This window comes from Pinus tabuliformis, chromosome 3_1, assembly GCF_031772625.1.
Source record: "Pinus tabuliformis cultivar Carrire ecotype Pingquan chromosome 3_1, CPIR1, whole genome shotgun sequence".
Classification (NCBI taxonomy): Eukaryota; Viridiplantae; Streptophyta; class Pinopsida; order Pinales; family Pinaceae; genus Pinus; species Pinus tabuliformis.
The window spans coordinates 654,389,013-654,461,101 of NC_142301.1; the positions used below are offsets into that span (position 1 = coordinate 654,389,013).

General features: G+C 38.0%; 4 non-coding genes and 1 pseudogene across 4 annotated transcripts; 4 read left to right on the top strand and 1 right to left on the bottom strand.

Annotated features, from left to right (window-relative positions):
- The first annotated feature begins 27,652 nt into the window (after positions 1 to 27,652).
- On the top strand, positions 27,653 to 27,724 carry TRNAQ-CUG (transfer RNA glutamine (anticodon CUG)). Its single transcript has one exon. It is a non-coding gene; the product is annotated as a tRNA-Gln (tRNA).
- A 252-nt stretch (positions 27,725 to 27,976) lies between these two features.
- Positions 27,977 to 28,049, top strand: TRNAE-CUC (transfer RNA glutamic acid (anticodon CUC)). Its single transcript has one exon. It is a non-coding gene; the product is annotated as a tRNA-Glu (tRNA).
- A 278-nt stretch (positions 28,050 to 28,327) lies between these two features.
- TRNAG-UCC (transfer RNA glycine (anticodon UCC)) lies at positions 28,328 to 28,399 on the bottom strand. The gene has a single exon. It is a non-coding gene; the product is annotated as a tRNA-Gly (tRNA).
- Positions 28,400 to 28,744: 345 nt separating this feature from the next.
- LOC149188769 (U6 spliceosomal RNA) lies at positions 28,745 to 28,847 on the top strand. The gene has a single exon (XR_016256607.1). It is a non-coding gene; the product is annotated as a U6 spliceosomal RNA (small nuclear RNA).
- Positions 28,848 to 40,021: 11,174 nt separating this feature from the next.
- LOC149188770 (uncharacterized) lies at positions 40,022 to 41,630 on the top strand (annotated as a pseudogene).
- The last annotated feature ends 30,459 nt before the right edge of the window (positions 41,631 to 72,089 follow it).

Genomic DNA, 72,089 nt, shown 5'->3' on the forward strand with positions numbered 1-72,089 from the left:
CTGGATTATGGTTCAATTCTTATATGAAACAATTTATTTGCCCATATTATTTTACATATGTTGTTTTGGTATAATTAAAGGTGCAGTTCATAGTTGATCAAGTCACATTACAAGCAGATGAACTTCATTTGGTCGATGCGGTGGTAATAATGTTGTTATTGATTGATCCTGTGAAAAGTATGAATTGTGCGCATATGCCTGAATGGGGTGAGTATTCTCTAATCCCCTAGAGGTTTTCCTAAAATTGTGCATAGTTGGAAGGCTCTTGAAAGGTCATGGTAAAATGCTATGGTATATATGACCAGCACTATACAGTTTGCTAAGTATTTGGACATGTAAGGAGGTCTATCACTACTGTTTTAGCATGCTAGAGATTCATTCCAATGCCCATGACATGGTGTTATAATTATTGAAGTTTTGATAGCCATCATTTCTAAAGGAGTACTTGAAGGATCCAAGCAAGTTTGCAGTTGCTGTTGCCCCAATTGTGGCATTGTATTTAAAACCCATTATAGTTTCTGTCTACATATATATGCATTGATTCCCTTATTCATTTGCTGCACATTTATACAAGATATTGCTGTGTACTGTAAGTGGATATTACTTTTCTGCATTAAGTAATAATTGTGATCAGTTTTAAGGTGTAAATATGACATTGAAGAAAAATGGTCAGAATCAGTGAAGTATTAGAGTTCATGAAAACTCTTATACAATTTATTGTTGATGACACATTACAAATCAGCAAAGGATCTCTCTCAGAAATTCAGACATGCCTATATAATGCACAGGAAAAGATTGATTTTTTGCAGCTTGAATCTCAGCTACAACAAGAAGAATTACAACAGTGGAGTCATCATTCTGAATCTGTTTCTATTGAGAAGATTGAAACAGACTCCCATAAACAGCGAGACAATATTGTTGAAGTTCATTCAAATCTAGTGCCCAATAAAGTAGCAGTTGTACATGCAGATGTAGAAACTTAGTCTGCACTTCCCAAGCCCATCATCAGACCTTGGGAACAGCTTGTCCACAACAAGCACAGAAATGGTCTTGGATATGACAAGGACTTGTCCTTTCATATTCCAGACTACTCAAAGCCCATTCAATTTCAGAGTGTTGGATTCATTCATGACAGTTCACCTGCTCCTCATGATAGTTCACCTCCAGCTGTTCCAGACTCTGCCTCTCTTCCGCAACAACAACAACAACAGATTGTGAAATTCCATCACTATGACTGAGTTGGCCATCTGAAAGATCATCGTTTCGATCTTCATCCATGTAAGCATTGTCATAAAACCAACCATTCTTCACACAGATGCTTCAGAAACAAACGTCCTGCAAGAACAAAGATTCATCTTGGATGGATCGCTTATTGGCAATGGGCATCAACAGCCAAGAAGATATTCCAAACACATGTCATAACTTGTTCTAGAGTATTGAACAATCTTGCAGTTGAGTTTTCTCCATCATCTCACCTTGTATCTGACAGGGGGGAAATGACGGTCATCTACAAGCTTCAAAGCCACATCAAGAGAGCTTGAGCCACAACCTGCCACACCAGTTTCAGAGTTGTAGCCAGAAACAAAGATGCCCGTGAACATGTCTTCAGTTGGAAATCTGGGACACTTCCTCTAGCAGAAGACTTCAGCTCCTTGCCAGTTTTGGAAGAATTCCAGGAACAAAATTGAGAACACTTCCTCTAGCAGAAGACTCCAGCTTCTTGCCAGTTTTGGAAGAGTTCCGGGAATTGCATTAAGCATTCCAGAGTTGTTGGTCATCCTTAAACCATCACAGGTTGAGACTTCCCTTTTCAGGTTGAATTCCTCCCTTTTATGCGAGGTGAGACCTCCCTTTATTGGTTGAAGGTATCCCTCTTCAAAACAATAGGAGCACTTCCTCTAGCAAAAGACTTCAGCTTCTTGCCAGTTTTGGAAGAGTTCCGGGAACTGCACTAAGTGTTCCAGTGTTGGTGGTCATCCTTAAACCACCGCCCTTTATACCAACATTTCATAGAGCACATTCAGCCTAGTGCTGCCATGCATTTTTTGCACATTTTGTATTATAGCTCTCTTCTTGGACTCATACATAACCCTTCGGATTAAGGGGGGGGAATGTTGGACACCTAATCCTAAATGGGTTAGTGTGGAAGCTGAATAGACTAAGTAGTCCAAGAGACCCTGGGATGTGGAACCCAACGGTCACATATTGTACTATAAATGTAAATCATTTGTTCATAAAAATTGCACTCTCATGTTTATCTTTCGTATCTCTCTTGCTGTCCATGTGTGTTTAACACATCTTAAAGAGGCAATGTGCCAAGCACCAGTCTTAGCTACACCGGACTTCACAAAAACCTTTATTGTGGAATGTAATGCTTCATGAAATGGAATTGGTGTTGTTTTAATGAAAGAAGAAAGACCCATTTCCTTTGAAAGTCGTCCAATCAAAGGAAAAAAGTATTTACACAAAGCTATTTATGAGAAGGAAATGTTGGAAATACTACATGCACTTAAGAAATGGCGACCCTATCTAATGGGAAGACACTTAAAGGTAAAAACAGATCATGATAGTCTTAAATACTTTTTAGAACAAATATTATCTTCAGAAGAGCAGTAAATATGGGTCACAAATATGTTGGGTTATGACTTTGAAATCATCTACAAAAAAGGGAAGCAAAATGTTGTGCTAGATGCACTCTCAAGAAAGGATGAGGATGCGGAAGCATTTCTTTGCACCATTTATATTATCCAACCAGATTGGATAAATGAAGGGATGAATGGAAGAATGACGGAGAAGTGTGGGAACTCATTGAAAAGTTACAACAAGATCCCAGTACATCTAATACATTTAGCTGGAAAAATGACTAGTTATGGTACAAAGATTGGTTATAGCTATGTAAGACTTCCCAACTTAAACAAAATATTCTTAGGGAATTGTACACCTCTCCCTTAGGAGGGCACTTGGGATTTCTAAAAAATTACCACAGGGTTAACAAGGAATTTGTTTGGGATGGCCTTAAATCAGATATTTGAAAGTTTGTGGCACAATGTTTGGTTTTCCAACAAAATAAAGTTGAAACAAATAAGACCCTGGGTCTATTACAACCTTTATCCATTCCAAGCCAACGTTGGGAGGAGGTTTCAATATATTTTATCACAGGTTTACCCAAGTCTGAGGGAAGAGTGTTATCATGGTGGTAGTTGACAAACTTACCAAGTATGCACACTTTTGTGCATTATCTCATCCATTTAAAGCGAGTACAATTTCTACTGCATTTATGGAAACAATTCAAAAGCTACATGGAAGCCCAAAGATTATTGTAAGCAACAGAGATCCCATTTTCACTGGAAATTTTTGGAAAAATTTATTTTATTGTCTTGGTACTCAGTTAGCTCACAACTCATCTTATCATCCTCAATCTGATGGGAAAACTGAGAGAGTAAAAAAATGGTTGGAAGGATATCTTCATTGATTTGTATCGAATAAATAGGCACAATGGGTCAAATGGTTGCCTCTGGCTGAATGGTGGTATAACCCTTCCTTCCATACTGCAAAAAAAATGACTCCATGTATGGCACTTTATGGATATCATCCACCATCCATCACATCATATTTAAGAGAAAATTCTAAGGTTCAAGCAGTGGAAGATCACATCAAGCATCAACAACAAGTTCTCCAACTCTTAAAGGATAACCTCACCTTGGCACATAATAGAATGAAACAGAAGGCAGATCAACCTTGTAACAAAAGAAGTTTTGATGTAGCTGATTGGGTATTCCTATGGCTACAACCATATAAACAAATGTCCCTCAAACGAGCTAAGAAGGATAATAAATTATCACCAAAGTATTGTGGTTCATACAAGGTTTTGCAAAAGATAGGTACTATGGCATACAAATTGGAGCTTCCTGCAGCTTCCTGAGTGCACCTAGTTTTCCATGTCTCGTGCTTAAAGAAAGTTATAGGTGACAAACTCCCAGTTCAAAAAATATTGCCAGAACTTGTTGAGGAAGGAAAAATAATATTGGAACCTAAAGTAGTCAAAGAAATAAGAACTCTACAGCTACGAAATCGATCACTTTCAGAGTATCTCATCAAGTGGAAGAACTTACCCGTTGAAGATTCCACATGGGAGGATGATGATTTTATATAGAATCATCCAGAACTACTTAAGCGTTGAGGACAACACTTTTTTGAAGGAGAGGGGCATGTTAGGTCCCTATAATACTAGTGATTCCCCCATTACTATTGTCATCGTATCCCTTATTGTTATTTTTGTGCCCCTATTGTCCCCATATTGTTATTATTGTGCCCCATAGAAGCCCTCTATTGTTATTTTTGTGCCCTTATATTATTATTGGTAGGTTGTCTTTGGTTATATTGTGACATGTTAGGCTCCTATATATAGAAAGGAAGTTTTGTCATTTGAATCATCCAAGAATTGCTCATTTGTGTAATGTAAAGGAGGTTTCCCCCTCAAAGAGGATGAATTCTAAGGCATTTATCTCTCTTTTCTATCTTTTTGTGAGTTGGTTTCATAACAAGGCTCTTTTCAATTTATACTCGACAGAGAAGAAGGACATTCCCCCACACAATACGGTACAGTATTGTATGGTATTGAGTTGACACTTTGAACCACACTGGCTGTAGAGAGAACAATGCCATTGGTACATCTCAGGTTCGATACCTAGCAAGTTCAATACCCAGTAGAGGAAGAATTTAAAAATAAAATGCAAGCCTCGGTTTGGGCTCATAGAGGCTCTCAAGGAATGGGTTCCTGCACAATTTCGTCCTCTAATGGTGGATGAACACCTCAGTTCCAGCCACATGTTAGTCATAATTCTTTATAAATTTTAATGTTGAAGGAGGTCCAGAACCAACTCGAAGACACCCGCATGTCACTTAACAACATAAGATGGACAAGCTCCTGAAGAATATTTGGAAAACCCTAGCCATTATGGCTGGCCTATTTCAAGTTTTTCACAGGCATCACTGAAACTCAACGGCTCCCTAGCCATTCTGGTTGGCATATTTCAAGCTTTGCACAGGCATCACCGAAACTCAACGCATACAACTTGCAAAACTTCACCTCAAGGGTACATAATGCATTTGGGAATTCAAATGCATACTTTTTGACTTGAAACAACTTGGAATGTTGTTAAACCTCCAAAAAATGAAATGAAATTAATGGTTTATGTAGCGCTCAGCGTAACTGTTGTTTTTTGGGCATCATTTTGGGCCAATTTCATCTATGTAATGGTATGCCATATAATCTGTGAACTTTCATCCAAACTTCAGGCAATTTTGATTTTATATGTCCAGTTATGACAAGGTTAGACTATCTTATTCTTTTACTATGTTTGATTTTTATTGGTGCTACAACTGATGATGGCGTGACTGTTTAAGGTGCTTCCTTCTCTCCTCCAGCTATATTTTCTTCTACAAGCTCAAATGCTAGGAAAGAATCTGGAATGGGCCATGCCCTTTTTCTCTGCACCTGCCTTTGTGGAATCAACTTTCATTCAGTATATTGACACAAGATCTATATCTCCCAACTATTGGGATTGGTTCTCTCACTCGAACTGGGGCTGGTGACTAAGAAAATGGATAAAAGGATTCTAGGCCGACAATCGGTTCAACGGATGCAACTGTTAGATAAACTTCAATGGCATTTCAACAGGTGATACTTCAATTGCTTTAGGTCATTGAATTTGGAGTAATTCAAGTATTTTTTTTCAAGGAACTAAATTTATAGGAATATATTTGTCTTTTCATGTACTGAATATATAGGAATGTAGATTCAATATTTGATTTTTCAGGGTATAGAAATATATGACTCAATATTTCTAAATTAAAAGTTGTTCAAAGCAATTCATATAGATTCAATATCTGTACAAAAATCATGTGCCTCAAATTGATTTGTCCTATATTTAATTTCATAGTTGGAAATATCATAGACAATGAAATAGATATTATGACTTACTGCTAAAAAAACCATATACCCTGAATAGTATAAACTGTGACGATGAAAAATCATGCCTCGAACAATATGTTGTACTATTAAGAAATTATTGTTCTACTAAGAAATCTAGTGCCTGAAGCAGTGCTATTTTTGCTATCATAATTAGAAAACATCACAGGCAACAAATATAGTATGTCATGTTACTGAAAAATCAGATGTCTCAAATAGCATGTTGTGTATTGTTGAGAAATCAGGTGTCCAATACAGTGCTCTCTCCATGTTCTCCATCATTGTCGTCTGCAGGTACAGTGTAGCTCGAGCATCCTGCCATATCTGCAAATGCTTCCTGGCATGAGAATCAAAGCATCCAAAGCATCCAGCATTGGAGTAATTCTTGTTTGTGAAACCTGCAAAAAAGCATTGGAGCAATTCCTGTTTGCGAAATTTGCAAAAATCTAATGAAGGACGACAATGATATAGTCTTTGGGCTCGATTGCGAAATAGTCTTTCGAAGTGAAGACAAGTGGGTACTACCATGAAAAACTTCAACAAATGGATCTCCTGTAATTCGTGATGTTGAAGTGAAGCCAGTTCTGACACTGGGACAATTAGTTTAGTGAAAGAGCAGCTAAGTAATAGTGCCTCCCAAGTAACTTCTCGAGGGACTATACAACAGAGAAGAGAAGGTCGCAGATATTTTATTTTTGGTCATGAGCATTTCCATATTCAATCAGATGTACATTGGGAGTGCACCCTGGAACAATGAGTCGGTAACTGTTCACTGAGAGGACAAGTGGACCTAGATTGTAACATTGAGGATGATGTCCCCCAATGGGGAGGGTTTTGTAACAACCCTAGTAAATATTCCATGTAAAAATATATAAGACCACGGTTGATGGGACACTTATTCCAAGATGAATGTTGGGCAAGACATCCTAGGGGGTGTTCATTTGGTTGTCTACGGCTAAGGAATCTGGGAAAGGGAATGGCTAAGGCTTTGGAAAGGAAAAATGGCATTTTTGGCACATTTGTTTATGAAAATAATGGAAATTAGGAGAAAAGGAAGGTGAAAGGTCACAGGTTGCATGTGAGGAGGAAATTGAAGGAAAATAATGGAAAATGAAGAAAATAGAGGCCTCATACATAAAAAGGCTTCTGAGGATTAGTTGGTAACCTTTGTTAGTTGAGCTTTGGAACTCTCTCATTATTCTCTCTCTCTCTCTCTCTCATACTCTCGGACACAGATTTCTCTTGGAGCATTTTGGCATTGGAGCAAGAAAGGAAAATAAGGCAAGAGGAAGAAAAGATCAAGTAGGGAAAGGCAAGATCAAGAAGCTACAATAGGCTTCATTGTAGGTATCGACTTGCACGTGTATTTTCCTTGCTAGATTTGGCATGCATGGTATTGCATGTGGTTCTTTTCTATCATGGCATGTGTTTTTCCAAGTGTAACAATGTTTTCAGCCTAACCTTGACATTTCTGGATAGCCATGGTATGATGGGGTTCTCATGTTTTGGTTGAGATGGATTGTCGGATGGATTCGAAGTTGAGTGGGGTGGATATCCAAATTATAGAGCACATGTCCTAGTGGTCTCTGAACCAGATTGTGGATCACGGTAAAGCCATTGGCCTAGTGACCCCTGAGCCATAATGTGGGTTGCGGTAAATCCAGGATTGTGTTGCCTCGATGGGCCTAGGAATCCTTGCCAGCGAATGGCAAGATATACGGTAAATCCAAGAGGTGGTTTCTCTCTGTTGGGCCTAGTAACCCCGGGTTTAGGATATGTGATAAATCCTAGAGAGTGGGTCTCAGTTTAGGGCCTAGTGATCCAGGTTTGGATTGCGATAAAGCTTGAGAGACTAGAAGACAAGAAAATTCCTCACTGTGTAGGTGGATAAATTAGGTGGAATCCATGCTTGTTTGGCCTAGTGATTAGGTGGAGATCATGGTAAATATCGTTATGATGTGTTCATTGTATTGACCTAGTGATCCGAGATGGATTACAGTAATGGTTTCTATTGATGAGGGTGAGGTGGTTTAGCCTCGGTATGCCCTTGTTGGTTCTTTTGCTTTGTGTCCCACATTCATGCTTGGAATATGGTATGGGGGTGAATGGCTAAAGAGAGATTTGGCTCACCCATTCTATGGTCGGGTGGAACGTGGTAGTCCCATCTCTGGTTGGTTCATTGCATTCATTAATGAGAAATTAATTCCCTTGATTTTCATGTCTAAATGTACTAATATATATGTGGATTTTGATGGTTAATATGTTTATGGTATTTTTGTTCCTATTATGTTTGTTATATGTATATTTTATGACAACAACTATGTATGGCTCTCAACATTTTTTTACTTGTACATGAATGGATAATGTGTCTATGACCTAATAGATGATAATTCGCCAAATGACATGAGGGAACAATAGTTCATAGCGATTCTTAGATAAGTATGAGATCCTGCTACACTTAATCATGTTGTGTACCCCTATAGGTTACATGTTGATGATATGTTTGATGAAAAGCCTGTCATGGCTAGTAGGGGTCTGGTTATGGTCTTGTTTAGCTTACTGTTTTTGCATCATTATTTCCCTGTATTTTTACTGATTCTAAGCTATCACTCCATTCTGGGCAATGGCATGGGCTCTGGGCCTAAAAAAGTGGCTTAAATCCCGGGGTCGCTGGCACAGAACATGAAATTTTGGTTTCTAGTCACTGCTAGGAAAGCCCGTGAGAGAGAATTTAGGTTTTTGGTCTCTCTCTTACCCATAGCATGATATCGACTATGGCCTAAGAGATCCAGAATAATAGTGGGACCGAGGGACAAGCTGTCTGAGTGGCTGACATGTCTCCTGAGGGTTTTGTTGTTGATGTTGGATGACTATGTGTGATGTTTTTGTCGATTCCACTTCCTTAAGGTCACATAAGAAGTTGAATTTGATCATAGTAGCCTCTCATCTCATGTTTACCCCCGTTGGCATGGTTACTTGGGTGGATGTGGGAGGATTATGTTACATATGAGAGATGGCAAAGTGTATTTGCCACAAGTTGCTAAGGTATTTGAATATTATGAGGTATGTATAGTATAGCATAATTATTTCAAAATTATATTTTGATTTAACTGTAACATTGGGATGGCAAGTTAAGCCCTAAGGTATGACAAAAAATTACTCTTAAGAAAAGTTAAAATTCATATAGCACCCTTGAGTAATGCATGACAGTCATATACATATGTGAGTACGTTTGATTCCTAGTATATTTGGATATCCTGATGTTGTTTAAAGATAAACCATAGCTAGAAACATTGACTTTGATATACGGTTTATTGATATTGTTGTCAATATTTGTAATGAGTATGGTAACCCTAATGGCAATAGTGTGGTTGTAAGATTGATACTTATGATCTATTGACTATCTTCTTATTGATCTTGATAAGGCTTTGATAAATTGTAACTGCTATGATGACTTAATGGATGCCCTGATTGGATAATGTTATGACTCTGATGGAAATGATTGTATAACATGATTGTATGACATTGTACCTTGATGATTGATGACATATACATCAAAGCAAAATTGAATAGATGATATTTACTTGTGATGACAATGATATATATGAGAACCCAATATAGTTTGACTCTGGGACCTAATATATGACAATTTTGCATGAACTGATATGACTTTGTCATGAAGAAACAATGATCTTGGTCCATTTATGATGACTATAGAAGCCTCCCATTCATAGGGAGAGACCCTTGATGAGATCATTGCACCCATTATTATTTTCATAATAAATATAAAATTGAGGCTTCCTCAGAAGTTTTGAGATGGATGAATAGGAGACCCACGATTGCAAATTAAAACTAGTCTCCTGAACTTAGATTGATGATCATTTGATGTTTTCTTTGTTAATTAACTTTATGTGCTAATAGTTCATTACTGACAGGACTGGTTTACCCTAAGAAATTTTAGGAACCTCTTCTTGTGTAGAAGTGTTTTGTTAGAATCGTGGCATACTAGAGTGCATTGATGGATTATTGTTGCTAGATATGATGGATCCTTGCATTAATTCACCCCAAACTAAATAGAATTTGGAAATTTCCAGCTATATATATATATATATATATATATATATATATATATATATATATATATATATATATATATATAGATATATATATATATATATATAGATATATATATATATATATATATATATATATATAGCTGGAACAAAGACATCTTCATGGATTGAGAGAATGTTGTTGTATGAGACAAGCTTAGGCTTGTGGTTGTTGCCTCCCTATGTGAGAGGGAGAAAGGATGAATATGGTATTCTTTTCTTTATGATATGTATTTTCTCTAACACAATATTTGATTTGATGTCTAGTATGAATAGGAAATAAAAGGACTATTACTTGAAACTACTGCATAAGGCAGTGTGGTTAAACTCTTCTATGAGTTATTTGAGCCAGTGCTGGATATGAGCACTTTGATATGTTGTAGAGAGAATAAATGGTGCCCCATCATATTTTCTAATATTTAGAGATAAACTTGGATTGATTCATGTGACATTGGGTAAGGGTCATATCTAATCAAGAACACTGAGTGTTCTCTTCCCCCCCCTGTTGAGCTCTCAGGGTGAGGAATGTAGCAGTAATGGCTCTCGGGGTTGAGGGACCTATGGATAATAGGATAGGGTGTGTATCCTTACTCATGTGGTGAGTCAATCTTGTCCATTTTTATTTTAATGAGTATACCATAGTTGGAATCTTACCCACAAGTTGGGCTTGCTGGGATGGACCTCCCCATCTAGCTAATGGGTAGAGGTGACTTGAGATAGGGTTTGATCCTTACCCGAACTGGTAAGCAAATATCACTCAAGTCTTGGACGTAGGTGTTCTACCACTTGACTCTTTAGTGTCTCGATGGGGGATCAAAAAATAATAGGAATAATTGTGATTCTTAAGTCGATCTTGCCTATTGTCACTAGATTTGGACAAAGTGTGATCCTTGAGTAGATATCGCCTATTGTCCTAGGTCAATAGGACAGAGTGTGATCCTTTCCCTTGTAGTAAGTCGATCTCACCTATTGATAGAGGGTTAAGTTGGGCTCCCCTTTAATGTGGGTCAAGTTGGAACTCCCCTATGATGATTCATCGGATAGAGGGCGGTAGAATTATCTCCCCTATGATGCCATATTATTCTTCTTTAGAATCAAGACTGTTCAACAATTAGAGATGGGAAGAAATGAGCCGAGACAAGATATGACTTGATGTCAATGATGATTTTACTTCATCTGATTGAATTGATTATTGGATATATAGCGAAATCTGGATGCGATGGGTGTCTTATTGATATAACTGTGGGATATGTCTTCAAGACAGGTGGGGTTTGGAGGGTTGAACTCCCCTGCCATTGGTTATGGATTCCTCTTCTTTTATAAGATGATATGAGATGGTCCTTATCGATGATAGAATTGTTTGTTTTCCTTGTGATTGAGATATAGATATGATGAGATATCCTAGATAAGGCTTAACATTGTTGATGGAAATTCCTCCCTAGCTGAGAGGGAGTGTTAAAATATGGGGCAACGATGGGAATAATTTCCCTTGGGAAATCCATTAAACCCATGGGTAAAACTCAAAAGTAATTATTATTAATTGGCAAAAATTTTATTTGCTCTTATATTCAAATTTGAATTTAAATTTTAAGTTTCCCGCCAAATTTCAAGGTCAACTTAAAATATGGTTATGTCAACTTGACACCTTTGGCTCCCTTCTGATGGCTATATATTAAAGTCCAAAGTGTATTTGTAGGGTACCATGAAAATGATCTGAGCTCAACTCTAGGAAATGGTGCGAAAGTCTACTTTTTATTTGTGGATTGTTTGGTATATATGATCACATATATTTGCTTGGAATTGGTTAAGATAAACCCCTGGTGGTTTGCATTTAATTGATTAAGATAAAAATATTATGGCTTACACCCTTGATATATCTCATGGCTCGACTTATATTTAAGAAATGTATATGTTTATGGTTCTCATGGATCGATTATTTATGGTTTACATGTGGCCCACACTCATTATAATGATTCACACGATTTGATCACACATAAAATCCTATAGGCCCACATTTTGATGTGTGAATTGGAATTGTATATTTTCTAAGATCAACTATACATTACACAATTTATTACATCTTTGTGTTGAGGCTGACATGGAACGATGGTCAAGTTCAATGGTTGTCTCTACATGGTTTGTATGGCCCAAATATCTCGCTCAAATGGCCCACTCATTACATGGTTTGTATGGCCAAGATGTTCCACTCAGATGGCCCGCTTATTACATGGTTCGTATGGCCAAATAGATCACTCATATGGACCACTAATTACATGGTTTGTATGGCCCAGATAGCCCACTCAAATGGTCGACTCATTACATGGTTCGTATGGCCTAGATATCTCGCTCAGATGGTCTGCTCATTACATGGTTCGTATGACCTAGATAGCCCTCTCAAATAGCTCGCTCATTACATGGCTCGCATGTCATAGATAGCCCGCTCATTAGATGGTTCAAATGGCACAAATATATCACTCAAATGGACCTCTCATTTCATGGTTTAAATGGCCCATATAGCCTGCTCAAATGGCCCACTCATTACATGGTTCATATGGCCCAGATAGCCCTCTCAGATGGTCCACTCAGTACATGGTTCGTATGGCCTAGATATCCTGCTCAGATGGCCCACTCATTACATGGTTCATATGGCCAAGGGTTTCCTAGTTCACATGGCCCAGGAAGGCCCGATTCACATGGCCCGGGGTGGCCTAGTTCGCATGGCCTAGGGTGGCCTGATTCACATGGCCTAATGTGGCTTGGTTCACATGGCCCAATGTGGTCTGATTCATATGGCCCAGGGTGTCCTAATTCGAATGCCCCAGGTTGGCTCGGTTCCCATGGCACAGGGTGGATGGTTTAGTGACAATGATTCGCATAGCCCGAGGTGGCCTGCTTAGTGCTTGGTTGGTATGGCCCAATGTGCTCGGTTGGTACGACCTATAGTCCGCGTTTGGTATGGCCCACAGTGTCTAATTGGTATGGCATGTAGTGCTTGATTGGTATGGCCCATAGTGCCCACTTGGTATGGCCCGCATGGCTCGATGATATGGCCCACATGGTCTGATGATATAATTATTTTACAATCAGGTTTATATATCTCACTATGGATGTACTTTTTATCTTAGTTGAATAATTGATGAATATATAATAGAAGAAGAAGAATTTAATTCTAGGTTTCCCCCTTGTGGTATTTTTCCCTAGTCTCCGACCAAATCATGGTGTCTCTATTTGTGCATGCTTTTCTTTTGATGTTCCTTTTATAGTTCCGTTGCATTGTTGATGATATTTTTCTTTCTACATAATTTCTAATGATGTGATGATGCGTTGTAGCGGCTACAACCACCCTCCAAAATTTTTCCTTAGCCTGTTTTGGAGCCTCCCTATACACCTTACACAACACTTTGTCTTGCTTCATCAAGTACTCAAGCTTAAATGTTTCCTCGCACAAAGGCAGCTTGTCGATCACAGTTGATCCATTCCCCTCATAGGCTGCTCACTCAGACTTGGTCCAGCTACAGGATGAGCATCTTCCCCTTGAAAATTGCACATTTTTGGAGGGTAACCAACCTTCCCTCCAGGAATCACGCAATCCTCTCTGACATCTTGCTAGGCTCTAGGATTGCACAATCCTGCCAGCCAACCCTCCCAGCAATATTTGTGCAAATTTTCCCAACAACAGGCTATTCAATCCAGGATTTGTGCAAATCTGGGCAGCAATCAGCTGCTCTTCCCAAAAATTGCGCAAATCTCTTGGGCATTCAACCCAGCTCCCAGCCCGAAATGCACGTTTCCTTCAAGCAGTCGAGCAGTCTCTTACATGTGCAACTGAATTGATCGGTTCCCTTCGGGACTGAGCAAAACAAAATTGCATGCATGGGCTACTTCTCCCATGGTAGCATCCAAAGGCAACCCTTATTTCAGGGATCTATGTTTAGCATTTGGAGGTTACATGCAAGGAGAAATTCTGAAACCTCCCACCAAGTGTCGCTTTCCCTAGATTCATTTCATGCATGTCACAACCTCGTTGTTATCAAAACTCATCAACCGAATGTTGCAGAGCTCATTCCTCACATCAACCTTATACCTCTAACATCCCACATCACATCTAGGAGTTGTCGGCACATTCATCTCAGCTGTTTTGGGGTAAGCCAACTTCCCATGCCTTGTGCTGCATTTAAGTCTCTTTTTGTGTTTGTGCTTATGGGAGTACTATTTGCTTGATTTATTTGAATGCTTGTTGTTGTTTACATGTATTATAGCTTGTCCTAGCTTTGTTTCAGTTTTTGTTGCTATCGCATGCATGAGATTGTTTTTCACGGACGTTGACACAACCGACGAACTACCTCACCCACATGCATGTTGATATGTTTGTTGAATTTTTCGTTCATGTTTTTCATGCACTGTCGATCACTTCTTTTATCACTTAGTGCCATCATGCATTCACTGTCTTATTTTCTTTCAGTTGCCCGTCAGCAAGTTGAGCCAACCTCGGCCTAGACTCTGCCTCCACCAAGGCTGCATTGTGAAATCTGGGGAAGGAAGGATCACCTTCCTCTCCAGAAATGCACATTCCTTCCCAGCACTAGGCCTCCAGGATTATTTTTCGAAATTCTGGAGGGAAATGGCTGCTTGGCCCAAGAAATTTCAAAAATCTGTCCTTGGGCCAACAATCCTTCCCAACTAGAATTGTGCATTGCACAATCCCAGTAGTCAACAGCCAGACTGGACTGTGCATTGTGCAATTCTAGCAGTCAGTCAATCTCCTAGCAGCCCAGACTGTGCCTTGTGCAGTCTTGGCAGTCAGTCTCCCGACCTCCCAGCCAAAATTGTGGAACCTTCATGATCATTCACCCAGGTATGTTGCAAGTCAGTTCTCATGCTAATTTTGGTTTTCGACTGACAGGTTGCTTGCCATTAGTGTTTCCATGTCTCCAGGTATCGCAAGTGTTCATTTTCCTCTCAGTATTACATGTACAATGGTTTCTAGGAGAGCAGAGATGAAGACATCGTTCAGAGCACACTTGGGGATGTAGTCGATCAAGTGTCTATGGACTTGCCTACCCACGAAGACATCAAGTTGTTCATAGACAAGGACATCAAGATATGACAGAAGTAGCATCACAGCAAGCAACATCATGAACAACAACTAAAGACATCATACCAAATGCAATGAATGCAAGAGGAGGGTTGTTTACAACACGGAGGCAGAAAAAGGTTGCAAGCTCAAGTAGATCCATTAATGATGAAATAAACTATGGAGACTTCTACTATGAGGTGATGACACGACATGAATATCATGCGAAGATAGAGAATGGAACAAAGAAGGAGTTGCATGTGTTGAAGCAGCAACTCGGGAAGAACATGAAGCTGCAAAAACAGATGAATGAGTTCCAGCAGGAATAGGAACAACAGTGAGCGCAACATGCACTCACAGATGAAACTACGACCGTAAAAGTTAAAGATCCATCCCATCAGCTAACACGGAGCAGACATGGTAAGCAGTGTTGTTGATCACATGCAAGGGATTCAACATCATGCATGTCATTGAGTGCACACATGTAATCCAACCCATTCAACACACTCACCAAGGAGAAGACAAGAAGCAAGTCCAACTAGAGTCGAACATGTACTTCGGCAAGTTGATGCCTCTATCCTCTAATACTGCTATAGATATCAAGTTCTTCTTTAGCCCAGGTATAAACATAACGTATTTGAGGTGAACATGGAATCCAGACTCCCTCCTAAAGGTTAAGGTACCAATTCCTGTAGCATTGTACCTCCCATCGCCCCCAAGTTCTATATACATATGGAGATCCTTCTCCTCCAGAGTACTGAAAAATTCATTATTTCCTGTCATATGGTAAGAGGCACCATAATCTAGGTACCAATCACTCCCTCTTACTGTTTTGTCCAAGCAATCAAGGAGGGTGAAATATAGCTCAAATTAAGAAGCCAAGGCATCTCCTCCTGCTCCTATTGCAGGCTCCTTGGTAGATTTCCTTTGCAGACACTTTGTTTCATAGTGTCTGAATTCATAGCAGTGAAAACATTTTATCTTGCTTATATCCTTCTTCTTGCCATTGTTATAGCTGGACTTAACCTCACCTTGGGATTTCTTTCCCTTGGCCTTCATTCCTTTTCAAACTAGATAACATTCCTCTTCCTCTTCTTTGGATGTTACTCCATCTACAATATTTCTCTTGAATTCTTCTTAAACCAAATTGGACCGCAATATTTCCCAATTTGGTAATTTTTCCCTTCCATTCACAGAGTCCTTGTAGTTGTTCTAATATTTTGGAAGGCCAAGAAGAGATAGGCTCACCAGATCATCTTTTGAAACATTCACCCCAACCCCTCCAAGCTCATCTCGAACTTGTGTAAACCTAGGGAGGTGCTGTAAAATAGTGTCATTTTTTTGCATTCTAATGTTTTGAGGTTTTTCTTTAAAGGCCAATTTTCTATGGTCACTACAATTTTCGAATAACTTATTTAGTTTCTTCCACATAGAAAATGTTTTCTCTTTTCCATGGAGATTCGAGACCACATGGTCTCTCACAGCTTCCAAAATAATTATTTTGGCCTTTGCAACATCCTTCTTCCACTGGTTTAACTATTGTTCATCCGACTGTGAAAGTTTTGCACTATCATTTTTAACATATTCTAACACACCATTATCATCAAGCAGTGGTTCCATTTGGTCCTTCCAGGCTATGTAATTCGAGCTACCCTCCAACGCATACTCCAATCTTAGTCTGTTGAAATTGATTCTCCTAGATCTGAAGGAAGCCTACTGCACTGAAGCTGAAAATTCAAAATTCTCGAGGGACAAATTCAAAATATTGTTTCTAATGTGATTTCAGGGCTCTGATACCATGTATTAATTTGATATAAATTGCAACTGATCAAGATTTCAAACTAAAAAACAAAAGACACAATTCTACTCTATAATTATGCGAAAAGGAATTGACAATCTAAAGACACATGCATATACATGTAGCAAGCAAAACCACAAGTACACAGTGATTTCTAGGGGAACTTGACTGGGAAAATCCCCTCAAGCCTCTTTGCATTAATCAGTTGAATAGAGAAACTATTACAATTGGTTGCTCCAATTCTAACCACAACCTGCAAAAGAAACACTATTCTCTCTATTGAATGAGAAGTTTTGGCCAACACTTAGCCAATTTCTACCTCCTCTAGCCTCCTATTTCCTTGCGCAAATCTGAGCTAATTTGAGCTCCTAAACAATAGGAAAGGTCCCTCTTTCCTTGTGAAATTCCCAAGAATTGATCAACTACCTGCATACTACAATTGTGCACTCAACTAGTATACAAATAATTTTTCACTAGCCTTATTTCCTCCACTCAAGCTAAGGAATTCAAATTCTATGCATGCATGAGCTTTTTTAGGTTGAACAATTAGTTAACTAACACGTCTCTGAGTTAGAATGTTGTTTCGATGCACAACTGACCTTCAACTGACTCTATCAATACTTAGAGGTCAGTTTTTGCGTACAACTGAAAATAACTGAACTATATTGTTAAAATTTAACAATCAACACATGCACGATTGAACTGCAGGCCCACTAACTTGAATTTATTGATCCATTTGAGTGACAAGATCCATGTCACACTAGTTAACTGCCTCCAAGTTGTCCTGTTGATGTGGAAATATGATTCACTCAATTTAGCTAAGGCTAAAATCAAATTGATATTTTCTTGCTACACTTTCTAACACTCAGGAAAGGCCAACAATGTTTTTGGATCATTGGTTGCTACTAAATATTTGCTTCATTTTCTCTTTCTCTCCACTCTAACATCTTGATGATAATAAAAAAAAAATTAGACATTAAGGGCAAAATTGATTATCTAGCCAACATGAATAATTTTTCATATTTCCCGCTTAAAAGTTAAAAACCCTTCTTTTCTTGTAGATGTCACACATGTCTAGTTAGTGACAGTGTAACAATGTCACACCTTTCCTTTCCACAACCTACAACAACTCTAAAGTGTTGTAGTTCCCAATATGGGCAGGGTGCGACACTTTAAGGGTGCATTTTCTCCCTAAATAAAAGTTTGAAATTAATAGAAATCATCAAGAATATTACAATAATGACATCAAAAATGGAGAGGGGCTCAAGAGCTATTACCTAGAAGAAATGAGATCAAAAATCGTCCATTGGAATGCCTGAAATCACTACTTCAAAATAAAGCTACAAATGGGGTTTTTTTCACCTAGGACTTTTTCACCAAATTCAACTAGAGCTTGCGTCATTGAAATATTGGATCTGATTTTTCCATATTTCACCTCGATTTGTTGGAGAATGTAGTAGGGAAGCTATTAATTCAAATTCTCCTTAACCTTAATAATTGCTTGTGAACTTTAGTTATCTCCTTATGTTTCTTTATTAGATGTTTTCATCAAACAATTATCAACAGAAAAAACAATAAAGACAATGAACACAAGTATTAGGCTCCAAGACAGGACAAAACCCCTACAAGGGGAAAACCCAGAAAGAGTTTATTCTCTTCTTATAGGATCTTCTTCAAATAAAAATCCAAGACCCAAAACCCTAGACCAAGTCCTCCAAGCACTAACTCAACCCTTCAGGAATTCCTTCCAATTAGGTCAAAGATCAACCAAGACAACAAAGGTCAATTCTGCTTCAACCAACTTCTATCTTCCAACTTCAACTTTGACCCCCAGGTTTGAAACTTAAAATTCTGACTTGCAATCTTTAACCCTGTAGAAGCTGTAGAAAACTTAATTCTGTCACATGTCAATCCTTCAAGAAGTCTTCCTTCAAACAAACTCAGGTCTCCAAAGTCAATGAAAGTCAAACTAGACCAAATCAAATTATTCAACCCTCCTACAACTTGGATCTATTATTCTCGGTCTTTTGCAATTCGAACCTACAATTCTTAGCCTCCTAGTAGATGTACAAAACCTAACCTTCACACATGTGAGAGAATAACGCCCAAAAACAAATTTTCTTGACTCCTCCTTGCTTCCTTGATCTTCACTCTAGCTTCTTCCTTTTTCTTCGCCTCAAATAAAACTTCTTTATTGAGATGATAGAATTAGTGATGAATTATGTTGAAGCTTCTTGTATTTATATGCTTTCCATGAGGTCGAATAACCTCTTCTAGGTTGACTCTTCACTGCCAGGGCCAATTTGTGCTTGGAGGCTCATAGGACTTTCTAGACTCAAAATTAATATATTTTACATGTTACAACTTTCCAAATAGGGTCTTATACAAATGGTAAGGACTCTCTTGACTCAACAAAAATATTCTTTTGACATGAAAAGCCTAGAATCGTGAAAAACATGCTTGACCTACATGACCATCAAAATAAAGCATGAAACCCATGCTTAAAATAATATTTTTATGTCTTCCTTTTCTTGTAACATAAGATATAAATAATGACTTGAGTACATTGACAATTATGAAGACCAAAACTAGTTACATTTTCAAAAACTCCCTCTTAACTAGGGATGTATTCATAATTGTATGCCTGGTACAAGGTTATTCTCAAACTGAAGAGTTCTCATAAGAAGAGTCGGATTGGTAAGCCATCTTAAGCATCAATATCATGACCAACATTGTTATCATAGTAAGGCCTTAACTTGATAAGCTCTTTCTTATACAAGAGCATAATGTTAGGAGGTTTTACATGAGATACCACACTGCCCCTTAAAGGTACATACCCCATTTGAATGTTCATTAGGTATGTCCTTTTAGGACTATTCTTGTCTTGGATTCCCAATCCTCAAAGAATATCGGTCCTCTTCGACCACTCTTGTCTTGGATACATGTCCAATCTTAAAAGAGTGTCAGTCCACTTCATATCTTGGATTTTTCTATCCTCAGGAAAATCAAATATGCTTATCCAATCCTTCGTTCTCCATTATCCCTCCATGGAATTCACTTAGATGTACATTTTTTAATCCTAGTCAAGTGCATGACACATGAAGAAGAGAATACAAATGTGATGTTCATCACCACTCCCTCTCAATTAGAGAGGAGATTGTCATTCCCTCTTGATTAAGGAATTGATCCTTGCTCCTTTTCAATTATTAAGGGGGACTTAATGCTCCCTCTAAAGAATAAAGGGAATTTTTTCACTTCCTTTCAATTGGGAAGTCATAACCACAAGCTCTTTAGCTTGTCTTTATAATTGTATCAACTACCAGTTCTTCTTGGAGATAACTACGCGGCTCCTTTCCTTTGTATCTCATCATATTGAGTTTTATTTCTTCCTAGATGTCGTAGAGTCATCTTCAATGTTGTGACAAGATTAAGGCCATCAATCTTTCATATCAATTTCCTCTAGTCATCATCAATGAAGGCATTATGTTGAGACTTATCAAACTTCAATCTAGTCATATATCCCTCTTAAGCGTGATCTTTACTGATGTAGGAACATGAAAATCAAGTCATCTTCTTACATTGCTACCTTTCAATTCCAAGATGATGATATAAACATCTTGAGTTCACAATCCTTTAAGGATTACTGAAAACAATCACTCAATCCATATGTTCTTTGAATCAAGTTTTAACATCAACAATTGAACTTTCCTCAATTTCCATTATGTATTTCAACATCCTTACAGGTAGCTAAATAATATGTTAACCAGATAACCAAAATCAAAGTGTTAATATTATACTTACCTTGTCATGATGGCCTCTTTTATCAAAGTATTTTCTTACTTAAATCCTTCGAGATCAACATCCTTTCACATGATCCATCTCCATAAGAATATTTATCCATGCATTCATTTTAATCATGGTGCCCAAGGATTCAACTTGCTTACCAAGCTACAACATCTTCCTTGGAGTTTTCATTGTTAACTTCCTTTATTTCATCTGAAGACTATACTTGATGTTGATCAATATTGTCATATTTATGCCATGCAATCTTGTGTGAGAGTCTTGATCTCTAGCCATTCCAAAGAATGTCGAATTTATTCTTTCAAACATCATGTAACCATATGTAAGACTTACCAACCATCTATTTCTTGTAAGATTCTTATATATATGAACCCTACTCTAGAGAAGAGATAATTATAATATATGTATCTTTGCTTCCATACAACCATCTAGTAAACTTTTCTTGAATGAGCCTTCTTCTTATACCTGTCAAAGATAGGTTTCATTTTCCAAGAAATATTTTCATTATGCCTTTCATACTACAACTTAACCATCTACATTCCTTCATCCTTCAAGAGTATTGTTTCCATACTAGATGGAATATATACCAGTCATGTCAAATGTTATTTCCAAGAACCTTCCAAAATGATGGTTCGTATAGGATCTTGATGATCCCTCTTTGTAAAATGACTATCTCTAAGTATATGATGGAAAATGCTTGGATGAACAATAATATGCAATGTGGTCCCAATATTATCATTCTTGAAATCTAGATGATTCCTACCAAGCAACTTAATCAAGTAGACTCTAATTATTCTACTATCATATGCTTCTTTCTATGATGCCATGTTTTTACAAAAATCAAGACACTTAAAGAGAAATAAACAATGCATGTTATTATACTTTCTACTTAATAAAAGAAAGACAAATTGCATAAAGTACTTGGTATGGATAAAGCTTCTTTCAATAGTAAATATCCTTTGGATCTTCTCCTTTCAACTTCTTATCAGTTTCTCCCTTCTCTTTAGCTATGTGAGCTTCACTTCTTTCTTTTCTTTTGTTATTCACCTTTTTTGCTCAATCCCTCTTAAAGTGCCCATACTTGTTGTATCCAAAGCCTTGACTCTTGGAAATATCTATCTTTTTCTTTGGACTTCCAAAACTTCCCTTTCTTCATCTTCTCGATTCTTATAGTAAAGGCTTGAGACCTTTCATTTGATTTGGTCTCATCCTTTTCCTTGATCCTAGATTCTTCCAAGATGTATTGAGCCCATAACTCATCAAAAGGTGCAGTATCCTTCTTAGAGTAGATATAGTTGCAAAATTTCTCCAATCAAGTGGCAAAGCATTTAATACAGAAATGGTCATTTCAGAGCTGAAAATTGTTTCCCAAAACCCTTGCAATTGGTCCCTTATTTGTGATATCTTCATGAGATAATTTGCTATGTCTTGATACTTTGATTTTATTATTCTATATAGTTTATTCCTCAAGGAAATCTTTTGACCTGATGTACTTATAGAGTACAACTCTACCAACTTTTCATACATAGCCTTGAATGTTTTCAAATCAACAATAAAGGGAACAAGATGATCTTTAATGGATTCAACAATGATCCTTTGTGCCCTCACTTCTCCCTTATTGTATTTTTCTAACTCTTGGGTCTTCTCTTTTTATGGTACAACTACTTCACCAAGGACATATTCCATGACTTCTCTTTTAGTGAATGCTAAGTCAATACTCTTCTTCCATGCAAGGAATTTTGTTGATCCAACGAGCTTGTTTCTTTCCTTGCAAAATGTATCCATATGATCTGTAGATTAAGACATAGAAGACAATATAACACTTACTTGTCAACCAAGGGTCCTCCCTTTTGATGATGGTTCCAACTATCTTGATGTTTTCAAGACCTTCAAGGAGACTTCAAAGATGCCCTAAAATGATGATTTCTAGGATTCCTTCAACAATGGTGTCTTTTATCAGCTTTAAGGAGTGAATCATGATCCCAAGATTCCTTGATGCTTCCTCTTCTTTGAGATGATGTACTAGAGAGCCTTCATTAAGCACTTATCCTTCCTTCCTTAGATACAATAATCTTCCTTCTTAGGTAAATAGTTCTTCTTCTTATTTCCTTATGTCCTATTTGCAAATGATTCCCTTTGACAAACAAACCCTTCAAGATGATCTTCCAAATGCCATATCTTTTTCACCTTAGCTCTGATACCATGTTGGAGAATGGAATAGGGTAGCTATTAATTCAAATTCCCCTTAACCTTAACAATTTCTTGTGAAAATTAGTTATCTTGTTTTGTTTCTTTATTATATATTTTCATCAAACAATTATCAAGAGCAAAAACAATAAATACAATGGACACTAGTATTAGGCTCCAAGCCAAGGAAAATCCCCTCTAAGGGGAAAACCTAGAAAGAATCTCTTCTCTTCTTATAGAACCTGCTTCAAATGATAAAACCAAGACCCAAAACCCTAGACCAAGTCCTCCTCCAAGCACCAAGTCAACCCTCCAAGAATTCCTTCCAATTAGGTCAAATATCAACCAAGAAAACCAAGGTTAATTATTCTTCAACCAACTTCCAATTTCAACTTTGGCCCCTAGCTTAAAACCTTCAACCTTGACCTGCAATATTTGGCCCTATAGAAGCTATAGAAACCCTAATTCGGGTATGTGTCAATCCTTCAAGAAGTCTTCCTTAAAACAAACCCAGGTCTCCAAAGTTAATGAAATTAAAACTAGACCAAATAAGAGTGTTCGACCCTCCTGTAACTCGGGTTTGCAATTATCAGTCTTTTTCAATTCATAATTGCAATGCTTAGCCTCCTAGTAGCTACAGAAATCATAACCTTCACATGCGTGAGAGAATAAGGCCCCAAAACAAAATTTCTTGACTCCTTCTTGCTTTCTTGAACTTCGCTCTAGATTCTTACTACAACTTGACCATCTACGTTCCTTCATCCTTCAAGAGTATTGTTTCCATACTAGATGGAATATATACCAGTCATGTCATAATGTTCTTTCCAAGAACCTTCCAAAATGATGGTTCGTATAGGATCTTGATGATCCCTCTTTGTAAAATGACTACCTCTAAGTATATGATGGAAAATCTTGAATGAACAATAATATGCATTGTGATCACAATATTCTCATTCTTGAAATCTAGATGGTTCCTACCAAACAACTTAATCAGGTAGACTCTAATTATTCTACTATCATATGCTTCTTTCTATGACGCCATGTTTTTACAAAAATCAAGACACTTGTTATTATACTTTATACTTAACAAAAGAAAGACAAATTTCATAAAGAACCTGGTATGGATAAAGCTTCTTTCAATAGTAAATATCCTTTGGATCTTCTCCTTTCGGCTTCTTCTCAATTTCTCCCTTCTTTTTAGCTATGTGAGCTTCACTTCTTTCCGTTCTTTTGTTATTCACCTTGTTTGGTCAATCCCTCTTAAAGTGTCCATACTCATTGTCTCCAAAGCATTGACTCTTGGAAATATCTATCTTTTTCTTGGACTTTCAAAACTTCCCTTAAGTCGTCATTCACGAAAGTTTTGGACATCAAAGCAAACAAAAATCCATTCACATTACAGCACAAAGAAGCAACTCACATAGAGAAGGTTTACATAAGTCGTTCACTAAGAGCACATAGAATCAATTCAAATAAAACAACAGTTAATTCATTGCACAAATTCCCTTACGGGGGTGTGTGTTCCTTATCTCTCGAGTATGTATCATCTATTCTCGGATCACACAAGGATCGACCCCCAAGTATTGAAATTTATAGTTCTAGATGCCCTGAAAATGGGCTCTAGTCATTCAGCTTAGGGAAAACAAAGATATGGCCAACTAGGCCTCGTCATTTCGAGCCAGAAAAGCTTCTCAAACACAAAAAATCATTTGATACAGAGGTCGAAACCATGATCAAGTTAAATTGGTGAAAAAGATGGAAATGAAAGAAAACATTTACGTGCTAACCCAACCGAGGCATCTCCATACCAAAAATTTGGAAGATGGGAGCAAACTTGATATAATAACAACTGGAGTTGTGCTACTTGACTCCTACGATGTAGAAGACACTAGTGCCTACTCGCATTCTTGTGTGTGCAACATATATTATTATATTACTCTCGGAAACTCCATTCTGTCTCGGTAAAGGTCATGCCAACAGGTAGGACCAATTACTCCATAAAATATTGAAAACAACTGCCAAAGCCTCAATATTATCACTTGAACATGTGGACTATAAATAAGCCGATACATACATCAATTATAAACATCTAGTTGTTGAACATAGTGACAATGTTTGTTCACTTCACAAAAATACCTAAATAGGTAAACAACAACAAGTAATTACAAAATTTACAAAGCAACTTTACAATAAGTCTACCCAAGCTTTGCCTCTCCTAGGCTTATGGGTTCTCTTCTTGCATCATATTTTCCTTGAAGGTTGCTTTGGATTATTGCAAGTCCTCTTTGCCACCTGTTTTTGCCCTTGCATTATGTTGCACAATCTCTTTATCCTTCTTTGAATGAAGCTCTGGATGTAACTTCCAACATAATTTAGTGTCATGCCCATGCATCTTCCAATGAGTACAGAAGAAATTTCTCTTGTTTGCTGACATAGAATTTCTCTCATGCGAAGGAGAGTCATTATGCTTGATGCCTATAATTTGATTCATTATTTTAACCATTATCATATGTTTCTCATATACATCCATGCAAGGGTCAAATGCATCACAAAAAGTACAAGGGTACTCATTCCACAAGTATTCCAAACTACCATGCATTGGAAAACACCCATGAGAGTTATACCTGTCTCCAGGGCTGCAACTTTGACAGAGTGGAGTGGATGATTCCATGCAAGGTCCATTCAAGCATTCAGCTTGCTTGGGAGATGAATGAACATTGTCACAAGGTGGTGACATCTCATCCTTAGATGGCCGATGTGCCTCAGGTCGTTTAGAGCATTCTCCAAACTCCCTTCGACCATATCCCAATCCCTGATACTTCGGTCTCTCCTCCACCATAATTGGATTGGTAATACCTTGGCAATTTTTATCGAGGCCTCCACCTTCATAACCCATCCTGGAAATCAACTTCATACCTCTGCCTTTGGTATGTTGCTCAAACGCCGCAAAAGAAGTGCTATGCACATAAACGGAACGAATGGTACTTGAAATGCTAATTACCTCCTTAAACTTATCATTCATGTTTTTGGCTTCTGATGACGACGACAATGATATTTCATATGAATATAGCCACCCACTCTTATCCACTAGCATATGGTGTGTTTCTTGAAGATGTTTTCAAAATGCACATGCATCATCTTCGAAATATGGTCCAAAACCACTATTTGAACCATGACCACATACTGGCTTCATTGTAGAGGTTTATCTGGATGGTACAAGAGTAGAACTTTCAGCAACTTGTTCTTCAAACACATGCTGAAACTGAAGTCACACGCGTCTCTTCTCCTCTTCAACCATCTTTAGCATCGTTCTCAACTCTATGTTCTCCATACGAAGAGCCAAATTCTACTCCTCTAGCTCTTTTGAGAGTCTTTTGTCTGCCCATTCTTGCAACTTTGTCAACTGGTGCTCTGATACCAAAATGATCTAAAGTTGGAATAGGTGTCTTCTTCCTCTTTTCTAAAATCAAATAAAAACAAAAATAGGATTGTGTTGACGCTTTGCAAGATAAAATGGGTCTTGAAACAAACAGGTTTTTTCAATGTCTCTTCAAGTCATGAATTAGTCTTCACATGCAACTTAACATAAGAAACATAACAACACATAACTCTTGCAGGCATAATGAAGAGATAACAGATTATTTGTTGATGGAGTTCACCCTTTCTGGGCTACATCTATGGGCCTGGTAACATAGCTAGACCACTCATATATTCAATAGAAAAATGGAGTACATAAATAGTTAGCTGATGGTAAACATGTGGCTATTACCCCTACAAGGTAATTTTCTCATGAAAATAACTCTCACAAACAACAACAACACAAAGAATCTCCTACAAAGATGTCATACTGCAACTGAAATGAGCTAAAATGAGCATGTGGGCACTTCAATTCCACATTGAAGCACATAACAAAACTTCCCCCGACATAACATAATGAGAAAAGTGAACCTAAGATAAACACTGCAAGTTACAACTGTTGTAGTAGACTTTTGAAGGTGAGAATACCCCTACAAGGCCTTCTCCATGCCCAAACACCTTACAGAAATCGCATTTGAGTTACATGATTAATTGTTTGATAGTTGACAAGTTGAGTAAAGTGAAAAGCCAAGGTGTAGGTGCGTGACCTTATTTAAGATATCCATGAGCTTTGTTGACGAAGACCATCTTCAAAGAGGCACTCCATGGAAATGGGAGTTATTAGTAAAAGGGCCATGAACAAGGTGACAACGAAAGATAAAAGCACGAGAGCAAAGGTGAAAACAGTACATCAGAGGGAAAAGATAGAAGTGAGGAAAAAGCCTTTTTTTTTGGTGTGTATATTTGTGAGGAAGGAAATGGAAATCTAACCCGAATGGCAAAATTTTGCGACAATATTGAGTTATGTTATTTATTGTGCACGATTACGATTACCATTATTATTGGGTGAAGGTTCCAAACCTTCATATGAGAGAGAGGCACTGGTTGGACAGAAGCGCGCGCATTTGGGTTAGAGATGGTGGGATTTTTACAACGGTTAGTTCCACACGATTTTCAAAATTTGCGACACATGAATAGGAATAATTAAGTTTGTAAGATGTGTGGCCAAAACACACTTGTGAATCTGAGAAGTAGTGGTGGCATCAATATGAATTGCAAAATTCGTATGGTCGTGTTGTTTCTGGTGATAGGAATTGGAATTGTTGGGATAATTTATGCTTGGCATTTCATGTGGTTCCATGGTCTAGTGGTGAGGACATTGGACTCTGAATCCAGTAACCCGAGTTCAAATCTCGGTGGAACCTCGTTGCTCTGTTTCACAACCAATGGTTGTGTTTTTCTTTTTCTTTTTTTTAATGCGGTGCGAAATAAGATTTGAGCACTTTGTGTTTGTTTTTCTTTTAATGCGGTGCGGTGCGGTGCGGTGGGATGATGAAATAAAATAAGTCCATACTTCTCCTTTTTGGTAGATTGAGGCAACCTATTATTAGAGTAGAGTGAGTGATGGATGTGGCTCTGGGTTTCACAGAAACGTCCATGCACAAAGCGATCACAGCTCCGTTGTAGTCTAGCTGGTTAGGATACTCGGCTCTCACCCGAGAGACCCGGGTTCGAGTCCCGGCAACGGAATTTTAATTTTATTTTACATTGCGGGTTTTAAAAATGTTAATGTTTTTGTTTTTGTATGAGGGAGGACAGAGCTGGAATGGGATTGTTCTTTTTTCATCGCGGCAACGGGGTTTCAAAACTGTTTTTGTATGTATGAGGGAGGACACAGCTGGAATCGGATTTTACTTTTTCCATTGTAACATCGCGGAGCGGAGATCTTCTGGGATTTAAATGTATGTATGTATTTGTATTGGAATCCAATCTAATACAAATCTAAAAATAGATCAAGGACCTGACGATGCGTCTGCCGGGAGTCGAACCCGGGTCTATTGCTTGGAAGGCAATTATCCTAACCGTTGGACTACAAACGCTTTGCGGCAAACACCTGCGCCTGCTCACCTTCCGCACAAGGAAGGAAGGAAGCTCTAACCGTAACCGTTGGACCGCAAACGCTCTCGCTGTAACAATTATGGTAACCGTCTTGCAAACCACAAAATGTAAATGTGAGAGCGCATAGTTGATGATAATACTAAATTCCCACTGAGATTCAAACCCCAAATCTCACGCAAACCAATGAATGAATATTATTCGACACAAACATCATCGGCTTCTTGTTATTGGTAACACGTACATACAGAACGTCGCAATATATTCCCACATGCGTAACGCGAAATACATTTAGACATTGGATAATGAAGTAGAGTGCAGTCTCTAGTGTCTCTTCGGAGACATCCGATAAAATTGGAACGATACAGAGAAGATTAGCATGGCCCCTGCGCAAGGATGACACGCACAAATCGAGAAATGGTCCAAATTTTTTTATTGATTAATTAATCACAGCTTCTTTTTATTTTTATTATCCTCGTTTATTTATTAATTTAATTAATCACAGCTTCTTTTTATTTTTATTATCCTCGTTTATTTATTGATTAATCACAGCTTCTTTTTCTTTTTATTTTTATTTTTATTATCCTCGTTTATTTATTAATTAATCACAGCACTTTTTTATTATCCTCTTCTATTTATTAATTAATCACAGCTTTTTTTATTATCCTCTTCTATTTATTAATTAATCACAGCCTTTTTTATTATCGTCTTTTATTTATTAATTAATCACTCCTAGTACCCTTGCTAGAATAGGGGTTTTCTTGCTAGTACCCTCGATAATAATGATTTTTTGATACTCAAAGTGCACCTAGGATGCATGTATGAGCCTCCAACTCATGGTTATGGTCAAAGTTGGCAACAATTTCCAAGAAATGATCTTTGAAGGTGATTTATGTGCGAATGAAGGTGAATCTTAAAGGATATAGAACATGGGTTTCTTGGTAGGATGCCCCAAATTGAGTAAGGTGAGGGCCATTTGACAAAATAAGGCATGATTTGAGATTAATGGTTGGTTATTTAATTAAGGTTTTCCTAGATTTCATGTTGTGCCCATATTTAAAAAAAACAGGCAAATACAAATTATGCTCATATTCGCAGAATAGGCAAAATAAAATTGGCTTATGGTTAGAAATTAGGTTGTAATTTATTCTCAAAGATACCTAATTGATTCATATTCTTTCAGATTGAGTAAATGGTATTTTGTAATTTCTTCCCAATTCCAAGATTGGGGAAATGAATTCAACATGCTCTTTTAGTCCAAAGAATTGAGCTCTATTATTCTGTAATTAGAGGTATGATATTTAATATATGAGGTTGGTTGATTTCCAAAGACATTTCTCATTGGTTGTGACTTGATCTAATTTATCTCCAAGCACGTTTCATAGGTCGGGAAGGAAACCTCGACCCAAGTAACATCCCATTGTTTTGTATTTTTTTACTTAAATTAGTTTCCAATTTTGATTTGGGTTTTATATTGTAGCATTTAGATCATCTTATTGTAGCACTTGATTTTATCTTTGTAGCTATACAGTTAGGTAAATTGTAGCATTTTATTTTTCCTTTCTTTTTCATATATTTACCCATTTATTTATAGTCTTCATGTTGGTTTGATATGTTGTCTCTTGCATTTTCTTTTGTGCTACTATAATTTAATGCAATTCAGAAAGATTTACCACTGAATGCCAGGGATAACATGTTGCAACTCTTCAGGGTTGTGCGAACACCTTATTCAATAATCATGAAATATCCTAAATTTTCAAGAAGGATCTTTGTGTTCACACCCAAATGATCACGATATCTATTATAATTCCTTCCTTTCCTTGGATTTATGTTGATGTTTGATAGAAGTGAGATTGCTTAGAAATTATGAGGCATGCCCTCTGTAATGAGTATTTGGCATTCATCTAGAATAAAAATGCCACTGCAAGGTATTAGGAATAATGGATGGGTCTAGTTTCCTAAAATATAGCCAAAAAATTGAGCGTTAACAAGAACCCCTCGCACTAAGCCTTACTTCTTCGACTCAAGCATCATGGACGAAAACTCCTCAAATCATCACATATGACCTTTGTAGGGCATCAATCACCTCTAAATGTGGTATTTGCACCATGTATATGTTAGTTATGAATCAATAATGGGTATTGAGGAATATACTAGGTCAAGGCATGACAACAAGGGTGTTAAAACCTAAATGAATCTTATTAAGATCAATTCGTATGAATAACACCTAACCCATGAAGTTAATCAAGCTATAACACCAAATGCATCCTCAAACCACTAGATGTGACTTTTATGGTGTCTCTTTGGCATATGATCCAAATTGGATACTTATATTGTTTTTCATCCATCTTGATGCACCTAAAGTGGAAAAAGTTGAGGAATTTTCTTACAAGACCATTTCTATCAGCAGGACCTAGTTTGGCAAATTGGTGTTTGAAACCTTCTAAGAGTGTTTTGAGGCATTAAACAATGTTTTTTGAGGTAAAAATTTCCTGCCCTTGGGTGTACCTTTTTTCATATTCACACACATACACCTTTTCGACGACATAAGAATCACCTTAATTGAAGTACATATGCAAAAGTTATGCCACTCGGATGTTGACTTTCCTATTTTGGTCACAATAATTTGAGAGGATGCCACGCCAGCCTCCATTATTCATTGAAAAGGGGCTATCCATGTGATCATGATGAAGAAGGCTCAAGAATATTCCATATGGTAACTTTATTTAAGAGTTGATGAAGTCAAACCTAACCACTAGTAGGCTATCAAGATGTGGGCCACTGGGAGGAAAATGGGTTCCATTCTTTTCGAGTGTATTTTGTTCCCTAGACGAGTAGAGTAGCCGAGAGGGATAGCGAGACAACGCATAGCGAGGATTTATGCACTGCAGTAGCCCATGGGCCATAGACACTACTTCTTTGTACCTGTAGCTATTTTCTATTTAGAGAAAGAAAGTAGAGCGACCTCACCTGCCAGTTAGGTTTTCTTCCGAAAGGGATTTCTAGGTTATATCTTGTGTCAATAATGGTTTTTTATTTTTTATTTTTCTATTCCATATTTTATACATAATTTTAATATGCATGTATACGCAATAAAAAACAATTTACAAATCCAAAAATCTAAAGAGAAATATTCTTGTTTTTGCAGCTAGAAGCACAAGTTGCAAATATAAGCCATAATGTGATTCTCCCAATGGAGACCCTGAACAATAAGCTCGAGCTATTCAGTGAAGATGGGGGTTCTAATGCAGAAGTCTAATCATAATGGATATCTAGGGATCATGAAGAAATAAAGAATGAGTCGAAGAAAGGACCAGAAAAACATCAACCTAGTTCGAGTGTTGTGAACCATTCACAATCCCTATTCAAAATTGAAGTGAAGGTCAATATCAAGTCGTACGAACGTGATATCGATACTCTGAAGCTAAATCACTAGTTTCAACAATTAGAAGTTTATTTCAATGATCATCGTATACAGGAAGAATATAATATTTCATTTGTGTGACTAAACTTAGAGGGTCATGCACTGTCTTGGTAGGAAATCCACATAGAAGCCTTGAGGTTTGAGGGAGATATTCTTGTGACCAAGTGGGATGAACTTAAAAATCACATAAAGTCACAATTTTATCCTATGTGGTATGTAAAGGACTAGTGAATTCGGTGGCACTACTTCATGGAGAAACAGGGGCAAAGCATATAGGACTACACTGCAAAATTTAGAAAGATGGCCATAATGTTGGGTATATCCCTAAAGAACCTAGATGTACTCCTCAAGAATCTAGGGCGTCCACACATCCATTTGTGGAAGAAAATGATGATGTTCAAACACATATCAGTGGATGAGGCTTGTGTACATGCAAAATAGTTGGAGAATAAAGGCTTGAAGAAAGGGAAATCAAGTGGATTGGAGCAAAAGGAGCATCCAAATGAAGGATGGGAAGAAGAAGCAGAAAGGGGGAAAATATAAAAATATGAGGGCCATAACACACGAGTGCAAAGATGTCAACAACCACTACAACCATTTTAACATTGATAGACATATAGAGGAGAGTGTTGGAAATTGCCTCCATATCTTAACTAGAAGAAAAAAAAGAAAGATAATAAGAAGAAGAATATCATGGCCATTGATTCAAGAAACCAAGCTGGAAGAAACTTGGATGTGGATGAAAAGATTGTCTATACATTAGTGTAAAAGGAGGTGAATTTGACTAGCCTTTAGCAATAGAAATAGAAGCAAAATACCACGCTCTTACATATAAACATATAGGTTATAAATACTAATATAAATGTTTTTTTTTTACTCAAGATCGCAAACAAATCTCATTGTAGTAGAGCTGGTAAACAAATTGGGATTGGAAGTTCGTGACCATCCAAGCCCATATCCATTGGGATGAGTAAATAAGGATGCAGAGACAAAGGTAACAAAAAATGAAAAATTAGTTTTTTTACTGATTTTATTGATGAAGTAGAAGTAGATGTAGTCCCCTGATGCATATAGAGTGGTATTTGAAAGTCCTTGCATGTATATGAGGGATGCAATATTCATGCAGAGATACAACCAACACTGGCTCATCAAGGATGGAAAATCATTCACCATCAATGCCAATAAAGTCAAGTCAGAAATTTCACTAGGAAGTTCCAACTAAGACAAGAAACTCATCAATTATAGGCAGAATTATGTCTTACTTTTTTAAGAGAAAAATAGTTTGTAGAAGATTCAGTAATAGAAAATGAATCCATGGAGGGGTGTAGTAAGAAATTAAAAGAAAAAAGCAACTGGAAGAGTTTCTACATGCATACAAGTATGTGTTCCAAGAGCCTATAGGGATACCACTCAAGAGGGAAGTGGAATACAAGATCCAACTATTGTTGTTCCCCATAGCTAAACATTGGGTTGTACATGATTTTTGTTATAAAATAAAGTGCGGTGAAGAATCAATTGCAACAACTACTAGAACAAGGTGTCATTTGAGCTAATGAATGATATATTGCAAACTTTTATAGATTCATTTGTTATTGTCTATTTGGATGATTTCCTAGTATATAGTGCCACCTGGGAGGATTACATCCCACATTTGACACAAGTGTTAGAGACATTAAAGAAGCACCAACTGCTATAAAATCTCAAGAAGTGTGAGTTTGCATAACAGTCTTTGGTATATCTGGTGTATGTGATAGGTGGAGGAGAGCTGAAGATAGATCCTGCCAAGATGGATACCATCATGAAATGGATAGTGCCTAATAATGTTTATGTGGTTAAGAGTTTTGTTGGGCTCTTACAGTACTTGTGGAAATTCGTTGCCTCATTTTTAGTGGTAGCATTTGTTGATTTTTCATAGGTCTTCTAGCTAATACTTACTTCTAATTATTTTTACTTTAAGTCTCCTTGTATTCACATTAATCATTAATCAATTACACAAAAAATCTTCAACAATAGAACAAAAATAACAGTAGGATCATAAAGATACATGCATATAGGCAACACAAATATTTCACGTTGGGAAAACCCACATAGGGGAATAACCCAAAAACCTTTTCCTTAGAGAAATTATGTAATTCAAAAAGACATATAATATGATATTTTAGTCAACAATCAAACTAACTAATCCCAGGTCAAACCTAGTCAAACTTTTATCGAGGGATTGGTTTTCTTAGAATTTTGGTTTACTCCATAATTCAACATCCTACCCAGAGTAGATCTACCTAGATAAATTGTCTACTTCAAAGATACTTTTATCTGCCTCATAAGACTTCTTCTTTTTAGAGGAACTCAACCTCCCTTTTGCTCCTTTGATGATACATAGAGGATCCAAATTGGTTGCACTTTGGATGAATATGAGTAGTGTATTTATAAAGGTTAAGAGTGCCCCACGGATAACGCTTCCTCGGTTGGGCCAACTTTATCTTTATGAAGGCTGAATTAACATTTTGAGGATATAAAATTAAATTTCAATAATTTAAATTCTCTTTCTTCAAACCGACATGAAGAACATGTCTTTATTTCGTCATTACATATATTTGAAAGGTTAAAATATAAATTATGAAGACTGACCATAGCTCCCAAAATTCAACACTCCCTATTATCTATGGAGGTATTCATAATAACTATCTAGATGTTCTCTTGTTGAAAAAATTCTCTAATAAAATGTTCATAATTTATCATCAACATCAACATCATTCTATTACCATAATCTTGGTCAACAACCCTGGCTCATGGTAAATCAAAATCATCACTTAGTTACCATAATTTTGTTCGGTACGTATGAATTATGGTGTATCATCACCATAATATTGGTTAGTACTCCTAACCTATGGTACATCATTAACATCAACTAGTCATCATATTTCTAGTTGTTACCTCTGACCTATGGTGTATCATCACTGTAATCCTAGTCATTTCTCCTGACCTAGACTAGTCTTGGTTCACCATCAATCTAGTCAATATATTTGACTCATGGTAAACCTCTAAAGGCCTCACTCTTCATCAGAATTTTTGGGCCTAATGTTAAATGTGCTCACACAGCCTATCAGGAGAGTCTAATCTTGGCGATGAAAGGCACCCCCTCAGTTGAGTGATTATGTGCCTCTAGGACCACTCTTCCTAATTATAGTCAACATAATTGACATAAGAAGAATGATTGTCCTTTGTCAAACCATTCTCCCTAATTTTGGTCAATATACTTGACCCATAGAGAATGATTTTCTCTGAGTAAGCTAGCTATGTTGATGTGTCAATCCATTACATGTGGAAAGCATCATGCTCAACAAGTTTTCACTTGAAGCAATTCATCGATTATCCAAGTCATCACTTGGAATCTAGTTAGCACTTGTGAACTATGATGAAACCCTGGGCTATTACCATTTATGCATGCTAATTTAATGGTAACTTTCCTGCCCAATCTTGGAGGCACAAAATCACCCACCTCGGGAGAACTTTAGGACTTGATGCTCTCTGAGCCATTCTTGATAGCCAAATTTTGTGGCCTGTAGTCAATACTTTGATCTACCTATATTTTGACTTACGGAGAATGTCTTCCCTTTGATGCAACAACATCATCACTCCCTCTAACGGAGGAAAATATTTTCAACCACTTCGGCTTGTCCTTGAAGTATACCAAATTCTCAAGCTTGTCCATGAAGTATACACGTCTCAAGCTTGTCCTTGAAGTATACATAATTATCAAGCTTCTCCCTGAAGTATACAAACTTGTCCTAGGGATAGAGGCTTTATGATCCTCATTACTTCCTTCTGTACCATAATTTGGTATGTTCTTTGACATATTATCATGGTTGTATCCTACACTTGATCAAACAATCATGTGAGAACTTACTGAAGCCAGAATACTTCACATTTCACCAAACTAGCTACAATATACTAAACTCTTGTAGTCTTGTGTATGACAGATGTATGCTTCCTTCCTTAGAAAAATCAAAACGAAATCATCATCGTGATGTGCTCTTCCTATCTTCAGCACTCTTTGCCCAATCTAAATCTATATATTCAGTAGTTTCACTTCATAACTTCAATCCATGTATAATTGTACCATTCAATTACTTCAACACATTTTGAGCCACATGCCTTGGATTAACCATAAATAGATCAACTTCCTTCACTAGATCCATCACCACAACTTATTTTCAGTCACCCTTACTAGGTTCTCCATCTGGCATTGAGACATATCCTGCAATGGCAATCATAGCTTCTACCACTGTTTCTTCCTATACACTAAAGAATATATGCTATCTAGTATGGTCCACTCGTAGAGGGCATATTGCTCTCTCTATCATGGAATAAATTACTACTCACTATGTCAAGTGAGTCCTTCTACTTAATCCATATAATAACAAGATCAACCTTGATCCATGAATCCAAGTATACACATTCTAAGGTATTTATACAAAGCCTTCTTTTGTTGCAAACATTGTTGGCTTATCATATCATATGACAAAATTTTATGATTTTTGTTTTCCAAAAAAAAAATTGAATTTGGAAAATTTTGGGTTTTCAAATAGCGTTATTATTACTCTCGACCTTTTATCCAAAAAAGTGTTTTAATTAAACAAAAAAACCATTGGGCTCAAAGGCTAAATCTCCTAGTCCCTTTTTCGTGCCACAATTCCATCGAAGTACACCAATTACAATCACAAGGAAGCACCACACAATGTCGTTGAGAGGAGGGCCACACAATGGCGCTGAGAGGAGGGACCACAAGCTATTTTCACAACATATCGACAAGTGACACAAATGTTGTTGTATATATAAAATGAATTTTTGGCTGACCAATGTGGGGCTATTTAAAATAAAACAAACATCATCCACCTCAAGCCCTGCAAACTAAATCAATTGTTGGAATCACCCTGTTTCCTCTCCACTTCTAGGTGTTCCTATACTAGTCTTTGAGTAAATTCTACCTCGACTTTTACACCTTGACTATAGAAGTACATAGAAAGCATAGATGGGTGGGGTTATGGGTCTTGAAGCTTTGGTTGGGAAGGCTTATTTAAGGGGAGAACAATAACCTATCGTAATCTAAAGCATGTGGTTATGAGAATCACACCCAAGTATTCTTTAGAGGTAGAAAATAATGTTATTTTAGTTTCTTCTCACATGTATACAATCTTCTCATCTGGACGTGCAGGTGATTACATTTGTGGAATCCTTCAATTCAAGTTGTTGATTTGGAGGATATGGGTGTAGGAGGCAAGTCGAGTTTGTTTTAGGTTGGTCCTGAACCTTGGATTGTAGAAGCATTTTCTCGTGTGGCCAAACACTCATTTGCTCAACTGAAGTCCCAAGATATATTTCATTCTAGAGTGATAAAATCTGCTAGTGACTTCCAATTTTACAAGGAGGTTGCAGAGCTATCTGGTCTTGATTTTTCTTACATGGACTTCACAACAGTTTATCATATGGGAATGACAAATTGTAACTTCTGTAGCCTGTTTCCCTTCAACATATTGGAGAAAATATGCTCACTTTATTACTTGAAGTTTTAACCTCAACTCATTTGCAAAACCAAAAACAAAAAAATAAATGAAAAGGGTTCTAAATAGTTCCAGGTTGTCTATTTTGATGCGTTGGGAAAAATTCTCTAATAAAATGTTCATAATTTATCATCAACATCAACATCATTCTATTACCATAATCTTGGTCAACAACCCTGGCTCATGGTAAATCAAAATCATCACTTAGTTACCATAATTGTGTTCAGTACCTATGACTTATGGTGTATCATCACCATAATATTGGTTAGTACTCCTAACCTATGGTACATCATTAACATCAACTAGTCATCATATTTCTAGTTGTTACCTCTGACCTATGGTGTATCATCACTGTAATCCTAGTCATTTCTCCTGAGCTAGACTAGTCTTGGTTCACCATCAATCTAGTTAATATATTTGACTCATGGTAAATCTCCAAAGGCCTCACTCTTCATGTGAATTTTTGGGCCTAATGTTAAATGTGCTCAGACAACCTATCTAGAGAGTCTAATCTTGGTGATGAAAGGCACCCACTCAACTGAGTGATTATGTGCCTCTAGGACCACTCTTCCTAATTATAGTCAACATAATTGACATAAGAAGAATGATTGTCCTCTGTCGAACCATTCTCACTAATTTTGGTCAATATAATTGACCCACAGGGAATGATTTTCTCTGAATAAGCTAGCTATGTTGATGTGTCAATCCATTACATGTGGAAAGCATCATGCTCAACAAGTTGTCACTTGAAGCAATTCATCGATTATCCAAGTCATCACTTGGAACCTAGTTAGCACTTGTGAACTATGATGAAACCTTGGGCTATTACCATTTATGCATGCTAATTTAATGGTAACTTTCTTGCCCAATCTTAGCGGCACTAACTCACCCACCTCGGGAGCACTTTGGGCCTTGATGCTCTCTGAGCCATTCTTGATAGCCAAATTTTGTGGCCCCTAGTCAATACTTTGATCTACCTATATTTTGACTTACGGAGAATGTCCGCCCTTTGATGCAACAAAATCACCACTCCCTCTAACAGAGGAAAATATTTTCAACCACTTCGGCTTGTCCTTGAAGTATACCAAATTCTCAAGCTTGTCCATGAAGTATACACGTCTCAAGCTTGTCCTTGAAGTATACAAACTTCTCAAGCTTCTCCCTGAAGTATACAAACTTCTCCTAGGGATAGAGGCTTTATGATCCTCATACTTCCTTCTGTACCATATTTTGGTATGTTCTTTGACCTATTATCATGGTTGTCTACTGCACTTGATCAAACAATCATGTGAGAACTTACTGAAGCCAAAATACTTCACATTTCACCAAACTAGCTACAATATACTCAACTCTTGTAGTCTTGTGTATGACAAATGTATGCTTCCTTCCTAAAAAAAATCAAAACTAAATCATCATCGTGATGTGCTCTTCCTATCTTCATCACTCTTTGCCCAATCTAAATCTATATATTTCAGTAGTTTCACTTCATAACTTCAATCCATGTACAATTGTACCATTCAATTACTTCAACACATGTTGAGCCACATGCCTTGGATCAACCATAAATAGATCAACTTCCTTCACTAGATCCATCACCACAACTTATTTTCAGTCACCCTTACTAGGTTCTCCCTCTGGCATTGAGACATATCCTGCTATGGCAATCATAGATGCTACCACTGTTTCTTCCTATACACTAAAGAATATATGCTATCTAGTATGGTCCACTCATAGAGGGCATATTGCTCTCTCTATCATGGAATAAATTACTACTCACTGTGTCAAGTGAGTCCTTCTACTTAATCCATATAATAACAAGATCAACCTTGATCCATTAATCCAAGTATACACATTCTAAGGTATTTATACAAAGCCTTCTTTTGTTGCAAACATTGTTGGCTTATCATATCATATGACAAAATTTTATGATTTTTGTTTTCCAAAAAAAAATTGAATTTGGAAAATTTTGGGTTTTCAAAGAGCGTTATTATTACTCTCGACCTTTTATCCAAAATAATGTTTTAATTAAACAAAAAAACCATTGGGCTTGAAGGCTAAATCTCCTAGTCCCTTTTTCGTGCCACAATTCCATCAAAGTACACCAATTACAATCACAAGGAAGCGCCACACAATGGCGCTGAGAGGAGGGCCACACAATGGCGCTGAGAGGAGGGACCACAAGCTATTTTCACAACATGTTGACAAGTGACACAAATGTTGTTGTATATATAAAATGAATTTTTGGCTGACCAATGTGGGGCTATTTAAAATAAAACAAACATCATCCACCTCAAGCCCTGCAACCTAAATCAATTGTTGGAATCACCCTGTTTCCTCTCCACTTCTAGGTGTTCCTATACCAGTCTTCGAGTAAATTCTACCTCGACTTTTACACCTTGACTATAGAAGTACATAGAAAGCATAGATGGGTGGAGTTATGGGTCTTGAAGCTTTGGTTGGGAAGGCTTATTTAAGGGGAGAACAATAACCTATTGTAATCTAAAGCATGTGGTTATGAGAATCACACCCAAGTATTCTTTAGAGGTAGGAAATAATGTTATTTTAGTTTCTTCTCACATGTATACAATCTTCTCATCTGGATGTGCAGGTGATTACATTTGTGGAATCCTTCAATTCAAGTTGTTGATTTGGAGGATATGGGTGTAGGAGGAAAGTCGAGTTTGTTTTAGATTGGTCCTGAACCTTGGATTGTAGAAGCCTTTTCTTGTGTGGCCAAACACCCATTTGCTCAACTGAAGTCCCAAGATATATTTCATTCTAGAGTGATAAAATCTGCTAGTGACTTCTAATTTTACAAGGAGGTTGCAAAGCTATCTGGTCTTGATTTTTCTTACATGGACTTCATAGCAGTTTATCATATGGGAATGACAAATTGTAACTTCTGTAGCGTGTTTCCCTTCAACACATTGGAGAAAATATGCTCACTTTATTACTTGAAGTTTTAACCTCACCTCATTTGCAAAACCAAAAACAAAAAATAAATGAGAAGGGTTCTAAATAGCTCCAGGTTGTCTATTTTGATGCGTTGGGAAAATACACGATTGTCTACTCTCAAAAGTTTGCAAATTCACTATACGTCTCAGTTATTTTGCAGTCATTGTTGCTTTGGACTACTTTATTGGTTTAGGGAGGAGTTCGATATGTGATGCCCCTCTCCTTATCGTGCTTGAGTATTTTGATGACATGGGCCCTATCTCTGAGATTTTATGCCTGAATCAATTTCCTCTTGCCACATTTATGTTTATCACCGTTTCCCTATATAGAAAATCCCTAGTTATTGTTAGGCTTATTCAATGCACCTATATTACTTGGGGAACTTTTTGGTCATATCTTGGGATACATTACGCTGTAGAGGTACTTGTTACAACTAGGGAAGAAAAAAAAACATGAATTGCATATAAATGAGGGTATTAGTAAATATCAATTGGATTCCATCAAGTGGGAGGCACAAAGGTGGTTACTTAAAGTTGGCCTAGTTTAGTGGCTATTAATGTTGATGCTGGGAATTTTGTGTTAAAGCTGGTTCTTCATTCATACCTTTTATTTAGCTTGTTTAACTAACAATAACATATGATATAGCGGAAGCAATTTTGTCATGATTGCGAAAGCTTAGAAAGTTGAAACCCTCATAATTAATTCTTGGTCTCATACTGCTCGTCGTTCTCACTACTAGTGTATTTATACAAGGGTGAAGAATATTGTTAGAACTATAATTAGATTTGATAGAAATCTAGGTGCCAATGCAGAATGGTTTGGAATTGTTGTGATGGTTACAACTATTGTTTGTCTTCTATTTGTCTATCTGCTTCTAGATGCACATTCTTCAGATATTGGTAGAACCGTAAATGTCTCCCATGTAGTGGAGGCAACAAGAAATAAGGGAAATCACTCTCAAATCAAATCTTATATTTCACTATCCTCTGTGACACCAGGAAAACTAACAAAGGAAATAAAAAATATGAAAGATGAAAATTCTATTTGTGGAAAATGAAAGCTTGTTGATTTTGTGACCTATTTTGTGGAATAAGGTTGTGTCAGTTTGAACGGTACCGGTGAGGATGGAATGAAATAGATTTTCCAATCATATAGGTTGAATCTGATAATATAAGTGAAGGTATAAGAGAGATAATTCTTTCTGTTGATATGAAGGTTTCTAATCGTTGGGTTATTGCAATCAATGATATGGACATAACAAGATTCGAGCTATAAATGGTAACAACCCAAAAAGGTACACATGAAGCTTTGATTCCAGGAGATAAACATCGTTGAATTTGATGGATAGAATATAGCATAATTTGCAAACAACATGATGGAACTAACTGGCCAACTTTGACTACAAATATTTTGTTGATGGAAGTTGAGGTAAGGAAGATATTAAATTGATCCGAATGGAAAATGGCATCAACCCATGTTATTCATCCATGCATGGAATTTACCCATGGTATTGTAATTGGCATCCACCCATGGTATTTATCCACCCATGGTATTGTAAGTGACATCCACCCATGGTATTCATTCACCCATGGTATTGTGACATCCACCCATGGTATTCGTTCGCCCATGGAGTTGACCCATGGTATTGTGACATCCACCCATGGTATTCATTCACCCATGGAATTGACCCGTGGTATTGTAACTGAAAAATAATATAAATAACAAGTCGCATTTTGTAAAAGGACAGTTTGTATGCCACAATGTAGCTCTTATAGCTATTCTCCATTTTAATAAAAAATATTCTTTGTAGTTTTGTTTATTGGGAATTCTCCTCGTTTTATTCTGGCATTTCAATTTTTCAGATCTTGGGGTGCCTCTCCCCCAAAATCCATTTCAATCTTTTAGATCTTGGGGGGGGGACTAATGTTGGTGTTGAAGACATTTGTGAAGTTCTGCTCTAAGAAAACATAAACCTGCACCAAGAAGCACTGTCTAGAAATCAAGAAAAGGAAGAAAGAGATATTATTAAGTTGCAAATAAATTCAACGATGTAAACTCTCAAACGGGAACTATATTGAGCTCTCATTTTTTTGAGGTAGCAAAAAATCATCTGATTTTTAAAAGTGTTGATTCAGAATACACCTTTTTTTAGCATATTTTTGACACTTCAAATTTTCTTATGTATCATGTATGAACATTTATTTTTAATGTTAGTGATTTTTATGCTTATTTTGAAAAGTGTTGATGCAACATCAACCCCTTTTTTTAGAGGGCTTATTTTTGACACTTTAAATTTTTTGATATAATTAAGTATGGATAAGTTTTTTTAAATGTTTCTGATTTTATGTGGCTTTATGCACATTTTCAAAAGCATCAACCTTTTCTTAAGGCATATTTTTGACACATAAAGTTTTCTTATGTCTTAATTATGCCCATTTTTTTAAAATGTTGATTATTTAACCATTTTTCAAGTTTTCTTATTCCTCTTCTTGTTTTTCGTCCTAAGATGTTTGTTTTTCAAGAGTTTTATGAACTTGTGATTTTTGTTTTTCTTTACACTGCTTTTTTATAATGGTTTTTTTTTTTTTTTTGCAATTTATATTCTGAGGTTAGGATTTTTTATATACTTATATATCGTTAATTAATACTTTAATACACATAAAATAAATGTCACTAAAAAATAATAATTTTAAACACTCGACAAAAAACACACATTTTTCATATAAATACAACTAAAAAAAATATGTATTTCAGAGCATTTTCGCTAAAAATGACATGCTAACTAAAATATTTTTATGAATATTTCATGAATTTTATATTAAAAAAAAAAGATGAAAATTTTCCCAAAAAAATTATTCAGGTAAAATTTGAAGTTGTTGGACACCTAATCCTCTAAGGGTTAGTGTGGAAGTCGAATAGACTAAGGAAGTCCAAGAGACCTTGGGATGTGGAACCCAACGTTCACACCATGTACTATAAATGTATATCATTTGTTAATAATAAACATAATCTCATTATCTAAATTGCATACTGATAATTTATAACTAGATTTTATTTGATTCCATTTCCTTCCATTTATCATCTGAACTATAACTAGATATTCTTCATTTCATAACCCAAATTTTGTTCTAATCCATTAACTCATAATTAGATTTGTGATTCAATATTTTAGATGCATTGATGCTCTATTTTGGTTAATTCTTCTAATTTGTTTATATTTGCAAAAGCAAGATTGACTACTGAATGACAGGGATAACATGTTGCAACTATTCATGGTTGCATGAACACCTTGTTCAATAATTGTGAAATATCATAACTTGTCAAGAAGGATCTTTGTGTTGACACCCCAGTGATCACGACATGTCTTAGAATTCCTTCCTTTCCTTGCATTTACATTGATGTTTGATAGAAGTGAGATTGCTTATAAATTATGAGGCATGCCATCTATAATGAGTATTTGGCATTCAACTAGAATAAAAATGCCACTGCAAGGTATTAAGAATCATGGATGGATCGAGGGTCCTTGTCAATAGCCAGGTAATAGAGGGTTAACAAGAACCCCTCGCACTAAGCCTTACTTCTTCGTCTCAGGCATCATGGGCGACAACTCCTCAAATCATCACGTATGACCTTTATAGGGCATCAATCACCTATAAATGGTATAGGTTAGTTATGAATCAATAATGGGTCTTGAGGAATATACTAGGTCAAGGGATGAAAACAAGGGTGTTAAAAGCTAAATGAATCTTATTAAGCTCAAGTCGTATGAATAACACCTACAACCCATGAAGTTAATCAAGCTATAGCACGAGATGCATCCTCAAACCATTAGATGGGACTTTTATGGTGTCTCTTTAGCATATTATTAAAATTGGATACTTATATTGTTTTTCATCCATCTTGATGCACTCAAAGTGGAAAAAGTTGACGAATCCGCTTACAGGTCCATTTTTATCAGCAGGATCCAGTTTAGCAAATTGGTGTCTGAAACCTTCCAGGAGTGTTTTGAGGCATTAAGCGATATTTTTTGGGGTAAAAATTTTCCACCCTTGGGTGTACCTTTTTTCATATTCACACACATACACCTTTCCAACGACATTAGAATCACCTTAATTGAAGTCCATATGCAAAAGTTATGTCACTCAGAAGTTGACTTTCCTATTTTTGCCACAACAATTTGAGAGGATGCCACATCAGCCTCCATTATTCATTGAAAAGGGGTAATCCATGTGATCATGATGAAGAAGGCTCAAGAATATCCCATATGGTAACTTTATTTAAGAGTTCAGGAAGTCAAACCTAACCACTAGTAGGCTATCAAGATGTGGGCCACGGGAAGGAAAACGGGTTCCATTCTTTTCGAGTGTATTTTGTTCCATAGACGAGTAGAGTAGCTGAGAGGGATAGCGAGAAAACACATAGAAATTATTTGTGCATTACAGTAGCCCATGGGCCACATACCTTACTTCTTTGTACCTGTATCTATTTTCTATTTAGAGAAAGAAAGTAGAGCGACCTCACCTTCCAGTTGGGTTTTCTTTCGAAAGGGATTTCTAGGTTATTATTTGTGTCAATAATGGTTTTTTATTTTTTATTTTTCTATTCCATATTTTATACATGATTATAATATGCATGCATACACAATAAACAATAACTTACAAATCAAAAAATCTAAAGAGAAATAAAATGTCATTGTAGATTTTGGATTTTTAAGTATAATTTATTAGATATGTTATGACAATCTGTCTAGTGGAATATCCACGAGGATTTATGAATCATATTGGTATCGGATCACATTTTTTGGGTATATTATGGATATTTGTAGGTGATCTAGATCGGAGAATCCAAATGTCATAAAACCCTAGTTGCAACCAACAAATCTATGAATAACCTTCACAATATTCTAGAGGAGAGGTTTTTTGCAGTTGCAAGCACAATTTGCAGATATAAGCCATAATGTGATTCACAAAATGGAGACCCTAAACAATAAGTTTGAGTGTTGTGAACCATTCACAATCCCTATTCAAAATTGAAGTGAAGGTCAATATCAAGTCATATGAAAGTGATATAGATACTCTGAAGCTAAATCAATAGTTTCAACAATTAGAAGTTTATTTCAATGATCATCATATACAAGAAGAATATAATATTTCATTTGTGTGGCTAAAATTAGAGGACCATGCCCTATCTTGGTGGGAAATCCACACATAAACCTTGAGGTTTGAGGGAGATATTCTTGTGACTAAGTGGGATGAATTTAAAACTCTCATAAAGTCACAACTTTATCCTGTTAGGTATGTAAAGTACTAGTAGACTTGGTGGCACTACTTCATGGAGAAGCAAGGTCAAAGTGTATAGGAGTACACTGTGGATTTAGAAAGATGACCATAATGTTGGGTATATCCCTAAAGAACCTAGATGTACTCCTGAAGTATTTAGGGGGTCCACACATCCATTTGCAGAAGAAAATGATGGTGTTCAAGCACATATCGGTGGATGAGGCTTGTGTACATGCACAATAGTTGGAGAATAAAGGCTTGAATAAAGGGAAATCAAGTGGATTGAAGCAGAAGTAGCATCCATATGAAGGATTGGAAGAGGAAGTGGAAAGGGGGAAAATATAAAAACATGAGGGCCATAGCACACCAGTGAAAAGATATAGAAAACCACTAGAACCACTTTAACATTGATAGACATATAGAGGAGAGTGTTGGAAGTTGCATCCATAGCTTAACTAGAAGAACAAAAATAAAGATAATAAGAAGAAGAATCTCATGGCCATTGATTCAAGAAACCAAGTTGGAAGCAACTTGGATGTGGATGAGAATATTGTCTATACATTAGTGTAAAAGAAGGTGAATTTGACTAGCCTTTAGCAATAGCAATAGAAGGAAAATACCATGATCTTACATATAAACATATAGGTTATAAATACTAATATAAATGTTTTGTTTGACTCAAGATCGCAAAGAAATATCATTGCAGTGGAGCTAGTAAACAAATTGGGATTGGAAGTTCATGATCATCCAAGCCCATATCCATTGGGATGGGTAAATTAGGATGCAGAGACAAAGGTAACAAAAAATGAAAAATTAGTTTTGCTACTGATTTTATTGATGAAATAGAACTAGATGTAGTCCCTTGATGCATAAAGAGTGGTATTTGAAAGTCCCTGCATGTACATGAGGGATGAAATATTCATGCAGAGAGACAACCAATACTGACTCATCAAGGATGGAAAATCATTCACCATCAACGCACATAAAGTCAAGTCAAAAATTTCACTAGGAAGTCCAACTAAGACAAGAAATTCATCTGTTATAGGTAGAAGTGTGTCTTACTTTTTTTAATAGAAAAATAGTTTGTAGAAGATTCACTAAGAGAAAATGAATTCATGGAGGGGTGTATAAGAAATGAAAAAAGCAACTGGAAGAGTTTCTTCATGCATACAAGGATGTGTTCGAAGAGCCTATAGGGATGCCACTCAAGAGGGAAGTGGAGTACAAGATCCAACTATTGTTAGACTCCCCATAACTAGACATTAGGTTGTACACAATTTTTTTTATATAAGCAAGTGAGGTGAAGAACCAATTGCAACAACTACTAGAACAAGGTGTCATTGACCGAGTACATCACCATGTGGGTCACCCATCATAATTGTGCCAAAGAAGGATGGGACTTGGTTAATGTGTATAGATTACATGGTGTTGAACAATATTACGCTCAAGAATAGGGACCCCCTTCCCAAAATAAATGATATGTTGGATAAGTGCAACAAGTAAAATACTTCACCAAACTAGACTTAAATGTTGGATATCACTAGGTTTGAGTCAGAGAACAAGATACCTCAGAGACCACCTTTAAAACTAGTAAAGCTTTGTTTGAGTGGTTGATCATGCCATTCGACCTATGAAATGCACCAACTACATTTATTAGGTTAATGAATGATATATTTCACACGTTTATAGATTCATTTGTTATTGTCTATTTGGATGATTTACTACTATACAATGCCACCTGGGAGGATCACATCTCACATTTGACACAAGTGCTAGAGACATTAAAGAAGCATTAATAGCTATAAAATCTCAAGAAGTGTGAGTTTGCATAACAATATTTAGTGTATCTGGTGTATGTGATAGGTGGAGGAGAGCTAAAGATAAATCCTGCCAAGATGGATGCCATCATGAAATGGATAGTGCTTAATAATGTTAATGTGGTTAGGAGTTTTTTTGGTGTCATACAGTACTTGTGGAAATTCATAACCTCATTTTTAGTTGTAACATTTGTTGATTTTTCATAGGTCTTCTAGCTGATAATTACTTCTATTTTTTTTTTACTTTAAGTCACCTTGTATTCACATTAATCAATTACACAAAACATCTTCAACAGTAGAATAAAATTAACAATAGGATCATAAAGATACATCTAGACAGACAACACAAACATTTTACCCCAATAAACATCATTTGATTCCTCAAAATTCTCCCAAAACTTTGACACCCTAATTTTCCAAACTAGGTCCTACTGGTATAAATGGCCTTGTGAGAATATTCCTCCACTTTTCCACTCTTAAAGCATCAAGATGGATGAAAAAATAATAATGATATAATCCATATCACACCTCCCCATTTCGGGGTTCTTTTGGTACCCAAAAAATTCTATCTAATGAGGTGAGGGAATTTTTCCTCCACCTTCTCTCAGGTTTACCATTTAGCCTTTCCTAGAAATTGTATGATCCAAATATTTTAACTTCAAGGATTCATATAGAATTGCATATAAAAGAGCGTGTAACCATGTAACTTAAACACATGAAAAAGGAGAGGAAATCATAAAGAAACCATGAGATCAAAGGCACACAAACGATTTGATTACGGAGTTCACCCAATGTGGGCTACGTCTTCGGGTCTTGCTCAAAGTGGGGAGGCCTTCTTTCATGAAATGGAAGAAAAAACGAATTACAATTAGCTTTACATAAATGACCCTTATACCTCCAATTTTTGTCATTGACGAAAAATGCAAAGCTCAGGTGCAAAAATAGATATCGCCATTAGATTCGTGGCGTGAAATCATGGAAAACAACTAGACACTTGACTATATTCTGAGCAAGTGACTTTTGGAGCTCCAAGGAATCTTTAGATTCTCTACAAGAATATTCTCCCAAGATTCCTTCAAAATCTTTCTTGGTTTACATGCTCGCCTAGGCATGGTTTCAACCTAGGCCCCGCCACCTCCTCCTCTATTTGGTCGAATGGAAATGGTTTAAATAACATTATGTGGGCAGAGTTATCAAAACAAGTTGTTGGCTTGTTGGAAAATAGGGCAAGTATGACGGGGGCGGGACAGGTTAAAAACACATCGCACCCATATATGGTTCAGAGCCATTGTTAATATGCGATATATTTTTTTAAAAAGGTTGAAAGTTGTTTTAATTTCGTGGTTGCCCATTGGCAGGTCGACCAACATGGGTCAGGCAGGTTTGAATCCCACCAGCCTCCTCCACGTGGAATTGTTTTATTGTTGGGTGGGCTAGGGTCTCTGATGGCCTGACCCATTATATGTGTCATTCATATGATTTCATTTTTTGACCAGTGGGTCGGGCATTTCTGTTGGTGGGTGGCTCGCCCACCCTATTTAATACTATTTTATTTAATGTCATTGGACTATTGGGGGGTGGCAGCCCACCACCCCATATATATATATAGATATATATATATATATATATATATATATATATATATATATATATATATATATATATATATATATATATATATATATATATTATTTTTTATGCAATAATGGACAAAATTTCAAATTCAGTTTTTAAGGGTCACTGTGAGAATTAAAGAGGTGAAAAATTCTCCCTTTTCCGATTGCCATTTTTTGTGCACCGCCCCTTCGCCAAATTGTTGCCTCGATAGTGACTACCACTTGGCCTAGTTTGAAATTTTTTTTGACCAACTATGTCTTGAGCATACAAACTCAAATTTGAGTTTCATTCACATCGTTGGAATCAGGGCGATGAGAACTACGATCCGGTCCTAGTTTCACTTAAATATGATGACTTTAATTTTTGAGCTTTTTCAAGGCCACTTCTATTTTTGGAGCCACCTGGATCATTCCTCCCCACTAATTAGATTTTGGGCCACCAAAAGCTTTATCAGTCAATTGGAAAGTGAGAGAATTAATCCCTCACTTTCTCCTTTTTAATCCATCAGACCTTACTTGGATGCATTTTTTTGAAACTAATACGAAGGTACTCCATGACTCCTCGTCGTGAAATCCTGGTCTTTCTATCAAGGATGATATCCCTCGGTAGCTTATGCAAATATTCAGGTGCAAAATCGTTCATTGTAGGAACATGTCCAAGCTCTTCGGTGTCCATGATCAAAGGAGGCTCATAAAGCTTCAAGTTTTCAACGTTCACCATTGAGTACATATCCATGTATGCTAGAAAGCTAAGATGAAAAGCATTGTCTCCAATCTTCTCTAATATGGTGAATGTGCCATATCGGATTGGTCTCAACTTCTTTCCTTCCCCTTTCATTCTGGACTTGCTGATGTTGAGCCACACTTTGTCCCAAACCTTGAATTGGTGATCGACTCAGAGCATGTCATGTTGAGCTTTGTATTGAGATTTACTTTTCTCCAGCTACTCTTGCACTTCCTGGTGAATCATCTAAATTCGTTGAATGAACTTCCGCACTTTGTCCCTATCATATTTCCCACTGGAATATTCATCTCTCCCAAATACCATGTCTAAGGGTGTTAAAAAGTGTGCAATAAGAAATGCTTGTTGAGAATGCAACAAGATGATGGAGCTTAGTGGAAAGGAGTCGCCTTCACTAAGTGGGCCTGCAGGAAAATTATGGCGCAAAGTCTATTTTTAGACTATGTCTATTTTTAGACATATGGATCATGGTCTATGAGTTGCAGGATGTTGTTTATGGATGATTGGTCATGTTGGGAAAAATAGATGGACTTCTATTTTTGGATCACAGCAGGAGTGATCAGAGTCTATTTTTAGACTACTAGTCAAAAATAGAAAATTCAAATATTATTGTCTCATAATAATATTTAGACTATAAAATTTATCTTATCCTCTTGGAGCACTTCAGTTTGAGCTACAGATGTGGCACATGCAGCTGTCAGAAGGAAATACGCTTTCTTTGTGGGTCAGTTGAGATATTGCATGCAGGACATCAGTTAGAACTCATGTGGTTGAGTTCGGTGGAGTTGGATGAGCAGTTAATGGAGTTGTGTTCAGTTTGACTTAGTTGAACTAGTTGTATTTAGTCTAACTGGCCAATAGACTAAGTGATGAGGTGTGTGAATTAGTTATTAATTAATTCACTAATTATTAACTTATAATGCAACTGAAGAATACATCAGTTAACTCAGTGCATGTACAATTCAGTGGAGACAGGTGTTAGAGGTTGAGATTGCTATCAGTTGTGACTATAGTTGTGCATGAGATTTTGCACAATCAAAGGATTGAGTATGCCCATGAGAATTGCATATGCTGAGTGATATAGCCTGTGTTCACGTGATTTCCAGTGAGTGATTCTCCAAGGTAAATAGAACTTGGAACGAGTTTGGATTTAATTCATTCTCTTGCAGGATTGTGCAGTGGAGGCAGGCAAGCAGCAAAGGAGATTTGGAGATCAGATCTGAGCTGTATTGTGTGTAACGGGTGGAGATAGTACTGAGTACTTGTGAGGAGTATTGTACTATGTTTGTTACATGTTCTCAATCAATATAATATACAAATAGTTGGGGTTTTTAGTGAGATGCTTTCCTCGAGAAAATACTGTGTTGATATGTAGGAATTTACAGGGTAAGTTCCTTAGACAGAACACCAAAGGACACCGCTCACAACCAGATCGCAGATCAATACACCAGTATTTTTGACATGGTTAAAACCCTCAAAGAGGGAAACAGTCCACGGCCTGAGCCAATGCGTCCACTTCAGGCAATTTATTAATAAAAGAATGAAAATTTACATAAGCTTCTCTCATAGACGGATTACCCTACAAATGACCCTCCATGCGCTTTAAATAGAAATCATGGACCAATCGGGTGTTAAGCCATGGATCAAGTGTCAGTAATACTGAGGAGAGAATGAACCGTCAGATCACTACATATCGTGACCGTCAGATTGTAAGTTACAAAATGTACAAGGTAAAGAAACACACTTTACCTAATACCTAACTCTATACTAGACCAAGTTGTACTTAACTATTTCCTATGTGTCGGAATATCCTAACATCCCCCCTTAAGAACAACTTGGGATAGGATTGAAGGATTTACAAATATGACACAATAGGAGAAGGAAGGAGGCACTAGAGCCTATCCCCCCTTAGTGACAACTTCCTGAACTCCAACCATAAATCGAAGTTTAGTGAACTTCGCCTCTGTGAGAGCCTTTGTAAAGATGTCTGCAACTTGATCATCTGTTGAACAATATTGCACTTCAAGAACATGGTCATGAATGAGCTTTCTGATGAAGTGCATGTGCAGTTCAATTTTTTTGCTGCGCTGATGTTGGACTGGATCTTTGCATAGATGAATGGCACTTTGATTATCACACCAAAGTGTAGTCGGATGCTGCTGCTGAAAGCCAAACTCTGACAGGATCTGACGAAGCCACAAGGCTTCCTTACTAGCTTATACGGCACCACGATATTATGCTTCTGCTGAAGAAGAGAAATGGCACCTTGTTTCTTGCAAGCCCATGTAATAGGTCTTGAACCAAGAGTGAACATATAACCTCAAACATAACAAAGTATTCTTTTAGCTGCTTGTTATAGACATTTTTGTGCCTTACAGCATTGAGCATGAAATGTCCATAATCTAAGGGATCCAAAGTCCCTAAACATGTTGTTCATACCCTTAGAGGAACAAGGCTAACAAACCACATCAATTCACAGAAGTTCTCCACCTGAAACTGCTCAAAAACAAGTCAATTCAGGATCATTTCAGTGGCTACACTAGCTGTTTGCGCTGAATGTCAAAGCCAACACTGGCTACCTGCGTTGAATGTCAAATGGAACACTGGCTACCTGCGCTGAACGAGAGTGGACATGTGGCAGGCTCATTTCTCAAGGTGTCAAAACCCAAGAAGCTTCCAAAATGACACTTGCCTCAGGGAATTCGACTGGTGATGAGTAAGAGGTTCCAAATCCCCAAGTGGAAGCAAGAACCTCCAAGTGGACTCAAGAACTGACAGAGGGAGAGGACACTAGTCAGATATCAAGATGACTCATCCTCTCTCCAAACATCTATATATGGATCTCTCCTCCATGAGATCTAGAGGCTGGAATTTTGTTATTGCAAAGAATTGCTGTTGGTTTGAGATTGGAATCATTGGGTGCTTAATGCTTTAAAGGGGGTGAAGATAGGAATTCTATTTGCTGGGAAGGAGATGCTGGATTGGAGCCCTCTGGGTTGTATCTCTTCCTGAACCTTGTTATTCATCAATAAAGCTATCTTGGTTTCTCCTATATGCTGATGTATTTTTGATGTATGGATGCATTAGTATGTTTAGTTTATTTCTAATCCTAAACTAGTTATGAATGTGAATATCTGTCTTTGTGTAGTGTTCTTCTCTTGTCACAAGTAGCTGTTCTCTTGTGATCTTGCAGGAAGTTGAAGCTGTATAAGCAAGAAGGCAAGTAGCCGTGAACTCCCAAAGAGAAGAGAGACCGGATCGAGGGACAAACGGAAGACACCGGTAAGTCTATTGATCTCTCTTCTTTCACATTTCATAAAGGAAGAAACCAGAATAGCTGTCTCTGTTTGTTGCTAAGGCACTGTCACACCTTAGGTGGATAGGATCGTCCTGGATAGGTATTTTTCCCCACAACAAATTGGCGACTCCACTGGGGAGATTTGTTTAGTCATTTTATTTATGTTTCTATCATTGTTTGTTTCATAGACTTGACAACAACAATCGAACTGCATCTTTCCCGGATGCAAAGTAGACAGTTGTTGCTTTGATCCAGTCACTGGACTTGTCTATGATTTGAACAATGGACTCACAAATGATTTGATGATCCTTTGTGATAGATATTAGTACCCCCTCAAAGCATCCCTTTGATTACACCTTGCTTGTTGCTTTTATTTGGCCTGAAATAGTTGATTAAATAGCAATCTGTGACCCAGAACCTGAGGGAAACGAGAGTTTCTCCTTCAACGCAGACCCAGTGAAGGGATTCTGCATTTCAACGCAGGTCCCGTGAAGGCTACCTGCGCTGAATGTCAAAACCCCTGTGTTGGGGTTGCGCTGAACCAGTTTGCCCTTGTGCAACTGGGGTTCTCCGCTCTGTTTTGCCTTGTTTTGATCTCTGATTTTTGCAGCCTGTAACCAGCATAGGTACCAGTCTGATAACTCCTTTTCTCTGCTTAGATTCTACCTCCTTTTGTACAAAAAGACTGTGAGTGTTTTTATGTGTTTGTGGCGTCATTTACAGTTTTCCTTTGCATGAGTGAAATAGTCATCCTGTAGCCCTTGATTCAGATATGTTGATTGTGATCTTAGAAGAGAGTTCATTGGTTATTTGCAGATTGATTATACATTTGCTTTTGCTTGTTGGTTTGAGTTTGTCTCTTTTAAGTGTCGAAACAAGTATTCATTTCGAAAATCGTTAAGTGTTGTAATCTCTTCTACCCTCTCTGATTTCGAAAAAATAAACTTGTTTATATTGGTCATTTAAAAGCAAATTCAAAGTTGTACAAAAAGCTTTCTTTGTAGGCATCAATACTAAGAAAGCGGAAAACAAACACCTGCATTGTGCATTTGCATTTGATAGTTTGCATGTTGGATTTAGGAAAAGTGCATTAGAGTGTGCTGATTGCTCTTTGAGAAAAGATGGTGTCTTTCTTTTCCCTTAGTAGCTAGGATTTTCAAAGTTGAAAGGATATAAAGCTTTCTTATCATCTTTAGACTGCATTTAGGAATTTGTATCATACATCTCGTGGTGAACCTTGAAAGGAAAACTTTAAAAAGATCAACCTAAAATAAATTGAATGAACTTAACAACGCTTTGCAACATAACGCACAACATAGAGGTCTAGGCTAGAGACGTGTTCCAGCGTCGTTAAGCCTGGTGACTGTCGATCTCGTGGATGGTGGGTGATTCCTCCTGAGGGACGATAGCGCCAGTACGGATTGTGCTCCCACGTATCGTCGCGTATATATTGGGAGACCCCTATAGGCATAAAACCTTTATCCTTAGGAAGCCGTGTCGGCCGCCCTACTGATCGCAATGCACTGAACACAGCATTCAGGAAGATCGACCGCCCGTACCCTAAAAAGTATTCTGCAGTTTTGTGAAAAGTTTGGCACACCCTCTGCCTAGAACTCCAGAGCAGTTCCTTTTGGCCTTTTTCAGACTCTATAACAGAAAAAGTCCATCCGAGCATTTGTCACTTCGGGCTCGTTAAAACATCGAAGGAGACTAGAGTCATCTTTAGCTTTTTCTCGACTCTTTAAAACTGAAAAAGCAAGTTGTGTCTAAAGCATCGTTAAAATTTATTTTAAACGGAACAATCACCCTTTATTCCTGTGTTGATCTTTAGGTTGAAAAAATGGAGCACACCAACCAAGGAATTCCCCTTGGTGGAAATCCTAGTCCCTTCTCCTCTTGGGGAGATGTTGGTGCGCCCCATATGGCCACATTGTCGCTTCCAAGACTGACAATTGACCTGCCAGTCTGGCTCTTTTCAACCAATGTCGTTCAGAATACCACCATTCCTGAACAGTCGAGTCAACAGTTAGACCAGACCAGAGTTGTCAACCAGCCTTCTACCTCATCTAACTCTTCCTCTCCTCCTTCCTCTTCGCTTGACGGAACTGGTAAAACAAAGAACCAAATTCCTAAGGAGAAGAAGGAAAAGAAGAAGAAAGAGAAGAAGAAGAAGGAGCCAAAAGCGACTGGGGGCAAACAAGTGTCGTCTGACAAAAATCCACACACAGCACTGACCAGGCCTAAATCTCCATGTGTCATATGCAAGGGAGACCACTTCCACAGAGATTGTCCCTGCATCCCTCGGATACTAAGGGACTGGTCTCCCCGTTTGCACGATTCGGTAGCATCAACCTCTGATAGCCATGTTGACTGCTCACCATCGACTAGTGAAAGTGAAGTCCCAGGACAGAGAGGGAAAGCTAGATTTCCCTGTAAACTGTGTGAAGGCGATCATGCCATCCACCGTTGTCCCTTCTTAGATGAGGCTAAAAGAGTTCTGGAAGATCACCCGATTTTACGAGCGCAACTTCCTCCTGGATATCAAAAACTCCTGCCAAGTCCTTCACTAGTTGAGAACCCGGCTGGCCCGCCCAGGTGGTCAGCCGAAGCACCTATCATTGAAGATGAACCATCTGGATCCATGCCTGACGAAAGTCAAAAGGTTGAGATGGCAGTTGACCCGGTTTTGCCTTCAGAGGCTCTATCTTCGAATGATACCATCATAGAGGAGAATAAAGACGACACCGTCCAAATTCTCTTCATCAACACTGACTCTGATGAACAAGGGGGAAATGCCCCCATTCCTTTATCGCAGGAAGGAAGTTCGTGAGAGCGATATCCGGCCGTTTATTCGGTCCCACCACCAAGCAACCTGGTTGTGTCCTTTGACTGGAACCAACTAGGCAGACCCTGGTTGCCAGCAAGCATACCATTCAGAATTATCGTTCAAATATACAGAATGGTAATGGCTGGCACTATCGTTGATGAGGGGGAATCTGTGAGTATCCTTTCCTCTATTGCTTGGAAAGCGCTTGGTTCTCCAACGCTTTTGCCTGAAATGAGAAATCTATCAGGTTTTGATAAAGGAACCAGTCGACCTTTAGGGATCCTCCCCAATGTGCCTATAACATTGAAAGGTAAGACCGTTCAAATGAACGTGATGGTCGTTCAAGGACCCTTGGATTATAACCTACTCCTTGGACGAAACTATATATATTGCATCGGAGCTATAGTCTCCTCACTCTTTAGAGTAATGTGTTTTCCGCAGGAAGGAAGAGCGGTCAAGCTCGTGGAACAACTTTCATTTCCCGGATCACACATCGCAAATAGTCATATACCATCCCTAAATGGTCTATTCATGCAAGAAGTGTCTCAACCCACGGTCCGTCCTCCTGATGAGCACGAGTAATCCGGGAGGATACGACTGGAACCCAGGGGGCATGCGTCCTGGCCTGCTTCGGCAGGGAAACTTTGGGTATAGAGTAGATTTCCGCGGGAGAATATGACTAGTCTGTACCCCGTCCGTAGAGGAAGAGGGTTATTCTAGAATAAGATTCTTTTGTCAAAGTTATGTAAGTTGGCGGGCATCATCACTCACCTTTGTTTATCTCGGTAAACATCGCCGAAGAAGTGTTTTATTCGTGGCCGCGAACGAGACAATATTTGGGTAACGTGAAAGAGGTAAGCCTCTCTCTTTAAAACAATTGTTTTGAAGGAAAAGAAGTAGAGGTAACCTTGAAACCGTACTTTATACCTGGGGGCATGCAAACCTTTTGGAGTGCAAGCAAAGAGCGGTTATTTATCTGTTTTTTGGGTTAGCCGTTTCCTAACTTGCATAAAGAAAGGATGCGGGGCAAAGCTTTGTGAGATGAAGCTCCATAAAAAATAGAATCTCAATGAGACACTCTTATCTTATGACTGGGTAATCGAGCAGTTTTAGCACAAAGTTCATGCTCGTTAAAAAATAAACGCAAGATCCGAGCAGTTTTAGCACATAGTTCATGCTCGTTAAAAAATAAACATAAGATCGAGCAAATGTTTCCACCCGCGTTTAAGCTCGTTAAAAAATGAACTATCCCGGTAAATAACCATTGTGAATGAAATATCATCAGCCATTAAAGCCTTGGTCGTGTTTGCACCGTCACCTCCACTTTTCATTTGGCCGATCGTTCACCTCCATATGTTTGTTTACCCATTTTGAGGAACAGCTGCGAAGAGTGATTTCACCTAGCCATCCTTGTGACACTACCGTGATTGGAAAATTCCAACCTGTACCTGGAATCAGCTGCTAACCCTGTTTATCACTCGTTCCTCAAAAGACGAGTCTTCTTTAAGCTCTTTTCAACTGACTCGTAAAATATGAAAAGATTGCCGAGTCCTTGGCCTTCCAGCTCGTTAAAGGGACAGGAAGTGCTATCCCTCCTCTAGATTTTAATCTTTTTGGACCTGAGGGATTATTGCACAAAAAGATCGAGCGCTTGTTTTATTCGGCTCGTTGAAACTATCGAAAACTCATCCCTTCTGTATTGTTTTATACTTTTTCGGACTTAAGGGATTAGATGACGAAAAAGGAATTTTGGAGTTAAATTTATGTACCTTTTCAAACTCTCTAAAAATGAAAAGGACCGAGTTATCCTTGTCGTTAGACTCGTTAAAATCATTAAATAGCGACAAACTTGTCTTTAGACGAGAACGAGTTTCACAATCGCTAGGCTCGTTAAAACATAGCGATGGGCTTGCCCGAAGGGTAGGTTATTGAACAAGCATATGTTATCCTCCTCAAGCTTGACAAAAATAAAGAGGTACTGGTTAGCAATGACTGGGGAAAAATTGGGAGAAACTAAAGAAAACTTTGATGGTAGCAAGTCGCTCTTGAACATGACACTTTTCCTCCGTACCACAATCGGGTTGGGTTGTTTCATTCACCAGTCACATCCATGGTCTCGCCATACCATCCATATTTGGGGTAATGCTACCAATCCATCGCACCAGTGTCACCATATGTTCAAGAGAAGTCATTCAGAAAAAGTCAACCGTGTTCCATCCACTGCCATACATTATCCTTCATCCTTTCATGACCGCCACCCTGAATCATATGTCACAGATCGTTTTCACCTCCATTAAAATCATTAGCTCCGTTCCGTGTCACTGATGTGGGATTCATTAAGGCCCTCCTTTGACGGATCGCTTCTTGTCGACATCAACTCATTATCCAAGAAGTTGATCTACGAACATCCCCTTAAGTACTTTGAAGCTTGCATGCCACAATGGCAAGTTTCTCACTTCCGGCGACAGGTATACATCAATGACCTTCGACCGAAAGATTTTGCGTGGTGTTCGAAGCCAAGTCCTTTATTCACACCACGTGAATTGTACTGCAGTACCTTGAGGGTCATTATCATTATCGGTGATTCCTCTCACGCTTGTTAACGGTTTACATCATTGATCGGTAATCAAGCGATGTCTTTCCATGTTCGACTTCAGAACATTTCTCACATGGATTGACTTGTACTTAGAGTGAAGATCGAACGAGTTTGAAGACCCCGGATCTAGTTTCATCCATCCGGGCTGCGATATATATTCAGGAAAGATAAAGACATTGACATGTACATCATTGCAGCAGATAATCATCCTACTCAAAGGATGATAATTTCATCAAAATTATCAGTCTACCACCAGACGATTGTCTGTTCTATGTACAGAAAAATGAATTTATAAAGTTGAGCATGGGAATGCCCACCTCAGCTAGATCATGAAAGCAGTATGAAAAATAATGTATTGTATTATATCTTATTATAGGTCTCCTCTCAACATTGGATGAACTTTGGATCCCCCTGATAAAGCATTTCGCCCGATAAACAGCCTCATACTTTAGGGGGCAACTGTTATAGACATTTTTGTGCCTTACAACATTGAGCATGAAATGTCCATAATCTAAGGGATCCAAAGTCCCTAAACATGTTGTTCCTACCCCTAGAGGAACAAGGCTAACAAACCACAGCAATTCACAGAAGTTCTCCACCAGAAACTGCTCAAAAAGAAGTCAATTCAGGATCATTTCAGTGGCTACACTAGCTGTTTGCACTGAATGTCAAAGCCAACACTGGCTACCTGCGTTGAATGTCAAATGGAACACTGGCTACCTGCGCTTAACGAGAGTGGACATGTGGTAGGCTCATTTCTCAAGGTGTCAAAACCCAGGAAGCTTCCAAAATGACACTTGCCTCAGGGAATTCGACTGGTGATGAGTAAGAGGTTCCAAATCCCCAAGTGGAAGCAAGAACCTCCAAGTGGACTCAAGAACTGACAGAGGGAGAGGAGACTAGTCAGATCTCAAGCTGACTCATCCTCTCTCCAAACATCTATATATGGATCTCTCCTCCATGAGATCTAGAGGCTGGAATTTTGTTATTGCAAAGAATTGCTGTTGGTTTGAGATTGGAATCATTGGGTGCTTAATGCTTTAAAGGGGGTGAAGATAGGAATTCTATTTGCTGGGAAGGAGATGCTGTATTGGAGCCCTCTGGGTTGTATCTCTTCCTGAACCTTGTTATTCATCAATAAAGCTATCTTGGTTTCTCCTATATGCTGATGTATTTTTGATGTATGGATGCGTTAGTATGTTTAGTTTATTTCTAATCCTAAACTAGTTATGAATGTGAATATCTGTCTTTGTGTAGTGTTCTTCTCTTGTCGCAAGTAGCTGTTCTCTTGTGATCTTGCAGGAAGTTGAAGCTGGATAAGCAAGAAGGCAAGTAGATATGAACTCCCAAAGAGAAGAGAGACCGGATCGAGGGACAAACGGAAGACACCGGTAAGTCTATTGATCTCTCTTCTTTCACATTTCATAAAGGAAGAAACCAGAATAGCTGTCTCTGTTTGTTGCTAAGGCACTGTCACACCTTAGGTGGATAGGATCGTCCTGCATAGGCATTTTTCCCCACAACACTGCTTTCCAATGACGTTCACGTGGGTTTTGCATAAACCAAGCAACAAGGCCAACATCAAAGGAAAGGTCAGGACGAGTATGGGTTAGATACAAAAGTTTTCCTACAAGTTGACGGTATAAGGTAGCATCAACTTCAGGAGAAGTACAAGTGACTGAAAGTTTGACTCCAGACTGAAAGGGAGAAGGGGCTGGCTTACAGTCTTCCATGTGAAAGTGGCGTAGAATATCACAGGCATACTTGGACTGAGAAAGGGAAATACCTTCCTTGGATTGCAAGACTTGAAGACCGAGAAAATAATGTAAGTGTCCTAAGCCTGTCATTTCGAACTTCCTTTTAAGGCTAGACTTCACATGGTTTATAAGGTTGGGATCACTACCAGTCAGGATAAGATCATCAACATAAAGAACAAGAATGATAAGAGACTTGCCTACTTTCTTGGTGTAGACAGTATTGTCAAAATGACACCTAGAGAAGCCAGATTCTAAAAGAAAGTTATCCATTTTGGCATACCAAGCTCGAGGAGCTTGCTTGAGACCATAAAGGGATTTCTTAAGCCGAAATAGAAGGCTGAAGTCTGTTTATATAAAGCCAATAGGTTGTTCCATATAGATTTCTTCATGCAAGTCCCCATGCAAGAAGGCAGATTTAACATCCATCTGATGGACTTCCCATTTGAACGAGGCAGCAAGGGAAAGAACAAGGCGGACAGAGTTCATTTTGGCAACATGGGAGAAGGTTTTACTGTAGTCAATTCCTTCAACCTGTGAAAAACCTTTAGCAACAAGACGAGCTTTATGTTTATCAACTTTCCCATCTGGTCCATACTTGGTTCTGTAAACCCATTTGCATCTAACAAGTTTTCGTCCCTTTGGTAGAGGAAAAAGATCCCATGTATCATTTGCCAATAATGAATGCTATTCTTCATTCATAGCTGCTTCCTAATCTAGATGGCCTGAAGCTTCTGCAAAGGTGTCAGGATCATAATTTATTGGAGCTTGAGCCAGTAAAGAAGAGGCTTTGTCAAACTGAGAACGTGTGCGTCGCTGATCTGTAGGATCACCGGCAAGATCACTTGTTGCATCTCGAGTAGCACGAACCCATTTTGGAAGGTGAGGAGCTGAAGGAGGATCCTAAGATGGTGGGGGAGGATTGTCATCCTTACTTTCATCATCTGAAGAAGAAATGCTTTCAAAAGTAGAAGAGATAGGGAGAGGTGGCACATCCGTCAGACTAGGCTCGCAGGCCGATATATTTTCATCAAATTTTACATCTCTTCTAATGATAACATTTTTGGACTTAAATGGAATAAGTCGCCTTTGACATCTTCAGAATATTCGACAAAAGTACATTTTTCACTCTTAGGTTCTAAAGCTTTATGCTTTTCATCTAGAATATGGGCCCACGCTTCACTTCCAAAAACACGAAAGTGACTTACATCTGGTTTGATTGAGCTCCATGCTTCTTCTGGAGTGATGTTTTTTAAAGCCTTAGTAGGAGTGCGATTTATTATGTAATTTGCATAGTTAATTGCTTCTACCCAAAAACTAAGACCAAGTCCTTTAGATTGTAGCATACAATTAGCTATTTCCTTTAAGGTGCGATTCTTCCTTTCAGCTACACCATTTTGTTGTGGAGTATATGGAACAGTATGTTGCATTTGAATTCCATTCTTAGTGCAAAAGTTGATGAATGTGTTTTTAACATATTCTCCGCCATTATCAGATCTTAGCTTAAGAATTTGATGTCCAGATTGTTTTTCAACAAAGGCCTTGAAGGCCAAAAATGTGTTAAATACTTCACACTTGAGTTTTAAGAAGTATACCCAAGTGCGTCTGGAGAAATCATCAATGAAAGTTAAGAAATACTTGCAGCCAGAGAATGAAACAACTGGAAGTGGACCACATAAATCACTATGCACAAGCTGTAAAGGGGATGAGGCGTGCCAAGAGGCACGTTTTTCAAAACTGTCTCGATGATGTTTTCCGAGTACACATCCGGAACAAACACCATCTCTGCAAGATACCATAGGAAGACCTGCCACCATATTTTCTTTACATAGATGCTGAAGGGAGCGAGAGTTTAAGTGACCAAATCGCTCATGCTAAAGTTTGCTCACTTCATTGTTATGAGCAACAAATACTTATGGAGGATTTGATGACCCAAAGTTGTGAAACTTATACAACCTTGTAGAATCATCAACAATGCCAGTAGCTAAAATCTGTTTAGGATCTCTTAGGTCCTTGATTACAACATCATGAGGTGAAAATTCAACGATTTTACCTTCACCTGAATGAGTTATCTGATATACAGATAGAAGGTTGCAGGATAAGGTTGGAACGCATAATACATCATTAAATTGACCATTGTCTAGATGAACATTTCCAGCCCTTACAACATTAAGAGATCTATCATCACCAACATATATATTTTTGGTGTTACAATCATTTAAAGAAGAAAACATGGCTTTGTTTTTGGCCATGTGATAAGAAGCTCCAGAATCAATGAGCCACTCATGAGAATGAGAAGAAGAAGATACATTTAATGCATAACTAGACCGAGATGATTGACAACCACATGTAGAAAGTGCCATTCCTGAAGATGAAGTTGAAGTTGAAGAATGATCCAAATGGATGTTATGTTTCTTCATCGTTGCTTCCAAGGCTTCCATCTTCTTAAAGCATTTGGATTCTAAGTGGCCATCTCGATTACAAAAGTTGCAATGTCTATCAGTCTTATTCCATTTGTTTTTATTTGTCTTATCATTTTGTTGAAATGATTTTTCATTTTGAGGCTGAGATTGCTTAGGAACCTTGTTTGGTTTAGGACCATTCTTTTTAGGATATGACTTCTTAGGATTCTTTGAATTTGGTTGCTACTGGGCAGCTAACGCTTTCTTGGAAGAGTTTCCAAGATTAAGAAGACCAAGGTGTAAGAGTTTTTCTTGTTCTCTTATTAAAGAATCACAAAAAGAGTCAAAGGAAGGGGACTTGTAGTCTGTTCCTTGAGAAATGAAGGCTTCTCTTGTAGAATGGAAGGTGGAAACAAACACAGAGTAGGCTGGTCCCAACTTAGTAAGAATGGAATAAATAAGGTTACTATCTTCTTTCTTAACCTTAACACCTTCCAAGAGATATCTAAGGGTCTTGAACTTGGACAAGAAATCTTCAATGCAAGAAAAATTATTAGGGTCCAATGTAAGCAACTCATTTTCAAGTTGATGTGCTCTAAGTTCATTTTTAATCCCAAAAACTTTATTGATTTGTTTCATTGCTTCATCAGGAGTATCAAGTTCTGCAATATGGAATCTAAGATCTGGAGAAATAGACATCCCTATCAATCCATGTGCTTGATCTTGCCTATTTTCCCATTTAGCAGCCTTATCTTCATCCTTTGGTTTCTTTTCTTGGCCTGAGGCTATTCTGTAGAGACCTTTACTTCTAAGTAAATCCTCAATGTAGGACAACCATTGGAAGTAGTTGGTGCTGTCAAGGGTAACTTGGTATTGACTTTCCATTTCAACAGAAACTGAAGCTAAAGATGCTAAAACTAAGTGTTCCAATGGATAGATCTCGAAAAATTAGGCTGGTTTAAAAAAAATAGCTCTGAAAACGGCTTCCGGATGAAGAAGTTATGACTTTTTGAAAAACATTGATGAAGTCGCCGACGAAGTGCGGGAATGAAAAAGTACGCCCCCAAAAAATGGAGACTTGAACCCAAGACCTCTACTCTCATAAATTAGCTTTGCACCAAGTGGGCTATACAAAAAGTTAGAGAGAGAGAGAGAGGGGGGGGGGATAATGCTTTGGGTTGTGTGCTTGCTTTGAGAAGGCTCTTTTTCCCTACAAAACAAAAAAAAACACAAAACCCAACACGGACATACAAAAAAAACGAACCTTACAGCTCGAAGTTAGCTTTAGCCAAAAAAATAAATATTTTCAAAAATGAACCTTGCGGCTCAAAGTTAGCTTTAGCCAGAAACTAATTATTTTCCTCAATGTTTCTGATTTTCTGAGATCACACTAAGGCGCAGGGAAAAGAGCATACGCATGAGAAAAATCCTTCCTTTCTGTTTCTGATTTGCCCAGATCGCACAAAGTCGCAGGGCAAAGAGCATACTCAGAAATGAAAGGTACAGATCCGGTAATAAAAAAAGCTAAATAAACCGAAACCGAAATAAACAGAGAGAAAATAACTGTAAACTGCAAATAAACACTGTATACCTCCAGATCTTAAAAATGACGCAGCTAGGGCTACCGGAAACCTTTTCACGTGAAACGAAAGGGGTTCCTCACTGAAACAGATGCTCCCAACACAGTAGAGCAGTCCTCTCGGCCCGAAAGTAGACAGAAACAATAGATCTAGGAAAAGGCAGTCGGATGCAGTTCTACCGGCTTCAGATTTGGATCACCAAAGGAAACGACCCTCAAATAGCTCTGATATCATGTAGGAATTTACAAGGTAAGTTCCTCAGATAGAACACCAAAGGAAACCGCTCACAACTAGATCGCAAATCAATACACCAGTATTTTTGACGTGGTTAAAACCCTCAAAGAGGGAAACAGTCCACGACCTGAGCCAACGCGGCCACTTCAGGCAATTTATTAATAAAAGAATGAAAATTTACATAAGCTTCTCTCATAGATGGATTACCCTACAAATGACCCTCCATGCGCTTTAAATAGAAATCATGGACCAATCGGGTGTTAAGCCACGGATCAAGTGTCGGTAATACCGAGGAGAGAATGAACCGTCAGATCACTACATATCGTGACCATCGGATTGTAAGTTACAAAATGTACAAGGTAAAGAAACACACTTTACCTAACTCTATACCTAACTCTATACTAGACCAAGTTGTACTTAACTATTTCCTATGTGTCGGAATATCCTAACATGATATGTGTGATTGATGCTTCTATGTGCGCATGTTATTGTTTCTGCTTCTGTAAATTGATGACCAACATAGAGGAGGTTATGTATTATGCATGTATTCCAAAATAGTGTATACTCAGGATAATCTCTGTGAATATGTGTCATATTATTCAAAATTTCTACATGGTATCGAAGCAAGCTGATTTGTAGAAGAAGTTCTACATGATATCAGTGCTATATTGATCATCAAATATATTATTCAGAAACTGTTTACATTTTATTTCTTCAGGCAGAGTCTGTAATTGGGCCAGGTAGCCTCTGGATTCATCCTTCTTTTGGAAGGTGAGATATCCGGTGAATGCCCATACAGTCGATCTCTGTACGAGAAATACTTTGCTCTCACGAATTTTAGATCAGAAGCGGTTGAGTTTTTTTGAGCTGGTGGAATTCGAATTTGCAGCAGTGTTTTCTTGGTGTCAAAGTTGAAATGTCTTTCAACGGATTGCAATTGGAGTATGCCCTTGAGGGCAGCTTGAACTATATTGCATAGAAGGACAGGATGGAGGCGGTGTTAGATGACAATGGGTTGAAGGAGTTCATAGATGTGGATGTCCCAAAACCTATTGATGCTGCTCAAGTCAGGGATTGGCAAAAGAAGATAGCAAAGTTTTGAAGGATTTTGTTGGAGGGTGTGAGGGATCACATCGTGTCCAGCCTCCATGGAAATGCTTCTCCATATTTGATGTGGAAAACATTGACAGAATTATTCCAAAGCAAGAGCGACCAGAGCAAGTTGGCACCCAAGGGTAAACTCAGAAACATTAGGTGTGAGAATGGAGACAGTATGCCCCAGTATCTCATGAAGTTCACCCAATGCCGGGATGAGCTGGGAAGTGTGGGGGTAACTGTTGAGGATGGGGATATGGTGAGTCTAGCACTCCTTGGCCAACCTAAGAGTTGGCATAGCTACCAGGACTTGGTGAATGGAAGGGAGAAATTGCTAGGATGGGAGAGACTTTGGTCGGATCTTGTGCAAGAGGAGATTATATGGCGCACCAGAGACAGTTCTTCTTGCATGCATGATGAGGAGAATTGTGCCTTAGCGAGTAAGGAGAAGAAGGGGAAGGGGAAGGGTTCTCTTTCCGAATCCAGTTCTTCCAATGATGGGAAGAAGGTTGACAAGACAAGGTGCGATGCTTTCGTTGTCATGAGTTGGGTCATTATGCTACTAATTGCCCAAAGATGAAGTCCAAGAAGGGATCCGGGGAAGGATCTGAAGGTGAGGCACTTACTTCACAGTTTGAGTTGGATTTCACACTCTTCGCATGCATGGTTTCATCCATGATGGGAAGTGGTTGGTTTCTTGACAGTGGAGCTTCTTTCCACATGATCGGTGACAAAAATTTGTTCAATACTTTGGAGGAGAAAGATCTCCAGATACTCATAGCGATGGGTAACGATGAGAAGTATAGTGTCTCAGGTGTAGGCATGATTATTTTTCAGAGGGAGCATGGAGCTCGCCTTATCTTGACCAATGTCAGTATGTACCAGGACTGAAGAGAAACTTGGTGTCGATCACGATGCTGGAAGATATAGGATATGATGTAGTCTTCAGTAAGGGAAAGGTTTTCCTTAGACACATCATCACTAGACAGGTGAAGCAGATTGGTTCACGGGTCAAGAACCTGTACGCTCTTGAGGTTCAAGATGCATGCAAAGCCTTGAGTAGCGAGGCAACTGATGGAGACTTGGTGGTTGAGAGGGAGCGTATATTACCTCTCAACATGCAGAGCCAGAAGAAGTCTCAGACGATTGTGGAGGAGCCACGATTGGTGCAACAACTTCAGGAGGTTGTGGAGCATCCACAACAAGGGAAGCTGAGAGGAGAATGTGTAGAGACATCTACTCATGCAGAGACTTCCAGTAGGGGGAAACTTTGAGCCAGGTGGGCTGAGGGATCACATGCAGCCATACCTCCAGGTAGGAGGTGGGGTGATGTGGATTGATCGTCCCAAGGAGGAGGGGCAGGATCCTTGAGGTACCCAACCTCTTGGATGAGACCTTGCTACGGGAGCCCCAATGTGTAGTAGCAGGAACTGACTGATTGGGTAGAGATAGGTGTGGATGGAGCGATAGAGATAGCGATAGTGCAGGGAATCCCAGGACAGCGCATAGCATGCAGGCTGCAACAATGCGAGAGGAACAAGTGTTTTGCACAGTGCTAGGTGGCACAGAGAGGTGTGCAATGGTGCAAGATGCATGGGGATGTTGCGGCAGCACAGATGTCAGAGAGGGAACACTTGTCAGTGACAGGTAGAGCTTCAACATCAAAGTATGTTCCTAGCCCAACAGAGTGGTCAGTTGGGAGTGTTTTTGTTCCAAGTGTTGTTGGAGCAAAGTGGACCAGGCAGATGTGTTGCTTGCAGAACATTCTAGAGTTACATGATCAGGTTTGAGAGGAAGCCTTTCTTGTTGAGAGGGAGTGTTGAAAAGTGTGCAACAAGAAATGATTGTTGAGAATGCAACAAGATGATGGAGCTTAGTGGAAAGGAGTCGCCTTCACTAAGTGGACCCGCAGGCAAATTATGGCGCAAAGTCTATTTTTAGACTGTGTCTATTTTTAGACATATGGATCATGGTCTATGAGTTGCAGGATGTTGTTTATGGATGATTGGTCATGTTGGGAAAAATAGATGGGCTTCTATTTTTGGATCACAGTAGGAGTGATCAGAGTCTATTTTTAGACTGGTAGTAAAAAATAGAAAAGTCAAATATTATTGTCTCATAATAATATTTAGACTATAAACTTTATCTTATCCTCTTATAGCACTTCAGTTTGAGCTACAGTGTGGCACATGCAGCTTTTAGAAGGAAATACACTTTCTTTGTGGGTCAATTGAGCTATTGCATGCATGACATCAGTTAGAACTCATGTGGTTGAGTTCTGTGGAGTTTGATGAGCAGTTAATGGAGTTGTGTTCAGTTTGACTTAGTTGAACTAGTTGTATTTAGTCTAACTGGCCGATAGACTAAGTGATGAGGTGTGTGAATTAGTTATTAATTAATTCACTAATTATTAACTCATAATGCAACTGAAGAATACATCAGTTAACTCAGTGCATGTACAGTTCAGTGGAGACAGGTGTTAGAGGTTGAGATTGCTATCAGTTGTGACTATAGTTGTGCATGAGATTTTGCAAAATCAAAGGATTGAGTATGCCCATGAGAATTGCATATGCTGAGTGATATAGCCTGTGCTCACGTGATTTCCAGTGTGAGTGATTCTCCAAGGTAAATAGAACTTGGAACGAGTTTGGATTTAATTCATTCTCTTGCAGGATTGTGCAGTGGAGGCAGGCAAGTAGCGGAGGAGATTTGGAGATCAGATCTGAGTTGTATTGCGTGTAACGGGTGGAGATAGTACTGAGTACTTGTGAGGAGTATTGTACTATGTTTGTTACATGTTCTCAATCAATATAATATACAAATAGTTGGGGTTTTTAGCGAGATGCTTTCCCCGGGAAAATACTGTGTTGATATGTGTGATTGATGCTTCTATGTACGCATGTTATTGTTTCTGCTTCTGTAAATTGATGATCAACGTAGAGGAGGTTATGTATTATGCATGTATTCCACAATAGTGTATAATCAGGATAATCTCTGTGAATATGTGTCATATTATTCAAAATTTCTACAAAGGGATCCTTTGGAAAATATCCAAAGTATGTCTTAAACGGTGAGCTCTGAGTGGATGAATGCATTGCCTGATTGTATGCATGTTGTACATAGGGAAGATGCTCATCCCACAACTTGGGATGCTTTCCACAATAGCCTCAGAGTAAATGTATCATTGTGTAGTCGAAAACCTCTATTTGTCCATCAATTTTTGGATGAAATATTGTTCTCCTCTTCAACTTGGTGTCCATCATTTTCCACAAACTTGTCTAAAACCTTCCAAGAAAGTGAGAGTCTCAATCAGACACAATGGACGTGGGCATCCCAAAGTGAACCCATACAAATTGGAAGAAGAGATGAGAAGTCTGCTTTGCAGTGACCTGCTTTTTACAAGGCATTAAGACACACATTTTGCTAAATTGATCTAGAACAACATGCAAATAGTCATGAACTCTCCTAGTCAAAGGCAAACTGCCTACAAAATCCATTAAAACACTTTCCAATGTATGAATCATAACATGGAGTGGTGTGTAGAGCCCGAATCTTCCATTAGTGGGCTTGCTAATTGAACACAACACACATCCATTTACATATCAAGTGACAACACTTGTCATGTGAGGCCAATAACACAACCTATTCAAATGACATAAATTTTCCCCTACACCAAAATGACCTGACACAAGAGAAGTATGTGCCTCTCTAATTACATATATTCTTTCATTGGCGGGGATACAAAATTCACCAAGGTGGTATAAAAAATTTCCCTACAAATGGTAATTTCCCACATATGATCCATGAGTCAGATTTTCATAAATCTCCTTACAATAATCATCATCAACATATTGTTCAACATAACTTTCAAAAGACAAAGAAGCATTTTTCAAAATTATAGATGCAAAAATAGGAGGGAGAGAAAGCATACCTGCCACTTTGTTATTGGTGCCCTTCTTGTATTTTATTACCGAGTGAAACCACTGGAGGAATACCATCCATATGAAATTACGTGCTTGTTGAATCTTGGTATGTGACTGGAGGTACTAAAAGGGCCGATTATTTGGGTGAATAATGGTCTCCTTGCTAATCAAATAGTGCTTCAAATTCTTCACTCTTTGAACTAAGAAATACAACTCCTTTTCGTATGTGGGATAGTTCACAACAACTTGGGAGAATGTATCTGAATGGTAGCATACAGGTTTCCTTTGTTGCATCAATACTGCTCCCATGGCATATCCACCGGCATCAGTCTCGATCTCAAAAGGTTGTTGGAGGTCAAGTAAGGCCAAAATTGGTGCAGTACTGATATTCTCTTTCAGTGTATCAAAGGATTTTTGTTGCTTTCCTCCCCACTGAAAGGTTTGCTTCACACTTGTTAATGCATGTAAGGGGGATGCAATGATAGAGAAGTTGGCAATGAACCTTCTCTAGTATTGTAATGCACCCAAAAAGCTACAAACCTCTGTAACATTAGTGGGTTTAGGCCACTTTACAATCACACCAATTTTAGAAGGATCAATTTTTAATTGTCCACCTTCGACAATGTGATCCAAGTAAACCAATAAGCTCTTACCAAATTCACACTTAGACATTTTGACATAAAAATTTTCTTTCTGCAAAACATCAAACACCTTTGTAACATGACTCACATGATCTTCCCATGTCCTACTAAAAAAAATAATTTCATCAAGATATACAAGTAAAAAATCATCAAGAAAAGGCTTGAAAATATCATTCATAACCCTCATGAATGTGGTCGGATCATTGCATACTCTGAATGACATCACCAACCATTCAAACAACCCCTACTTGGTTTTGAATGTAGTCTTTCATACATCTTGTTCTGCAATCCTGCCCTGATGATAACCACTGTGCAAGTCTAGTTTTGTGAAATAGACAACATTTTTCAATTGATCTAAAAAATCATCAATGTGAGGGAGAGGGCACTGATTCTTCATATTATTTTGTTGAGTGCTCTATAGTCCACGCACATCCTCCATGTTCCATCCTTCTCTGGCACTAACACGATGGGTGAGCCACATGGAGAAGAAATTGGCCTTATGACCCCTTGGTCCAACAATTCATGTACCTGCTTCTTTATCTCCTCCATCTCAATGGCTGAAAACCTATACATACCAATGTTGGGTAAATGAGCATCTTGTTGCAAGTGAATCTCTTGTTGGATCTCACGATTTGGAGGAAACCCACTTGGTTCCTGAAAAATCCCATCATAATTAGAAACAATGTCATACAATTCCCTTTTATGAGCAAGATCACAACATTGGAAAGCTTTGAATGCCTCTGCATCTTTTGCTCTCACAACCATGAGAATACACCCTTTGCTGGAATTGATCAATCTCTTCACCTGACCTGCACTTACATGAATAGCACTGATTCTGGTACGATGAGTTCTAACAATGTATTCCACCTCATCTTTCGTGAGATGGTACTTCTTTTCATGGTGAAAGAAAACTATTTTCCTGTCATACAAATATGGACTCCCCAATATAGTACCACATATATCCAATGGTACAACATCAATATCAGCGTCATCTACTAGTTTCGATGCAATAACAAATCTAGCTCTACACTGCTTGGTTACATGTAATTTGGCTTTATCACACACCCAACCAAGAGGGTATGGTTTTGGATGAGGCTTGGTCTCTAATCCTAACTTCTTAACCAAGGATTCTGAAATCAAATTTTCTTGTGAGCCCAGATCAAACAAGGTTTCCACTTTAGTATGTTTCATTATGACTCTAATGTGGAACAATTTAATCCTCTTTCATTCACTAACAAGAGACTCATTTGAAGAACTTGTACTTGCATGCAATTCAGAATTTTCATTAGCATGAAGAGAAAGAGTACCTTGTATGCCCACTGTTGTGATTAGTGTCTCATCACCAGAATCAGATCCAAGGTCCTATTGTATGATTGCCACAGTCTTTAGCTTGTTCTTCCACTAAATCTCTTTGGTTTCAACTCCGGATGCAACTTCCAATTTTATTCATAATCATGGCCTTCCTTATTGAAATGTGTGCAAGATGGTTTTGCTCCTTCCTCCTTCTTGGTTGTAGCTTCCTTCTTGTCCTTTCCCTTGCCTTTTCCTTTGAACTTTCCATTATGAGGTTTGAAAGATGATTTCTTTGGTTGCTCTTCTTTATCATTATTTCCCCTGCTTTCAAGGTGAATGGCCTTCACACTGGTCGCATCAATAGTAGCAAGCTCAAATAATAACAAAGAATTCATGTTGTAACTATGTGAAGCACCAATATACTTTGTTACAGTTTCAGGTGAATCAAGTGAAATTCCCAAATTCAATGCTTGTTTTCTAAACTCTTTTGTGAATCTTTGTACATTTTGATGCTTTCCTTGTCTCAAATATTTCCATTCCATTAAAGACTTTTGTCGATAACCCAAAGGATAAAACTGATCTTTTAATGCATAAACAAAATTGGACCAAGAAGAAAGGAGATTACCCAAGTTTTTGC